We start from the raw sequence: 60,948 nt of genomic DNA, 5'->3' as shown, positions 1-60,948 counted from the left end.
TTTCATTCAGATCCCTCCCCCTGAGAACTAGTGGCCCATGGCTTTTAGGTGCTGAACTGCAGGCAAAAGCATTAAAAGCATTACAAAGCTTTTGTGGAACTCACCGCTGATCAGTTAGAACAGCCTGCATGGCCTGTAGAGGAGAGTCTAGGCTGTTGAATCAGTTATTCATCTCCTCGCTCATCCCACAAATGGCACAGAGAATGTCCGATATTCCAGAATTAGACTGCGACGTTAGCAAGGTAATCTAGGGGCTTTTAGCACCCTCAATGTCTTGTGGCTGTACTTTTTCTGCCTCATTTCATGATTTCTCTTTTTTTCCCCACTTTTGGTTTAGTCATTTGCTAAACAAAAACTTGACCTGGAAACTGCTATGAAAATGCAGATTTTAACTTTAAATTTTGAATAATGGAGAGGAGCTCATGCAAAACACATCTATTATAGAGCACCTTCAATATGGCCCGTCTGCATAGTCGAACAACTTTTCTAAAAACAGTATCAATGATTTTTCTACCTGTCTCCACACATGCATACTAAAAAATGTCTTCACCGAACTTCTTAAGGCAGGTCCTTAATATGATGTCTTTTACATCAGTTAAGACATAATGGATCATATTTGTGTCTACGGCACATGTATAATGAAAGTACAAGTGTCTGCGCTCAGAGTTCTGCTCTTCATACATTTTGAAAATAAACTGCTTGGCAGCCTCTTCATCACTCTTCGGGCCTGAAAGGAAAAGGACAGATATCAGTGACATGGAAAGAGATAAATAATATTTTGCAGGGAATAAATGGCGTAAATTAACAGTGGCATTCCCTTTGAATTAAGTTATGAAAAAGGGGTTCAAGCTTGGCAACAGATGATTTTTATGGTCTTACGGCTAAAAATATTGCTACCCCTTTACCTTTTTTTTTTTTTTTTTAGAAAAGGCACTGTCTCTCCCAGAACATTGTTGTTCGTTTTATTTCTTTTGTGTGCATTGCAACAAAACAACAACAGAGAAAAAAGTAAAGTCTAATATCAATCCACACAAAAATCCAAATAGACCACAAAGGACTGTACTCTTGCTACTGTTGATTTACTAGCAAATACCTCTGAATTAGTTGGTGCTTAAAGACTAATTTAAAAAAGAGAGACAGACTAGTACTTAGAACCCTTTAGAACCTGAAAATGACTGCAGGAAAAAACAGGTGACAGGACAGGACAGAACCTGCAAACCTGTAACCTGCTAGACTGTAATTCCTTATGTTCATTATTTTAAAAAAATGCTCATCTCAGTTGAAAGACATGAACACAAAGAATCATCCCATTACTTGTTTTAGTTCCCATCATATCACAAGTACAAGCAAAAGTAATTCTGCCTTTGATGTTTCAGTAGTCTCGAAAGCCAATGTGTATCTATTAAAAATCTCACCCTGGTATTGGGGAAAGTAGTCTGCCAGGTTGGACTTTGTGATTTTCTCTTGAAGAAGATCTGTCTTGTTGAGGTAGAGGATGATGGAGGTATTTTGGAACCATGGGTAGCTAATTATGGTCTTAAACAGAGCCTTACTCTCCTCCATACGGTTCTGTAAGAGGGGTGGAATACAAGACATATGGTTTCTTTGAGTCAGTATTCCTCTATCAGCTGAATTGTGATTTTGGTTTTCAGTAACTGTGAGAAGCAGAGCAAAAGGACATCCCACCTTATTGCCATTCTCAAGCCAGACCTGGTCATATTCGTTTAGTGCCACCAGGAAGATTATAGCGGTCACACTCTCAAAGCTGTGGATCCATTTCCTCATCTCAGACCTCTGACCTCCAACGTCTACCATCCTGTAACCACATTGGCTTGTTGGTCATAAATACATATTCAAATGAATAAACGGACGCTCTAATCCAACTAATCCGACTGATCTCACCACACTGCTCCAGAAATCTAAATTATACATATCACTACAGGCACACACAAACCTGTAAAACTGTAAAAATGAAGATACTAGATGTTTGAGTGAAAATATACAATAAAGGCTAATTACTTTTAGGTATGCGTGTCTATTGGTCTTTAACATTTACCATAGCGGTCCATCACAATTTTGAATAAGAATGACTCAAATGCTATTGAATTAATTGGTCGTATTTGATAGATATCAATATGTTTAGTATCTGTCCTGATTAACTATCAGCTTGTTGCTAATACTACTTTAATTATCTACTAATTAAGTTATTTTACCAATAGTCTAGACATTTAGCCCAAAATTTCACCTGAATATTACAGAGCTGAGTTCAAAGGTGTACTGCTGAATTCCAGTGGTGGGTCCTCTGACTCGTAGGATATCCTGGTCCGTCGGCAAGTAAAAAGCAGAGGAGATTCTGTCCATGTCATCCAGGAAACTAACAAGCCACACGTTCACAAATAATTACGAGCAGAAATGTTGGCTAAACTACAAGCAAACATATATAATATTCAAAAGACCCAACAAATAAAGAAATTCATAAACAATAAAATAACTTGCCTAAGTAATAAAGCATGCCTTAACAATTGCATTGGGCAGATTTGTTTATCAAATCACAAACCTGTGCTGACCATAACCCAACTCACTATTTGGCCGAATTCAACAGGTGGAACTCTCTCCTGCGATCATAGCATTCCTGCATGCCACGATCACGCCATGCGCTCTTTATGGCCTCAGCATAGTCAGCTTCCATAGTGTTCACCGTTTCCACCTCTACACTGCTTATCATTGCAGCGTATTTCTGAGAAAGACATACACACATTTACTTTTCATGAACAAACTATTCTCAAGTATTGCTTTATTACATAAAAGCCTCTTAAATAGAAAACACTATTGGGTAAAAAATCCTCAGGTACTGAGGATCCAATAGAACTGGAGTGGAAGAGCTTAGCATGTGTCAGTCTAGGAACTGAAGTCATTTTGGAGCATTGCTATTAATCCATTCATCATGAAATTCTGACACAATGTAAAGAAGATATTCAAATTATGTCAAAAAGTAAAACATGACAGGGTTTTGTCAGTCAGTGACAATATGTAAAATTAAAACACAGACTTTTCAAGCAACTAGATAAATATTATGTCAACATGATGTTGAGGTCTGGACTCTGGGGTTGAGAGTCAGGTGTTCTGAGAATGCCAGCAGCTTCTTTATTTGATTAGCCTTTTTTTTTCATTTATCTTTTCTTAGGGATTGTTGTTTGTGTGTGTTTGAGTTTTTTCTCATCATTATTAAACACTCCAGTTTTTGAAAATGTTCCTTCCTTATCTAACCTCGGAACTTCTGCTAAAACTGCTGTTTTGACTGGAAATACAATACATTTTGCACAGTACCGTAAATGTAACTTGGTCTTGTAACTCGACTATGTGTCTAGACTAACAAGTGCTTACTGTGTTTTTGCCATCTGTGAATTGGATATGCAGGGTCCCCATGGCTGCAATCATAGCTTTAACTGCAACAAATATATTCTGAAAGACGAGTCTGGTGAAGCCTCTTCGGTCATCTTCAGAGTAGCCTTTTCCATAGAAGATTCTCATTTGCTTGACAAGGGTGCTCTTACCACTCTCCTTTGTACCTAAATAATTTTTTTAACATATTGTTTTATAAGTATTCAAGGTTACTGTCCAGAGAAGACTTTTTGAACTTGATTGTGGAGCATTGCTGTAAGGATTTGATTATATTTAGCAACTAGAGAGTTAGCGAGGTCAGGATGTTGGATGATCACCACCCACCTCATCCCAAAAGTATTAAATGGAGCACCATCATTCCAGAGAACACAGTTCCACTGCTCCACAGCTCAATGCTGGGGGGCTTTATGCCCCTCTAGCTCACGTCTGGCATTAGGCACAGGGCCAATACGTTCATGTTTCACTTCTCCAGAGGATCCTATTCTATTGGCAGTACTTCTCTGCAGGGACTAGATAAGCTGTGTGCGTGCATTTGCACAAGACAAGACAGCCATATTTACCATTTGTGACGAACACAGAAGGAAGCATTTGCCATTGCTGCAGCAGAGAGGGTGAAGGGCTTTGCTTAAGGGCCCAACAGTGGCAGGTCCGGGTATTGAACCCACAACCCTGTCATCATTAACCCAGAGCTCTAACCACTGCCCCAACAATGGGCGCAACTTCGTGTTTTTTTTATCAACTATAAATACATTAAGAGTGACCCTCGGTCACAACACAGCCGAGCATTATACAGAAGGGATTTAAACATGAAAAAAAGACTTTACTTTTACTTTAACTAAAAAATGACCCATAAATGAAAACTAGGAAACAAGAAAACAAGCAAACAGGGCTAATCTGATTAAACAACTAATATAGATCATAAGTTAACTAACAGTCGCAGGTTGTATAGAGCCTGTATAGAGCTTCCTTCAGTAAAAGCTCTTGGCACCTCAAGGGTGATCCAGTCACTGGAACGAGTCTTGTACTTTCCCTTGTTTACAGAGAGCATTGATGTGACATATATATATATAAATAAGACAATACTTATGCTTTTCATGCACAGTTGAATGAGAGCTGTTGGAAGGCTTATCTCTGTAAAGCAGGTTGAAATTTCACAGTCGAACAAGGAAATACATTTAGAGCTAGACAGTTCAAGTAACTTTTTAGAACTACTCAGGAGGAGTTTTTTTTTATAAAATGCTTCTATGAAAAACATCATGACAGTTTTAAATGTATAGTATAAATAAAACACATATTTATATATGCGTGTTTTATTTATACTTACACACACACACACACACACCTAGAAGTAGCAGCGTCACTTGTCGATGTGCTTCCAGTTTGTCCAATTTCAGCTGTCGCTCAATCTCTCTGTGCTTCCTGTATCTTTCCCTTTCTTGCTTGTTACAAGACATGCAACAGCCATCCATGTTCCCAAACTACAATCTTCACAAGAATAAAAACAGACACGCAGGTTATACCACAAACTGTAGCTGCCTTACTCCTTCTGCTGTAAATAGGGCGTTTCAGTGGAATCCAATCTGAGCACTATACCTGAAACAACTTTTTTCCCCAAGCTCTTTCCTCATTCTGCTTTCCTTTCTTCTGCCTCTCCAACAGGCTCACCTAGTGAATGACAACACATTTGAAGGTTCAGGTTTATGAAGTGGAATAATTTATTCCAGAACAGTTGATTAGGAAGCATTTTAGACATCTGCTCTAATGACATTGCTCTGAAGAACAAAAAAAAATCCAACTTTGAGACGAAAGTGGAAAACAGCACATTGCACCTTGGCAACATAGGGTTTGTGAAGAAACTGCAGCATCACTGTATTTGCAGTTCCCTTCCGTACTGGGTGTATGAAGGTAGTAGAGAATTGAAAACTTGATCTAGATTTGGTCACACCAATGAGATTTCTGACCAAAACCAATCATTAGTCAGAAAAAAGGACAATCTGACATGACTGAGGAAGTCTCAGCCTGGTATGATTACCAGTGTCTGATGATTAACACTTGCTTTCTTCTCTTCTCTTGGAGATGATGTGTTGTTGAAGTAATAGACCAGTGAAGCTCATACTGGCAACATGAATAGCCATCTTCAAGTGTCAGTGGCACACATATGACAGGGCACCTCAAACCATGGCATACTATCAAGACACCCTCAACCATGTAAAGAATGTACTGAATACTCAGGGGTGGAGTCAGACTCACCATTCAAGTACAACTACTTTTGGTTTCATGTTACTCCACTTGAGCCCAAGAAATTTGGTGAATAAAGGGCATTTAGTTGGGGCATGTGCTCACATTTTCCAGTGGAATAAAATGGGAATATATGGGAACACCAGTGTTTTTGGAAGTGTTTCATTCATGCTTGCCTTGAGGCACATTTCTGTGGTGTTATTTAAAAAAAAAAAACAACAACAAAAAAAAAAAAACAGTAACAGCAGATGCTGTTACAAAGAGCCACTACTGAACAGCAAAGCTGCTCCCAACCCCATCCTGCATTAAAGGCAGCTCTTCCAAGATCATCCCGAGCTCAACAGAACAACTCACAACATAATCTTGCAGATGCAAGAGCACAGATAGCATCATGGAAGAGAGGTCGAATACAATTTTGAGTGACAAAGAAATGGTATTTAAGGCCATTGCAAGGATTTAAAAGCAGGTTGAGTTTAATTTGAGATCAGTCATTTTAGGAATGATTTCAACACCATCAGATTAACACCAAAATCCCTTGGAATCATGAGGACTTTTGTTTCATTTTCATAACATTTGGATGGTGAACACCACACAGCACGAACACCACCACTGTTACTTTCTAAACTAGCATCCCTTCATCAATAAGAGTTTGTAAACCTGATGAAAGCTCATGTACGACAAAAGGGAATTTGATATTACAGGAATCATTTTCCTCTTCCGCCAGACCACAGAAGCAATTTAGACTCGAAGGAACACTGCGCACTCTGTATACATCTGTATTGCCTCAAATCTTAACATCGACAGGGGCCAACCATCTTCTTGAAAGCAATTCAGTAAGGCAGCCTTACACTGACAATGATTGTACATACTGACAAAAGCTTGATTTAACTAAAACTAACCTCTTGGTCAAAAAACAATTACTGTCAATTAGAGTACTCCAATGGTATACTGGGAGTATTTGGCATTCGAAGTAAAAAGACAGGGCTGTGATCAAAAAAAAAAAAAAAAAAGTGGGACCCAGTGGGCAAACTCTCAGGCAATCGGCTCCAAATATAAATGAATGACAAAACTGACTTAACAATTGGAAATACTGATGAGTATAGTGACTCAGAGCAATCTGCATTAAAAGTGAGCACTAATTGTGAAGCAGGACTACTTTACAAGAGCAAAACAGCAAAGTAAAATACCCTGTAGACAGTATAACAGGTGTGTTAAAGAAATGAACTACTATAGACATTGAAAATGAAGGGGACAGCTAAACTTGGCGGTGCAAGAATTCATTTGGCAATATATATATATATATAAGACAAGCATATTTAAAAGCAAAGAAATTTGTGGCACTTTTCCATACTACCACTCAACTCCTAACCATTTACTCCTATTCATCATGAAGACAACAAAAGCATGGTAATCTGACTTCTTTTAGAGCAACCCCCTGAACCTGCAAAGCCTCTTTGAACTTCGAATGGAACGCAGTTACCAGCTAAAGTACTTAAATACAAAGGACAACGGTTTTAATTACTTTGCAACAACCTCTTGTCCCTCACAGAATCATCAAATAAAATGACTAAAGTGAAAGAACAAATCACCTTAGTAATTAACCAAATGTGTACATTCTTCAAATCGCAGACAGAGAGAGAAAAAAAAAAAAAAAAACGCTATGGAATTAAGCCACAGACTCCTCAGGAAAGCAGGAAGGTGAAAGTATGTTTCTTCCGAACGCATCTGCCGCTTATAATCATAAAAAGTTCATTAACCATAATTTCTCTTTAAAATGGAATAATAATATTCAAGATGGACCCTGTGAACAAGCTCCAAGTAGGTGCAAATAAATAATTATGCAGTAGTGAGCAGTTTGTATTAATTGATATTATGGTCCAAAGACAAAAAGGCAATCAGTCTCCAATTTGCCCCTGAAGAAGAAAAGAAACAGAAAAAAAAACAAAAACAAAAAAAAAAACAACATGATGGACCTATACGGTCTTATGCATGCCATCTGTGGTCAAGCTGTGGACTGCAGGTACTTCTGGAGCAGGCAAGAACACCACAAAAGCTGTGACCAGTTAGTTTTGTCTTCTCTAGACTAGATTGTATTCCTTCAGGTTGAGCTGCAGGATAGTGTCCTTGACAGCAGCGAAGACAAATCGGATGTTTTCCGTGTCTGTTGCGCAGGTGAAGTGAGAATAGATGATTTTGTCACTGTCTGGATTCAGGTCAACAAACATCTTCAGGATGAATTCCCTCCCTGCCTGGGCATCCCTTTGGGGACCTGGCAGTGAGAAGCAGAAACAACAGGAGAGCCATTAGAGAACACAAAATAAAAAATTGTTTCTTGTTTGTGGTCGTGATTCACGTTTGTGCTAGGCATTTCTAAAGGCAAAAGTGTATTTCTACAGATGAAAACGTAATGTTAATCTCAATGAGGTCAAGGCGACCAACAAAGAAAGGACGAATTCTCTTTTGAATGACACTTCAAGTTACAGTTTAATTATAAATGTGACCACAGACATGAACCAACATGTAAAGTTTCTATATTTAAATGTTGTTACTACAGTCGGAAATAAAAGTAGGCAGGACAAAAGCTGTCGCTTAGTAATCTGCTAGCAGGTAGTTCATGAAGTGAATATTCTGTCAAAAGTTATTTTTTATACCACTACAAATTCTCTGCCCTCATCAGATTTTTCAACTGTACCCCTTATAAAGAAATATGAATCATATTTGACCCTCACAAAGCTGTGCATTTGTCTTACAATGCAAACAATACAAAACCTTTGTTTTGTTCATGTGTCGTGCACAGAAACATATGATGACAGCTGATAGCTGATATGCATTTGTATGCATTTAAATCCACTGGAGTGTTTAAAAATAAATTGCCATCAGAAGAATGCATGGTTGTCAATATTAGCTTGGTGTTTTCAGCTCACTGATGAGGAAATAAAACAGAGCTTACTGTCATCTGCCATAAAAATAGGATTCCGCGTAGTGTTTCTGGTAAATCCACTAGATTGTTTAAAAATTAGTTATCAAATAGAAATTAATTCAAACAGTTGACCAAACAAATATCAGAATTTAATGATGTATCCTTTGTTACTCAAAAATCATGTTTTTTTTTTTACTCTGGTAGCTGTAAAAACACACTGTGCCCAAACATTTTTCTTTTTCAGGTGAAGGTTAGCATTTCGAAGATATGGCAGTATCATCCATACGCAGGACGCAATGTATAGAATGCATAGTAACAATGAATCTTTCACAGAAATTGAGTCTGATGTTTAGTCTCACACACAACACATTTAAAAGCATATTTTCAAACCACTCACCATCGTACTCCGGGAAGTAATCCACAAGATGTGAATACATTATTTTCTCTTCCAACAGATCTTTCTTGTTCAAAAACAAAATCACTGAAGAATTCTGGAACCAGGGATACGTTATGATCGTCTTAAACAGCGCTTTGCTTTCCTCCATCCGATTCTGAGGGGGAATAAAAAAATATATATTATATATGTGTATTATTTCACAAAATCACACACGTTTAGCCAGGCTTCTCCAAAACCTACTCTGCCCAATTTTTAAAAACACTCATTGAGCACTTCCTATGGAACCAATTATCTAATCAGACAATCATGTAGCAGCACGTGCAGATATGGACCACTAGCTTCTGGTGATGTTCGCGTCACCAAATGAAAATAAAAAGCCAATAGAAGACCTCTGGGATGTGGCAAAACAGGGATCTCCAGGCTCTCTCCTGAAAAATCTGTGGAAATGGTATCATGCATGATGCAATCATGTTAACAAGGACCAGAATCTCAAAGGATGTTTCCAACGTATTGTGGAATCCATGTTGAGGCTGATTAGAGACAATAGACAGCAGTGTTTAGTAGTTTTCCTAATAAAGTGCTCAGTGAGTGTTTATGGACTACACAACCAGCAAAGTCAGTGGGAGAAATACTTGTGCTCATGCTTATTATTAACCAACATGCTTCTACATAGAAGGGCAAAACTGCTATGAAATAAAAATCTGCTATTGGCCAATATTGTTTTGCTAATACGATTGGGCAACCTGGTAAAATGTGTCAATTTTCCATCCCTATAAATACACAATATAGACTACTCTTCTGCACTTTTCACATTTTTCCAGCATATTACATTCATCAATAGAAATTATGTTGCCATCATTTTTTCATGGTAATGGTCAGGTCTGGAGACATTTTACATTATTCTATCCAGGGTGGTCTGCATTCACATTCACCACTTTAATCTGTATTTGTGTAATTTAGTTAACAAGTGAGTAAGCATATCGAGTTCCCCTGTAGCACAGCTGTCAGGTTACATCCTATAGTTGGAGGAATACAAGTTCATACCAAAAAAAAAAAAACCAAAACAGAAATGATCAGTGCTGGTCATCAGCTTTCAGCAGATTGGTTAATTTGCCCAAATAGTAACTAGTTCTCTACATAAAAAGTCATTAACATGATCCTTTCCATCAATTAATACAGACAACCTCAACCAACTTGTTCAGAGCCCACTGTGGGCGTTACTCTGGCTCCCTCTACTGACCGTTCAGAGACACACACCTCATTGTCAGATTCCACCAGAACTTGGTCATATTCACTCAGAGCCACCAGGAACATGATGGAGGTGACATTCTCGAAGCAATGGATCCACTTCCGTCTCTCTGACCGCTGGCCACCCACGTCCACCATTCTAGACGATTATCAGAGTAATCAGAGGTCAAAAGGTATGACAATGGCACCAAAAGTCATAAAGCACACACTGCAGCAGAAGCAGAACAAGAGACAAGGAAAATTGTGCAGCAAGGCAAACGGGAGGACTGCGGCAAGTTCATTTCACGTTACTTAATTATTCATATTAGATGACAGTAAGAGATGTATAGACCTGTTTTGCAGCTTAAAGTAGTGTTGTTGATCTCATTATATATTATATATATGCTATTAATCTGAAAATTAGGCTGTTACATTTTCAGTAGAAAGTTCTTTCCCCCCCATTTATCTGCAAATAATTCACTGTGCAGCCCAATTTAGACAAGAGAAGCTTCATGAGAATAGAGGAGAACATCAGGTCTACCTGAATATGACGCTTTGCAGGTCAAAAGGGTACTCGATGATGCCAGTTGTGGGCACTCTGACCCTGAGCACATCTTGCTGCGTGGGCACATACGACGGGTCTGAAATACGATCCAGTGAATTCAGGTAGCTGATGAGAGAATATATACATGTTAGAAATACAGATGCATCACCTGAAATAGCTTCTCTATAGTAACTGCTCAGTTGGGGGAGGGGGGGGGGTTCAAGCAGCTTTATTATACTGAAATTGACCAGTTCCCATATTTATAAAAATAATGCCATGCTTCCATTTACACAGGCCTAGTGGTCACATGTTTCAGCTGTCTACTGTCAAAGCTTTCAGTTTCATACTGGAATTAGCCGTGACCTGAAGCAACCCTACTGTGCCCGCTGCCTGCTGAGACAGGGAAGCAAGAGGACCTCTAAAAATCATACATTTCAATTATGCATTAACTGGTGTGATAAATTAAGTCGAAACCAGTGACACTGCAAGATGGGAAGGATGATGATGATGATGATGATGATGATGATGATGATGATGGAGAGCTGCAGTACACTCACTATTTGGTAGAATCTGAGAGCTGATATTCTCTCCGTCGATCATAGCACTCCTGGATTCCTGGGTCATTCCATAAGCTCTTAATGGCATCTACATAAGGATTTACAAATGCTGAGACTTTCTCTACATCAATTTCTCGAACCACATTGGCATTGCCCTGAAAAATGAAGAGGCAAATACATAATTAACACACACACATATGTCAGAGATACAGATGAATCACCCAAAATAGCTTCTTAGACAACACTGGCATATACATGTATGAATATTTATGTATTGGTCAAGGTGAGGGCTGGGCAATATGGCTATATGATAATGATATGTAAGTGATAAAAAAAAAAAGCATAGTGTATCACAAACAAAATTTAAGCATATCAAGGGTATTGTTAGTGCGTAAAGAACACTGATCAGCTTTCGGTTTTACTACAACAGTGTAATTAGACTGGTTTAATTAGATGACATGCAGCAGATGCTGAATAAAAATCACTGTACTCAGTACAGGAGAGGATCTGAATAGTAGTTTTTTTAAGAATTGGCCACTACTGATGTATTTAGATGACAATGTATTGTGATAAATATAGTGTATCGTAAAAGTGTCTTTAAATATTGTGATATATTTTTACTAGATCACTCAGCCCTAGTCGCAGTTGTTGTTGTTTTAAATCTACCAGCTGTTCTTTACATTGTGTCAAAATGCTAAAATTGTACTAACAGACTAATCTACGGACCTATAGAAACAGTTCAAAATAACCATGTTGACTTTACAAGGCTTTGCATGGCAGCAATGAGATGATACACATACATACCTATATCCTAAAATCATTTACACCCATCTAAGGAGTTTACTTGGCCACATCTGTGTAACCTGGTGTCCTATTTTATCATGCTTTAAGTTTCTGAAAAAGTTACTCCAGGCAAAGTATGACCCATTACTGTGGTGCTTCATCAAGGTTACAATGTTCTATAATTTCAGTCAACTGCATGCAGAAGATAAAAAAAATAGGCTTGCCTTTAGGCCTATCTAGAAATGGAAAAGAGGCAACAGGCACACTTCTATAAGGCAGTGAATTTGTATAATTAATTTTATAGCTCGGAGGGATAATCTCGTTAGGGCTGAGCTGCGTGATTAACCAAAGTGATTCTGTCTCTCTCAGGGTATTTGTCTCATGAGTTGACCTACTTCATGATGAAGGTGCGTCCCCCGGGAAGCTCTAAATGATCCACAGATGTCCATCAATAATAACATTTATTAAACAATTAAATATCAAACCTATGAATGTTTCCTGATAATGACTTGATGCACTTGTTGACTGTGCAGCAGTTTACTAAAGTCATGGGACCATGCTGGCCAAAACAATATGAAAGACCTCCCTGTTTGACCAGAGATCTCAGAACGAAGTTCAATGTTAGCGGGTAGACAATTAGAGGCCACTCCTTATCTCAGCCCAGCAAAGGCAAGGTCAATTGCGGAAAAACAACTGCACCTTATTGTGTTCATATTTGTAGGGAATCTGGAGGGTGTCCATGGCTCGGATCATGGCCTGAACTGACGTGAAGATGTTCTGGTAGACCAGCTTGGTGAAACCCTTCTTGTCCTCCTCCGAGTAGCCTGAACCGTGAATGATTCTCATCTGCTTGATAAAGGTGCTCTTTCCACTCTCTCCAGTCCCTACATCAAATGCAAAAATAATAAAGGGGTAAAAAAAAAAAGAAAGAGTCAAGAAAAACAAAGACAAAAAAAAAACAAAAAACAAAGAGACAACTCAAGATGCCCTACACCTGCTGCTCATCACCTGCCAAAACTGCAGAGTTTAGTAGGCTGCAGGGAGGTGGTTGACTTTCCAGCCACCCTAAATGGATGGTGGTCTACAAGGAGGGTCGATAGTTTCTCAGAATCGTAAAAGCTTAGGCGAGCCCTTGGCCAGCTCAACACATGGGGCCTACTAGACACAACCCATGCTCTAAGGTGACTCGACTTAAATGTCCAGTGGGTTTCTGGAACAGGTTTAATGTTGGGGTCAGTACAGGGGAGGCTGAACATGTGCACCATAAACACATGATGGCTTTGGTCTTCAACAAGGAAGGCAGGCAGGCAGGCAGGCAGGCAGGCAAACATACATACATACATACATACATGTGGTACTCATGAAGCCTCTCTGATGGTCTCCAATTCTACCTCTTAGACTGAAACTACTACTATAGACTGGTCTTGTTCATGGTCTGGTCCTTGTCCACCTACCAGAGGTTTGCACAACAGTCTCTGCCACTGCCCCAGTACAAAATGCAGCCAGAGCCACGCTTGATTTACTTCAAGCCACAGTGACAGTAATTAACCCAAGGAGAATTTGCATGTGAAACCACTTGGTTTAAGCGAGGCGAGCTAGGTTTTGCATAACAAACCGCAGCCTGTAGGCGACAAAGCTTACGCCAGATTGCCTTTTTTCCCGAAGTCATTTTGATCTCCTACCGAGTAGCAGTAGCTTGAGCTCCCGACGGGCGTCTTTCTTGTCCCGGCGGAGCTGCCTCTCGATCTCGTCGTTGATCCGCCTCGCTTCTTTCGCCTCTTCGCTGAGGCAACACGCCATTATGGAGTCCAGAGTCATGATTCCCCCAATGAAAAAGACCAGGACGGCGATTTTTTGATCCCCCCTCCGTGTCTAGGAGTTTTTCCGCACTTCCATTGAGGAAAAAAAAAACCGTCCAAACATGGGTGTAGATATTAATAATTAGCTAGAGAAATAGTTTTCCTGTAGTTTAGAGGGGAGGAGGGGGCGGCTGATTCATAAAACGTCGACGTAATTCATAAACAAACGTTTTTTGCGACTCTGGATCATCCCTGTTGTTTTAACCAGGGGCCAAAACTTGTAGCACATAACTAGTAGCTAGCTAGCACTCAGATCCCACCCAGGCTGCTGTAGGCTTGACCAGCCCTCACTTTAAAAGCAACAGATCCTTTGGGCAGAATGACTCCATGGCTTTGCTCGACATAAACAACCAGCTCGCTAATAAAACCCGTGCTCTCCTACGGCCGAAGAAGCGAAGGGGCTCTGGTCTTATCCACGTCTCCCAGCACTCCCAGTAGAAGACAACATTCGCATGTTTAGCTCGGCCAGTGCGCCGAAATGCTTTCCACCCCCCCCAAACGACTCGGCTCGATTTGACTCGACTCGACTCGACTCGACTCCGGGCGTGGTAAAGCTGAATATGGCGGACTTTCACTCCAATTCCCTCCGAACCACCAGACTGGAACAGTTGTCTACTGGAAAATCCACCGACAACACAACCTCCTCAGGTACGAAGACTGCGAAGTCATAAAAAGGCCACCGTGCTGAATTCAGATATTCAGAATAGTCCTCCTCCTCCTCCTCCTCTTTATTTCGCATCAAGTAAATCCCAGCTGAAGTGCACCGGAGTCCTCTCTCGGCTATTCCATATGCAATTTCATTACAGGCACGATCCACTCCCTGCCATGTGACGTTTAAAGTCGAGGAGGGGTGTGTTTGGCCAAGAGGAAACGCAAGAGGAAGCAGTTTACACAGCGTGTGGGAAGCAGCACACTTTTCTTCTCCAGAGAATCCTGCTCGAGTGACAGGGTCTCTTCTGCCTGTCCTTACAATGCAGAGAGTTCAGTCACTTATGTGAGAGACTGATACTCTGAGGTCTGTGGTGTCTTGCTCAGGCCCAGACTTACTGACATATGAATGCAGGCAGCTGGAGTGGGAGGTTATGTCCAGTAGGGCTGGGCGATATGGGACAAATGATATATCATGATGTTTGATATTTTAAATTATCACGATACATGTAATTACAAACTAAATACATGTCATTTTATAAGATTTTTTTTTAGCCACTTTATGCCCCCAAGTTGGACCACCAATTTCCCCACCCGTATGTACTCACTCCCCTGAGGTTAGTGAGGGCGGACCAACACATGCCCCCTTATTTACATTTACATTTAGGGCATTTAGCAGACTAACAAAAGTGATTTACTGTTTACTCAAGAAAAACCTCAAGAAAAAAAAAGTCAATATGGAGACCATAGTACTCTCCGATATGAGCGTTATGTGCGCAGTCAAGCCGCTCGCCAAAGCACCTGGAGGAAAGTGCCGCATACCTGGCTTAGACACACCAGGAGAGGAGAGCGCGCCATCTACCCACCCTGAAGAGAGCACGGGCCAATTGTGCTATTGTGCAATTGGCTAGCAGCATAACCGGGATTGGAACCAGCGATCCTCTCGGGGTTCCCTGCAACAGATTCTGCAACAACTATTCCGATCCTCTCCCGTACATCTGCTGCACCTCGTCTAATGAAACCAGTCTAATTACAAACTGATTGTAATGAAACCTGCAGCTGATCAGTGTTTATTAAGCACTAATAATAACCTCAATATGTTTACACAAGCATATTGCGTATCACAATAACAAAATTTATCACGATACGATAAAATATCGTCATATTGCCCAGCTCTACCTTTTAGTCTTATTCCTGCTCTTGTGCCAAACACTTTACAATTAGGTAAATAACTTCATCTTCATCAGTCACACGTCTTCAGCGTTTGAGTGCTTGCTAAAGTGGGCCGTAAGATGTTGCGTAGAGTTAAGGGTGAAAACTTCATTTCAATATTTAAAGCAGGTGTTTAAGCAAGATTTGGGGGACAAAGAAAAGGAGCACAATGCAAACGTTTGGGCACCCCCCAAAATTGAGCTCATAGGTAATATTTTGCCAGGGTATTAATTAGCTTCTTAGAGTTATGGCTTGTTCACTGTCACGGTCGTGAAAGGCCAGGTGATGTACATTTCATAGCTTCAGTGATTGTATGTATTGCTGTATTGCAGGAAGGAGAGTGTGAAATCACTGTAAAATGATCAGAGCATCACTAAATCATTTATTGTGTAACATGGGTGATTACTGATGTTCTTAATTTTGCAGCACATCTGTGGTAGTGAACACACACACACTAGTGAACTAGGGGCAGTGCGGTGGGCAGCCAACTCCAGTGCCCGGGGAGCAGAGGGGGTAAAGGGCCTTGCTCAAGGGCCCAACAGTGGCAGCTTGCCGAGCCCGGGAATCGAACCCACAACCCTGTTATCAATAGCCCGGTGCTCTAACAGCTAAACCACTTAATTATCACATGCACATATGGGTGATTCTTCAGTTTGGGGCTCGTTGGAACTTGTATATTGTATAAGCAATATTTACACACTTTAATTAAATCCTTATTTTAAAGTCTTAACCTTAAAGTAAAGCCTTAATGATGGACAAGACTGAGCTTATGTAGAATTAAAACATTTTATATTCCACTGCTGTCTGATGAAAAACAAGAAAAACCATTTTTACCCATATATCATAGCTGCTCTGTACACTATGTAAATGATTCTGGATGAACAGACAGACAGAAATGCCCTTAATGACTCGGAATAAACCTTTTACATGAATTTTACATGAACTTCCATTCAAAGTTCACAACAGTTCGCTCCTGTAAAGTCACCATTTTGGATATACATGTTTTTCACGTTTTCTCTAGAGCTTTTTACTGATGTTTTACAGCCATACTGACCGAAAAGCAGTCAGTAAACAGTGAGTAATGCATTTACCGCATTCAAAAGATACTGATGGTGAAACTGAAATCCTGTCATTACCATCACCGGATTGTCATTACGGTCACAACCAGTTTCGTGTTGGTAGGGGTGTAAGAAAATATTGTTACACTTGAGGATTGCGGTATGTTTTGCAATATTGTATGCAAGACTTCACTTTCAAATCAAATAGGAAACTGAATACAATACTGTATTTTCAGAAACATAAAACAAAAGTATACATATAACAAGTACTAATTTTTAATGAACTGATTCTGTGTTGTGTTTAAACCCCAGACCGCTAGATGTTGTACTCTCAGTTTAAACAAGTTATTTATACTATGATAGTTTTCCCGAGATTAGATAAAAAAAAAAAAACAGTAATATATCACCTTGCTTAAAGTATCCAATATATCATAACATATTGAATCAAATGTACAATGTTTGTGGTGATGAATTTATATATTATTAAATATTTTCATTATGTTTAATTGCATATTGTATATTTACAATGGTGATTTTTATTGTTTTAATTCTTCCTTTCTTCAAATATTCTTTATTTTTGTGACAAAGAAAAGGAGCGCTATGCAAACAGAAGATTTTCACTCTTAGATAATTTTGCCATGGTCCTAATTAGCTTTACAGTTATTGTCTGGAATGGCCAGGTAGCTCTGATTCTCTAAATTTGTCCCAACAATCAGCAGTCATAGGCTCCTCTAAGCAGCTGCGTAGCACTCGAAAATGTTAATGCTCAATTCAAGAGAAAGCCGTAAGAAGATAAAAGAGCGTTTTCAGGTAACCGTTTCCTCAATTTCTAAAGCAGATAACAGAAACTGTGGTGTTTTTTGTAGGATGGCTGAACACCTTCATGAAGATTTAGCAGGTTTAACATGAAAATCTTTTCTTGCGTCCTCAGCACAAAATTCAGCATCAGAAGTTTTAAAAGGCACATTAAACAAACAGGTACTGTGGACTGATCATGAAGTTAAAATACAACTCGTTGTCGGCAGCAATGAGCAAGGAAATGTTTGGAGGAAAAGAGAGTGCAGAATGACCACTGTCCAACTGTCATGCTCAAGGCTGGATAATGCTTTGGGCTTGTGTTGCAGCCAGTGACATGGAGAACATTTTACTGGTGAAGGAAAGAATTGATGCAATTAAATACCAGAAGATTCTCAAGACAAACATCACACTGTAAAAAAGCTGAAAAAAAGAGATTAGAGCATGGCTTCTAACACAGGTTAATGATCCTAATACACCTCAAAGTCCACAGTGTACTATCTTAATGGATTTGCCATGGCCCTCGATATCCACTGACCCTCAAAAGAGCAGTTTTCGCAGGGAAGAATGGGTGACAATTCTCCAAACAAGAATGGAAAGACTCTTGATCTGCCACAAAGAGCGTTTACAAGCTGTGATTCTTGCCAGGGTGTTATTAAGTACTGACAATGCGGGGTGTTTCTTTTGCCATCTTGAAACTGTAAAAATACAAATAAAAAACTGATGTTGCTTAAAATATTAAAGAAATCTTATGTTTAACTTTGCCTTTTGGTAATCAATCTTAGCTATTTACAGTACCATGTTGTTTCATGCTGCAAGTCTCTCTACAACATCCCAGTTGTATTCTTTGGATTCCAAAGGCCACTGTAGTACACTGAACTCATCTGAATGCTCAATTTGAAGTGCCTTTTGCTCAACCTGTGACCTGGTGCTTTATCATGCTGGACATAGCCATTAGAAGATGGGTAAATTGTTGCCATGAACGGATGAACATGGTCTGCAGTAATACTAAGACTGTGGCATTAAAGCAATGATTGATTGATTCGTTGGTATTAATGGGCTCAAAATGTGCCAAAAAACATTCCTCGCACCATTACACCACCTCTACCAGCCTGGACTGTTGACGCAAACCAGGTTGGGGCCATGAATTATACTGTTGGCACCCAAATCTGACCCTGCAATCTGTGAAAGCAAAAATTGGGTAGGGGTGGTATATACCATATCCTGATATCCAAAAACTACTGAATTGTCTCTAGCAATAATTTTGATAAAAAAATCTAAATTCAGCGGTCCGTCAGTGTCTAGAAATCAGCCATAGATATTTACAGTACCACATTTTATGCACATCTCTTTGCAACATCCCAGTTGTGTTCTTTGGATTCCAATCAAGTGGCTGAGAAGGCCACTCTTCACAGAGGCAACACGCCATAATGGAGTCCAGAGTCATGATTCTCCCAATGAAAAAGACCAGGATGGCAATTTTTCCAGTGTCTAGGAGTTTTTCAGCACTTCCATTGAGGAAAAGAAACGTCCAAACATGGGTGTAGATATTAATAATTAGCTAGAGAATCAGTTTTCCTGTAGTTAAGCAGGGGAGGAGGGGGCGGCTGATTCATAAAACGTAATTTATAAACAAACGTTTAATGCGACTTTGGATCATCTCTGTTGTTTGATCCCAGCCAGGCTGCTGTAGGCTTGAACAGTCCTCACTTTAAAAGCAACAGATCCATATACCAACTACTGTTCAATATCATATACCAAAATCCAGCAACTAGTGTTCAATATCATATACCAATATTCAGCATCAGCTATATCCAACTGTCAGTCAGTGCATAGAAATCAATCTTAGCTATCCACAGTACCCTGTTTCATGCTCCAACAGTGTCTAGACACTGTATTTAGGTACATAGGAAGTTAACCTTCTCTACTATGAGTCTCACCTCCCACATCGCTCACAGGATTGCCATTTAAAAATGTTCAAAGCTCTGATACTTTTCAAATGTGACAAATTACTCAACCAGTAGATGCTTTTCTTTCAGACTTCTTTTTTGGGATACAATATAAAAAGTCCAACCTATAAAAAGTGGAACACTATAAATATCAGGATTCATAGCCATCTATCCAGTATTTAAGTCAGAGTTGGTATCGGTACTCTGTATTTGTGGATACTTAAAAATCTGGTATCGGTGCATCCCTGACTATTATCATTATACTGTATATTATGAGTACATAAACCTGTAATGCTGTTGGTTAACGATCAAAATTGCGTAGCTATTGTCTCGGGAACATACGGACACAAACCTCCCTTCGTTTGTGTGTTGGCTACCATAGCGGCTCCAGATATGAAATTGCAGTTTTAGTCCATCATAAATACAAAAAGCCTCAGCTTCCAGGGGCTTTCCCTGTAGACCACTTCTATGTCCTCACCAATGTCAAAGTCAAACCTACATCCTTATGTATACCTCAACAGGAATCGAGACTCATCAGACCAGGCTGTTTTTCCAGTCTTGTCCAGTTTTGGTGAGCCTGTGCCGACTGCAGCCTCAGCTTTATGTTCTTGGCTGACAGAAGTGGAACCCAGTGTAGCCTTCTGCTGTTGTGGCTCCTCTGCCACAAGGGTCTTAGTATTGCTCATAAGGAGATGCTTTGCTGCTCACCACAACCGTAGAGTGGTTATCTCGGAGTTACAATACCCTTTCTGCGAGTTTAAACTGGTCTGGCTGTCCTTCTGGTGACCTCTCTCACCCAGAAGATATTTGGAAGATAATATGGCTCCCCCCCCCCCTCTTTACTACACCATTCTGATTAAACTCGAGACTGTTGTGCTGAAAAGTCCAGATAATCAGCGCTTCTAGAAATACTCAATATCACAGAGACCACATTCCTGCCCTATTCTGATGGCTAATAGCATTATGCTGAAAGCTGCTCGCCTGCATGATTTTATGACGCAACATGATTGGCTGATTAGACATCTGCATGAATGAGTAGTTTTACAATACCATTTATTTAAATATATACACACACAATTTGAATCCAGTCATCCTGTAGATTGTCACATTTTATTGTGAATGGACAAATAGAAATGCAGCACACAAAAAAGGAAACACATTATTAATAAAAGGTGGCACAGACTTTATTATTCAGACTTGCAGCACATTCTACAGACACCGGGGGGGGGGGGAAGAGAGAGAGAGAGAGAGAGAGAGAGAGAGAGAGAGAGAGAGAGAGAGAGAGAGAGAGAGAGAGAGAGAGAGAGAGAGAGAGAGAGAGAAAGAGAGAGAGAGAGAGAGAGAATAAGAAAGATGAGAACATAGGGAGACCTGCCACAAATCTTTACAGATAAACGTTGGTTCTCCTCCAGCTGACTGGTGTCTAGAAAGATCCCATCTAAAATGTTAAAAATGCTTACAAACAGACGTACAAAACAAGCATCAGCAAGAGTAAATGGATCCCGATTAATCAATTAAAGTACAAAGTCAGTCTCTCTTCACAAATGGATTAGAAAGCATGGGGAAAAGAAATCTCATCAGGGATGAATCCATGCTCCATCTCCAATTTGCTCTTTTTCTAACCCACTGCAGTTGTTCAACCATTAAATAAGACTGTACTGATATTAAAACTCTCACCAAATGATGACTGAATATTTACAGTTTTAGACAGCATCCTGTCTTTTAAAACAAACAAAACTGGGGAGGGAGAATGTTCAATTCCAAAAAACATAAAATAAAAAAAATCTGCATGTCGCATTGGATGGGCATGCAGCTCTGGTAAAGTTTACAGTGGATAGTACAGATGAGCCCTGATAATTACAAAATACAAGAATTAATAAGAGAAAAAAAAAAAATGCGTGCAAGAACAGGGGAGGGAAGGATAATCAAGGAAAGGATCCACTCATTCTGCTGCTTTTTGAGACACCTCCCCGCAAAAAAAACAAACAAAAAAAAAAAAAAAAAAAAAAAAAAAAAAAAAACATTGTAAGATGTTAGAAGAGTGGCAAGGAGCACATCTACCCGAGAAGCAGAGGAATGTAGACTCTGAAAAGAAGCTGAAGTAAAACGGGTATGGCAGTTTGGCTTCGCTCGCCGTCCTCTAGAAGAACCGACCAGAGTACTGCTTCACACTGAAAGAGAACCATGGATGAGAAAGGCAGCACTAGTCAGTTTTAATTCATTTATTGGGTTAACTAGAAGCTAGCTTCATAGGCCTGCATACATTACAATGGCTGTTATTAAATGTTCTTTAGCATTACATCACCCATCTAAACAAAAATGTATTACTTTTATATTTTTTATATTTTGTAGTCAACAATTCTTCTCAAACTTAATTTTCCTCTGTTCTGTATTTTGAGAAACACTTGGTGTACAATGCAACTGAGCACGATCTGTGCTTGATCAGCAGGAACGTCACTGATACCAACAAATCTAACCTCAACATCGGCCAACAAATAAGTTGTGGTGAGGCCCTAGTTAACGCTAGCTGGCTATTGCACAGAACAGATAAGAGATCGGACAATGCTTCTGAATCAGTGTTCATGATGTGTAGGATTACAGAGTATAACAACTATTGTACTGTACTCCTTCTCCCCTCTCAACACTGCATTTAAAGGTGCCCTAGAACAGCATTTCTCAACCTCGGTCGTCAAGACCCACTGCCCTGCACATTGTTGTGTATTTCTACCTTTAACACACCAACGCAAAAGTTGGCTGTTAATGAGCTGATTAGTTGGATCAAGTGTGTTGGGAGCAGATAAAACACTAAAACAGAGGGTCCTATTCTATTGGCAATACTTCTCTATAGAAACTAGGCAATGTGTGTGTGCACATTTGTAAAGGTCAGCAATGGGTGCAACTTAAAGTAGTTACTATAATCCCTATACTATAAGGTTAAAGTCAGGGTAATGTGAAAGGTAAGGCAAAATCTTAGGATCATAACAATGCAGTCGTGCTGTGGTGGGGCGACAAAAGGCATATTATAGACAGGGTAACATGCAGACGTGTTTAAGAACATCAAAATACGGTAAATTGGTCAGTCACAGAAGGGTTAGCGAAATGGAAAGGGTTGTGGGGTTTGGGGTGGGGGGTGGGTGGGGCAGATGAGGCTGGGCCTGTGCTGTAGGGCAGACTGTGATTTGTTGTCACTTCATCTAACTAACAACAACAAAATCACAAGTCTTCCACACAGAAGCAAGCCAGCTTTCTCCCATTCTCCAGGGCTGGAAGTCATTTGCCCCTTAGTCACTTTTCAGTTTGTATTTTTATTTTAAATAAAACTAACAAACCCCTGTACGTGTGACAACACCACATCCCGCCCCATGTAGAAACTGTTAGTCAGGCAGAGAGAAAGGCATACTGTTAACAGTCAAAAGTTTAGAAAGTGTTACCAAGGTCTTAAAAGATATGGTAAATAAACCTTTCCATGCTGTACTGGTTCAGGCACAGAGCGGACCACACAGCTTATCTTTACATTAGGGAAACGGCATAGTCAACTAGGAAAGGCCAAGATGCTTTTTAACAATGTAAAGCATCCTTTGAGGTAAATGCCGTGTTTTCTACGGTTATGTCTCTTCAATGGAACGCTCCACTTACTATACCTTTAAAGACCAATTCTATACACTTCAAATGCAGCTTACTCAAGTGAGGGATGCAGGGAGAGGAAAGAAAGGTGAACACTGTGGTCTCAAAGGTTACCAGATTAATCACAAGCTTCCTAATAATACACTGCCATTAGTTTGTTTACAGTCATGTTTGATTCTGATCACCAGCAAAATCCAGATGGATGGCAGGAAGTGAAAGGCATGACTGCTAAGATGAAATTAAGGCTGTATTGTGCTGGTTTATATACATTATTATGCGAGAACAGAAACAGATTCACAACGGACATGATTGTTAGGTTAAGAGGAGCAATTTCTCAGCTGAATTGAGGGATAAGCAACTACCTTCATCAAGACATCCTTTCACTTAATATATGCAGGTGTAACACCGCAACGCCTTTCAAAGTTCGTTACAGTTGTTTACTTTAAATGCCGCTGAAGTTACGGATCACTGTAAAACAACTAATTAACTCAAAAGCACCATGCATTTTCAGTTAGATCAATTTAATCGTCCATAAACGGTGCAAACAACTGTCACTTTCAGAGCTTGCAATACTGCCTCCTATACTAAAAATCATTTCCTGGCCTCCAATTCACGCCAAAAGCAACCATGTGACGTCATATGCAAACAGGCTAATTGCTTAGTCTACGACAAAAGGCAGTAAAAAAAAAGTAAAACATGGGGTTGTTTTGCTCAACAACCTGCTTTTACACCAATCCTATAGTTTATAAACCCTGTCTGCTGGTTTCTGAACTTGCCTGTTCTGCAGTAGATACTGGGCATTCTGAATCTGGTCCTGTGTTCCTGTGATGGTGATTATACGGTCCTCCGAACCCTCTAGAGGCTCATCAATTTTGATAGAGGCTCCTGACTCATGACGGATCTGCTTGATCCTCTGCCCTCCTTTCCCAATGATGGAGCCGGCCAGCTGAAATAGGAAAGGATGTTTAGGCAGTGTTTTTGTGAGTGGTTTTATTATGTATAGAATACCACATTCATATATGCGCTCACATCTTTAGGTATAGTCACTTGTGTTGTGATGACAGGACCACCAATGTCACTGTATGAACCTCGACCACCTGGGCAAAAGACATTGACAGAAATCATACGTTGAAATCAGTCAGTCAATCAGTCAGTCAGTCAACACCTCAGTCACTCCACTATCTGCACATAATGGTTTGATGTAGACTTACCAGACGGATAGGGCTCCCAAGAAGAGTTATTGTCTTCAAGTAAATATAAGGGAAAGAAAATGTAGTCAAGAAATTAGATGTATGAAAGGAAAGGAAGTACAACAAACTACTAAGAAGGGTGCCGTGATATGTTTGTGTATATGTGTATCTTTGAAGTAGTGTGTAATAGACAGCCAGAGAGATCGAAAGACATATTGTGTTTATTGGAGTAAATCATAACACCACTCACCATATCCACCTCCGCTCTGTTCAAATGAGGGGGGAGAAGAAAGAAAAACAAAATGACTCCAGTATATGACTACAAACACGCATGTGCACATAAATTTCATGACAAAATTCAAGCACTGTCTGCTGAACCTCTAAATGGAGGCCATTAACAGCAAACATTCATTTTTTTACAGGACTATGCACTCGCAGCTGCTTTGCCCCGAGTTCACTGGCAAGTGTGATGGCTTTCACCTACGTATCTAGCTGCTCCTTGGTAACCAAGGCAACAAGTGATTCAAAAAAATCTGTTGCCTAGCAACAATAGGCCAAACCAGTGCACCAGGAATACGAGCTCCACATATGCATCCATCACACTGACTTTTCATAGAGACGGAGTGAGCAGCTACACTTGGGTTTTCCTGAAGCTTTTCCCAGTCTCCCCCACTTTAAACCTAGACTCAGAACTAGAGGAGAACCCCACATCTTCAGACATTAGTCTAACTAAGACATTATCATACAATAGTCTGAGAGAGAGTAACTCACCATGCTTTCGTAGCGGTCTCCTGGTCTGCCCCTTCTGTCACTTAAAGCAAAAGACAACTATTTACAGTTCTGTAGCTCAACTGAACACACCAACAGCTGGTACTGAACAATAGTACTCAGATTAATCTTAAGACTGAATGTATGAAAACACTAAGCAAAGGGGTTCTGTACACAACTGAAAAGCACTGTTTGACTCTGTTTTGGTGCCATGTAGAATAATAAGGTTCTAAATAGAACCTTTTTTTGTAACCGATGCAAAAAGAGTTTGTTGAGACATACAGAATCTTTGCCTTCCTTATACTTTAAGAACCTTTCTTTTACTAAAGGGTGTACATACAGCGGCAGGCAAAGAATGTGGGCACCCCTGGCCAACATTTTTGTTACTGTGAATAGTTAAGTAAGAAGATGAACTGATTCCTAAAATGATTAAACTTAAGTAAATAAAAAGGCAAAACAATCCTGATGTTATTATACACCTTTCTGACCACAATGAGCAAAAGGTACCATCCGTACTGTGACAGTTCAGTACAAATATACTGTAGTACCATCACACTTCTTTCCATCTTCTACAACTTCATGCCGTTTGGAAATCAGGTCATCGTTTACTCACTTAGCTATTCACAGTAACAGATGATAATTTAATGAATCAGTTCTATAAATAAGAGAACTTTGCCACCCCTTGGATTTACTTACTTTGGTCTGTCGTCTAGACTGCCATGATAACTCTGGTGGGAAAACCGGTCACCTCTGTAAAAATGAAAAATCTGGTCAAAGCAGAGTAAAAACACTACTTCTGCCACCACTGAAGCAAAATAAACGATTGTAATATAAAACTAATATATATATATATATATATATATATATATATATATATATATATATATATATATATATATATATATTTTTTATATCTCAAGCTTGTTATATTTGAAGCTTTTTTGTGCTATTTTAAAAAAGAGCATGTCAGTCCACTTTTGTATTTTCTTGCAATGAAAAACGCGAATGGTCCAAGTGCTTCTGACATAAAAATGCTCACTTTATAGTTAAAAAAAATGGAAATAAAGATTTTGTTAAGTTTCTGGGCATCTTACCCTCCCCTGGGTGGCGGAGGAGGAGGCAGGGGTAGATTTCGGGCGCGGCTCCCCCCTCTGCCCCCTCTACCTGGTGGGGGTGGTGGTGGCCCACGACGGGGACTCATATCATCATAGTCCCTCCTGGAAGGAGGCATTGGGCGGCCACCACGTCCAGGAGGCATGCGGTCAAACCCCCCACGCCCACGCATTGGGAAGCCTCCCATTGGCCGGCGCCCTCTCTCCTCAAACATCATGGTGAAGCCACCGTAGTCGTAGGTTTCATCATAGAAGTTTGGGTCGTATGGCTGGGCACGACCTTTAATAGGGGCCTGGAGAAGATGAAGGGGAGAGGGGGGGAGGGAAAAAAAAAAAAAAAAAAAAACTTCAAACCCCATGTCTTGCATCAAAATACAAAGTCCACTATTTTACAGTCATTGTAATCACCTCTGACGTAAGTTCAAGGATGACCTTGATGCACTCCACCACCCGCTGAGGTTTCCCTCCAACCAAAACCACACGGTCAGTTGAATGTGGGCAGCACTCCTGGAAGAGCTTTATGGTGGTCTGTGTATTCTGAAACAAGAAAGATCCATGACAATACAAACAAATTACTAGTGCTTTTCTCGTGGTGGAGCCACTTGAGCAGATGAAATATTTAACTATTAGTTGATCTTTCTGGCATTATCACTGTAATTGTCTCAAATTTAAAGTTATACAAATAATACATGTATTTTTATTAAAAAAATGTTTGTATTGACAGGTGTAAGGTTTCAGAAGTGCAGCATTGAGCAAGGCATTTAAAATATGTTTTTCAAATGTATTTCAAAACATCTTTCCTGATGCTGGAAATGCCTTTAAAGATTGAAAACAATTAAATGAACTTGATTTGGTGTGAGGGGGAGACACTATCTGTACGTGGTATGTTTTTTGGAATTTAAACTGTACAAGCACCTGACTGTGCTGCTGCCACAGCTCAATTAACTGAGAAGCTGCAGCTGACCAGCACAAACCCTGACTAAGAATCAGGGCTATAAGCAAAGTAACACACTCATTGTAAATGACCGACAATGCTATCTATAGTATGCAACGGCTCTTGTTTTCAAAACCATAGTAAGATATTACTTGCAAGAGCTTACCTCTCTTAGTTCCTTAATCTTGGCACCTTTGACACCAATGATGCCTCCGGCCAAACTCTGATGAATTAGCAGGCGCAGCTCACAATCAAAGTCAATACCATTGTAGTGCTGGTACTGCCGAAAGCATGCAAACAACTCGGAGTCACAAATCGTGACAAACAAACCAACGCTGACTTTACACATAGCTGTACAAAATATCGGTGTACTTCTGTATTACATCGGCTATTGAGAGTTTGATATACTGACATCACACTCTGTGCTCTTTACCTCCTCAAGTGTAGGGATGATCTTTAAAAGAATCTCTCCGATGGTCTCGATATCTGCACTCACACTCAGGATGCTGAAGTGGCACGGTCAGAAACCCAAAAATAAAATTAAAAAAAGCATATTGGAAGAGAAACAAGAGAAAACAAATACATACACCTTTAGATCCAGATCACTGCAGTACTGCATAACTAAAATTAAGGGAAAAATAATTACCAAAATAAACAAAAACAAACAAAAATTAATAACCAAAGAAAACTGCTGAACACATGTTTTAGGTGTCCCAATACCAGACTTGAATACAAGTCGCTGACATGCATTTACCCCTTGCACATTTAATAAACACCAACATCAAGCCTGACGATATGGGCAACAGTGGAAAGACTATCAGAATGCACTATGAACTCCGCAGGCCATGAGAGAGTCTCTTACTTTACTCTACCCCACCATCAGCAAAAAACATTTTAGAGGAGGGAGAAAATCCAACACCCTTTGCCCTTACAACTACGGCGCTATTGGCACACCTTCTCTTGGTGGCAGCAGACAGGGAAAGACGGCGACAGAGAGAAAATTAAATAAAACAATTTTTCAGCCACAAAAATAATAATTAAAAGCAAAAAGAAGTGGAAAGGGTGTGAGTGGAGACCACTAGGGTGTGGCTTTGAGTTGGAGCAAGGCGACAGGGAAAGGGCCTGTTGGGTGGCCTGAGAGGAAAATCAAACCAGGGGAGAGATGCAGTACCAGAGATAAATTAAAAACAACAGTGATGATGACAGAGGGGGGCGCAATTGCACCAGAATCATGGACAGCAATGTCGAGAACAGTGAAGTGGTGGGCCCAGGAGGTGGGGGGAGGGGGGGGGGTCAAGGTGGGCCAACAAGGACAGAAAGAAATAAGACTTTGCTTTTTTTTTTTTCTTTAAATCATTTCACAGTCAATACCAGAGCAAGGAACAACAGCAAAAAAACAAACAAACAAAAAAAACAGCAACACAATGAAGATAGGTTTAATCTTAACACTGAGCAGGGCTCCCTCCTTCCATTCAAACTGAACAACTGAGATAGGAACGTTCTCACTCTTGTTTGGTAGAACTGACTTCATTAAATACACTTTTACAAAAGAAAAAGGTCCCAAATAAAGACTGAATGGGGTGTTTGGGGGAGGGGAGAAGACATAAAAAAATCAAATGGAACAATACATGTTTTCTTTTTTTAAAAAGGGGGGAGTACTATGTATATAAAATGTTAAAAATGAAACAGAAGGCAGGTTATCAAAGACATGTGTTCTCTGTTCTAATCAGGCAGTGAGGCAATAACTGGTGGGACATACCGCTCTGGGCCACTGCTGTCTGGGACTGATACACTGGCATTGTACTGCATTGGTCGTGGTGGTTGGCATTGGGCAAGGGCATTCAATCACATGTTGTCAAGTAAGGTGCCCGTTTAGGGAGGGGCACGTTTATGGGGCCAACCGGGGTGTCAGGTGGGCGGGCGTTCAGGGGCGGAGGTTGGGCCAACGTCAAGGTGGGCAACGCAGGAGGGGCATGTCGATCCAGTACATGGGCAACGGAGGAAGGTGGCCAAAAACAAAAAAAGTAAAGGAGAGGGAAGAGGGGGAGAAGGAATACATTTTAATTGAATACAAGGCTAAACTCATCACTCTATTGTCCAAAAAACGAAAAAGAAAAAACTGAAGAGACTTGGCAACGAGTGCACAAGAAATAGGGCTGGACAATTATGATACAGAACTACAGTAGTTATAACATAAGACTATGGGTCAGCTCAAGAGTCAAGACATCTGTTTTAGGGTTTTAGCAAAGAATGGTTTAACTGCCATGACATCCCTGCCAGGTAGAGCAAGAGAGAATCTTCTAGAGAAGTTGTGAATGTGAACACTTCCCCACTTTGTTTACTGTGGAAATGTCAAACCTCCACCCCACCCCCACAACCACAATCACAATCAGGTTCCATTCAGAGAGCTTGAGAGTCTGTCCAAATGAGCTAACCTATAGCTACAGCACATCACAGCACCTTCTAAGGACAAGATCGCCCCGCAGGGTCAAGTGGCATGCAATACTTATATAGCGCCCTTTCAGATGCAATTAAAAATCAATAAGATTTATGCAGCAACTTTTGTAATAAATTGATGTGATGGCTCAATCATGGCTCTTGAAAATGTTCAATTGGTGTTTTAGTTTGAGCTTAAATCCAGACCAAAAAAAAAAAAAGAGCAAACAAAACCAAACAAAAATGTTGGTGAACCAAAAATTGCAAAGCATGATTGCTCGTGATCTGAAGGCAAGTCCCACCCTGAGAAACCATGCTTCCATATAAATGTTTCATATAAATCAACCATCCTCTCTAAAACCTACTCACGTCTGTCCGAAGGGCTTTAATATTTTTGCCACCTTTCCCAATAACGGCACCTGCGTTCTGGAAAGACACAAGGGTAAACGGTCAGATTCATTGGACGCTACTGAGCTGAAGAAAGATTACTATATTTCATATTTTGCTTAGATAATATTATTGGAGTCTCTTTCAGAAAAGAAGAATTGTTGGCAGAAAGACTCACTTTACTCTGCAGTAGCACTCTCAGCTCCACCATCTCATCTGTATTGCGGGAGCGTTTGAAAGCTTGTTCCTCATCCATATCTTCTGCTGGGCGCTTGCCTATGGAAGTAAGCAGTCAACTGTATGAAACAAAAACAACAGTAACTATATTTACAAAAACTAAATGTTCCTGTTTGGGTCATCAGGGTGGTGCTGGTGCTCTGATCCAGGGCAACCTACATATGAATCATGTTACATAGGCAGGCCGGTGTAGCATCAAATGCCCTGCCTAATTACTCTCATTGTGTATTTGCTTGGTCTGAAAACTGAAACCTAGTTTTCCTGTGTAGGTTGGGGGTGTTTCCCACTGTGCTGTACAAACAAGCTTCAAGTGCTTGTAATCCATTTAGATAGGTGATTCTTTGGGCCAAAAACTAATGATCATATAAATGTTGTCCAATATATTAAATATATTCATAACAGTTAATGAGTCTCAGACCCACTACCAGAATAATGGGTCTCAGACCCACTACCATGTGATCAATAACCCAGCACTCTAACCCATCAGCCACCCCTCTCCTCCTCCACACACACACACACACACACACACACACACACACACACACACACTAGGTAATTCACCTAGCACATATGTTTTTGGGAGGTGGGATGAAACTCAAATCAAGACTAATTTTCACATTCAAAAAATGTTTAATTATTACAGCCAAATATTTAATGTTGCACCCAATGATTCCAGTTGAACCCAATCGGGCTCCAGAGCGGGAAGACGTGGACTGGAAATGGAGATGTTCCACCAAATGTTAAATTAAATAAACAATATTAAATACACAATTAAATTAGCCTGTCCCCACCTAAAATCACCACCACATGTAATCTGACCCTCTGTGTCCAAATAAGCACATTTTGCATGTGTGTGTGGGTAACACGACCTGCAAAACCAAACAAGACAACATCTCGTCTTTACCGTTGGTGTCGGTGTTGCTGAATGTTGTCTCTTCCTCTTGCTGCTCAATTTCTGTCTCCATTGTCTTTCACCAACGGGGAAAATTGAACGGGCTCTCCTCTCCGTGTGTCTCTCTGAGGAACAGAGCAAAGTGGCCCTTTCTAGCAACCCTTTTGGAGTGGGTGTGTCAGGTGGCTAATATAACAGCCACAGTCACAACAGTGAGCTGGATCTAACCCCACCAGTCCAAAACGGCATGGTTAGCACTGTAAGGTGGACAGTTTACAAGACCACACACAGCTCGCTGACTTGGTAGATCTGGCTGTCAGGGACGTCAGATTACATCACTATAATATTATAAGACGGATGTCAACGAATTCAGCTATCTAGCTAACTGAACCTACCAGGACAAACCCTGAACCTGAAGGTGGACATACAGCTCAAGTTAGTCACCCATCAAAACCGGTGATACTAGCCAAGCCTTCATACACACTGTTGCAAGCCTGGGAAGAGGGCAAGAAGGGTGGCTGTGATGGCACAGAGTCCGGGAAACAACAAGGCCCACCAGCTACTTCTTCAAAATGGTGCAGGAGCAGCTAGCTAGCATTTAGCACGCGTGCTAACGGCACTGCCGATGCGCACAGGACGTTTACAAACGAGTAGGTTTCGGGCTGAGCGGAAATAAACGTTTATAAAAGTCAGTGGTTAATTATTTAGTGGCCTGTAATGGCTGTTAAACAGGGAGCAGAGAGCAGAAGACGTAGCGTGACGCCTTGACGTGCTAGCTAGCTAGCAGGCTAGCAGGCTAGCCGTTTAGCCGTCCACAAAATGGCTTGCTTTTCCGGCTGACTTCGCTCACGTTAGCGTAGCAAACGCTGTAGCCGCGGAAGTTAGTGCTAGCTAGCCAGCTAACGAAAACACATCGGTTAACCAGGTTAACGGTCGATGTTAGCTAGCATCCGTTGTGTGTGAAGCCTAATGGTTGAATCGACGTTTAGCTATAATTTCAAGAGAAGAGCATCAGGTTACATAAGCCGTGCCAGATACTTCTTCACGTTAGCGAGATAGCTAGCTAGCTAGTGCTACGTCGTTAGTACTCGGTTAGCAACCAAGCTGGACAAGCCAGTCTCTCTGATCGATCCAGACATCACCGAAACGTTCAGGGGGGGGGGTCCTCTCCATTTTGTGACTCGCTAGCTATGCTATCTCTAGCTAATTAACCGGCAATTGTAAGCGGCACCTTCCGCGAGACTAATTGTTATCGACAAACACCTCCTAATTTCACTCTACGAGGACAATACGGTGCCCGTGCTGCACAATTACGCCATGCTGCTCGACTCCTGGTTATCAACTACGCTCTTACAAGCCGAAAAGCGACCAAAAAGCCAGTTAATACGGACCTGCAGGCTCCCCGTTCGTCGCTCCAGTATTTCAGAAGAAAACCTCCGCGTTCTGCCCCGATTTCATTGCAAATGCACAAGCGGGCCCGCCTCCATTTTTGATTGGCTCAAACGGCCCTACAAGGCGTGCCCGTGTTGGGGTATGATTGGACAGATGAGCTGTCAAATGAAATGTGTCGCACATAGCCGAGCTGATTGGTTTAAGTGGCTGTCAATCAGAACGGACCGCTCCGCCCATTTGACCTGCCCTAACGTTATTGGCGCTAACGTTATCGCCATAGCAACCGTGGAGCGCGTTTGTATCCTCTTTATCTCCCCCTTTCAGGTTCTGTGATCAGCGCTCACATTTCTATTAATTCTGTGCTTAATGAGCTCTGTTTCCCGTGTTTTACTGGATTAAACTGATAATCCTTCTCCAGCCTTATTTCTAGGCTTTGTATCACATTCGAGAAATGTGGTTGCGAGCAAGACAAAATAAATATAAATTAATTCCTCCTTATTTATCAAAGCTTTGATTACTTGAAGTTACCTTTTTCCTTTACATTTATTTACCTTTTACCTTTTAACTTATTTAAATGATTTACATTGTACCTAACAGGGTACAACAGTGTTCGATACCCGGGCTCGGCAAGCTGCCACTGTTGGGCCCTTGAGCAAGGCCCTTTACCCTCTCTGCTCCCCAGGCGCTGGAGTTGGCTGCCCACTGCTCTGGGTGTGTGTGTACTCACTGCCCCTAGTGCATGTGTGTGTGTGTGTGTGTTCACTACCACAGGTAGGTTAAATGCAGAGGACACATTTCGCTGTGCAGTGTACACTATACAGTGACAAATACGTGCACCTTTACCTTAACCTTTAAGTCAAATTTTTAAATTCAATCAAATTTATTTCTGTAGCGTTACTACAGCTGGCATTGTCACAAAGCAGCTTTACAGGAATCAGTAATAAAACAAGAGACTCCCCTACCCCCCACACCCCCCACCCAGTGAGCAAGAAAAGGAAAAACTCCATCAGAGCTGGAGGAAGAAACCTTGGGAGGAACCAAGACTCACAAGGGGGACCTGACCCATCCTCCTCTGATTGGAACTGTCTATAAATTATTGATGAAAGTCACTACATAAGACTGTTCTTCTGCTCAGGCGTGCTGATTTAATCATGATATCATATAAGTAATGTAATCACAGTAGAGCTAAAATAGTATAATTAACAATAATAAAAGTGATGATGGTTAATGATAATGATAATGTTATGGTATAATTAATAATAATAATAGTGGCAAATATCCATGCATGTCCATGTACACTTTAATATAGTTGTTAGGCAGACAGCAGTGGCAGTGGTTATTTTCTGGTGTTATAAGGAGCCTAGAATACACTTTTATCAAAGCAAATTTCACATTGACCAATTTAAACAGACAGAATTTGCACACGTCTGTATATGCATAAAATAGATACATGCTTGTTGAACTGGTTTCGTTATAAGGGATAAGGGGATCTCTAGGACAAAATCTAAATGATTGGGATACGAGCCCTTTATATATGAAATGATTATGGCTTTCTTGATATGTACAGAAATGTCACTGTGTCACTTTTACTTTGTGACGTGTTGAATTGAGTTGGCCTGGTTGTACTTGATTATCAGAGCCATTAAACGACATGGAGAAACCATTTGCTTTTGACACTGGTATCGGTACTCATTGGCAAACCTGCCCACCATCTGTAAAACTTGATTAGGTCCGTAATCAAAGGTTATTTCAAAGGCCTATGTTGCTTTCTCCCGTTAAGAATCCACAACAATTAGGCCTACAGTATTAAAAATAAAGGTGCTTCATAGAAGAACCAATTTTGATGTGTGACTGTAAAGAACCTTTGTATCCATAGGTTTTAAGGTTCTTTAGGCTCAAGAAAAAGTTCTTCACTTCTCTTTTACAAACATGTAAAGTGGTTCTGCTATGGCATCACTCAAAGGACCACTTGAGCTGATTTGTATTAGGGAATATACTTGGCATGCTCTCAATGCAATTTACCTAATGTAACTGATTTAACCGGGTCTAATGGTATCTATTTTCAGGTCAGGCCATAGCCTTTGCCCAAAAGTAACAAATCATCCAATTCAGTAGATCAAGTCAAGTCAAGTGGGTTTATTGTCATTTCAACTACATACAGAGTACACAGTGAAACGAAACAACGTTCCTCCCGGACCATGGTGCAACATAGACAGTGCATACAAGACACAAGTGCAACACAAACAAACAAGTGCGGACAGACAACACAGTACAGACAGAGGATAATAAATAATGACTGTAGTGTGCAAGTTGTGCAATGTGCGATAAATAGAGTCCAGTGAGGTAGTAAAGTTATCAGTGCAAATGCTTGTGCAAAAAATGCTTCCCATGTTATCTGGGATAAATGGTTGGAAAGAGAGAGAGAGGGAGAGAGAGAGAGGGAGAGAGAGGGAGAGTGTAAGATATCAGTTCAGGAGTTGAGTTGTGTTGAGGAGTCTGATGGCTTGGGGGAAGAAGCTATTGCAGAGTCTGGTCGTGTTGGACCGGATGCTGCGGTACCTTCTTCCTGATGGCAGGAGGGAGAACAGACTGTGTGAAGGGTGGGTGGAGTCATCCACAATGCTGGTTGCTTTGCGGATGCAGCGGGTGGTGTAAATGTCCATGACGGAGGGGAGAGAGACTCCGATGATCTTCTCAGCTGTCCTCACAATGCGTTGGAGGGACTTGCGGTCAGAGGCTGTGCAGGTCCCAAACCAGGCAGTGATGCAGCTGCTTAGGATGCTCTCTATGGTTCCCCTATAGAAGAGGGTGAGGATGGGTGGAGGGAGACGGGCCTTTCTCAGCTTCCGGAGGAAGTAGAGACGCTGTTGGGCTTTCTTGGCTGTAGAGCTGGTGTTCAGGGACCAGGTGAGGTTCTCCGCTAGGTGGACACCAAGGAACTTGGTGCTCTTAACGATCTCCACAGAGGAGCCGTTGATGTTAAGCGGAGAGTGGTCCGGTCTTGATTTCCTGAAGTCAACAACCATTTCCTTGGTCTTCTCTACATTCCAGTGAAGGTTGTTGACTGTACACCAGTCTGTCAGCTGCTGCACCTCCTCTCTGTATGCTGACTCGTCGCCTTTGCTGATGAGACCCAGCACAGTTGTATCATCGGCGAACTTTATGATGCTGTTAGAACTGTGTTTTTGCAACACAGTCATGAGTCAGCAGGGTGAACAGCAGAGGACTCAGTACACTGCCCTGAGGTGCCCCAGTGTTCATGATGATGGTGCTGGAGCTGCTGTCCCCGAACCGGACTAACTGGGGCCTTCCTGTCAGGAAGTCCAGGATCCAGTTGCAGAGGGGGGTGTTGAGGCCCAGCAGGCTTAACTTCCTCGTGAGGTTCTGTGGGATGATGGTGTTGAATGCTGAACTGAAGTCTATGAACAGCATTCTGACGTAGGTGTCCTTCTTCTCCAGGTGGGTAAGGGAGAGATGAAGGGTGGTGGTAATGGCATCGTCCGTGGAGCGGTTGGGACGATATGCAAATTGCAGGGGGTCCAATGAAGAGGGCAGTTGGTTCTTGATGTTCCTCATGACTAACCTCTCGAAGCACTTCATGATGATGGGCGTGAGAGCTACGGGACGGTAGTCATTGAGGCAGGACACCGTGGACTTCTTCGGCACGGGGACGATGGTGGTGGTCTTGAGGCACGTTGGGACAGTGGAGCTGCGCAGGGAGACGTTGAAGATGTCCGTGAGAACATCTGTCAACTGGTCTGCACACTCTCTGAGCACTCTGCCGGGGATGTTGTCTGGTCCTGCAGCTTTTCGTGGGTTGACTCTGCGCAGAGTTTTCCTCACGTCCACTGCAGTCAGGCACAACACCTGCTCGTCCGGCTTGGGTGTGGTCTTTCTCACCAACGTGTTGTTCTGTGCCTCAAACCGTGCATAAAAGTCGTTCAGGGCATCTGGGAGGAAGGCATCACTGTCACAGGACGGTGGCATTGTCCTGTAGTTTGTGATTTCCTGGATGCCCTGCCACATGCGCCGTGTGTCACCGGTGTCCTTAAAGTGGTTGTGGATTCTCTGGGCGTGTGCGCCCATCTGTTCACATTCATCTAATTACAGGCTGCACAATGCATTTCATGATTCTACTGTAAACAAACTGTGAGGCAGACATGCAAGTCTGTTTATTAGAAGATTGATGTCCTGTGCTTGGCACCATCCATTCAAGTGCCAATGTAATGATATAAACATTTACCCTCCAGTGCTGGAGAAGGACATCTGGTTTGTAGCACTCTGCAGTTTATCGGATATACAGCAGTGGACATCAGCACTCCTCTGAAGTAAATAGGAGATTCATTACAAGTGCATTAGGAGCACTTAATAGCTGTTTGCAGGACAGGATAGCACCAAAGTGTGGAGTTTCTTGTTATCACCCACCATGCAACATCAACAATGTTGATGACTAGTTTCATCTAGTTTGAGTGCTTATCAGTCTGAGTTTTGTTTAAGCTGATCAGCTAATTAACAAGCTTTTCCCGAGTTGAAGGTAGTGTGCTGCAGTAGGAAACCACGAAAATGTGCAGGACAGTTGGGAACCACTGAGCTACACCATATGTCCAATGGTTTCGTCCAAGTTTCTTCTGAAATCAAGGGTATCTGTCTGAAATAACAACCCCTACTTTATTATGAGAAGGCTTTGCACTAGATGTTGGAACATGTCTGTAAGGATCTGATTGCATTGAACCACAAGAACATTAGCGAGGTCAGATATTGATGTTGGAGAATTAGTTCTGGATCATAATCACCACTCCAGCTCATCCCAAAGGTATCTAATGGAGCTTCATTGCTCCAGAGGACACTGCTGTTTTTTTTTTATACCCTGTTAGGCAATAGTTCTAAGAGCATGGTGACCTTTGGCTCATGTGTGGCTGCCCCAGAGTGTCCCGTTCTACTGGTAATGCTTTTCTATGGATTCTGTAAAAGCCATGTGAACGTTTGTGTCAGCAATGGGTGCGCCGTAAACCTCTAACAATTAATAGAAAGCTTTTATTGTGTAGTACAAAAACAAGCCGGTGTATACGTGTGCAACCCACCTATCCTGTTTAATCATGATGTTGCTAAGTTTTCGCTTGTATGTTTTATGTTTGATTGCGACATCTGGGGTGTCTCTCTTGGAAGATATTTTGAAGCATCCTTGATTTGGTTGGTCTGAAAAATGTGTTGACAGATAGGGTTCGATTCCTGGAGAGGGATTTAGCCTAGTCCAGGACTATATGTTCCTTTCGATGGAGAATCTCTATCTGATTGCAACATTTTCGCCCTCTTGTGGTCAGATTTTGTCAACTGACCCTGAAATGGTACTGTCCCCATTGCTGACAGAAGTCACCAGTGGAAAGCTCGGTCATAAAGTAGGGTTTCAGCACTACCAATGGAAAAGCACCTCTTTGCCATTACACTCGTACAGTACAATGAACTTGTTCTCCTGGTATATCCCAGCTTTTAAGGTCAAGGTTAGGCAACAGAGGTCAGCCATGCAACAGAGTCCCTGGAGCAGAGAGAGTTAAAGGCCTTGCTCAAGGGCCCAACAGTGGTAGCTTGGTGGACCTGGGTATCGAACTAACAACCCTGTGATCAATAACCCCACAGTTTAACCACCAAACCACCACTGCCCCTTTTCCGTATTCATCTGTGTCCGTAATGTTGGATTGGCTCTGAAATGCACACTGCACGGTGCGTGTGAGAATTTGAACATTAAGTTGAAACGTGAAGCTGTGTGTTTCATGTCTGTATCACCACTTTCTAGCTAGCTAGTTCTACTGCTTTTTCATTCATCCTCTGCCCAAGATTATACACTCGTGATGGGATCAGCCCAAAATCGCTCCCGTTGACAGTGTCAGTAGCTGTCAGTAGCCATTTCCATCAACTTACTGCACAAGTGAAGTGATAATAGGAAGCCACTGAGGTGACATGGTGGTTGTTTTTAATTAAAGTGTGGAGACAAGATAATACACTGAGGCCACATAAAACGTTTCTGGTGGCCAAAAAATAATATTTGGGTGAGGCCATAATACAAAAAAGTTCCTAATTAAACTGTAAAGTGTCATATTTATATTTATTACATGTAAAGTGACATATTTCAAGCATCTTGCTTTACTTGTTTTACAGTATGACTTTATGAAAATAAGAAATAAAAATTATTAGAATATTTCAAAAACCCGTCTTTACAATAGTCCAAATAATTGAGATGCACTAGTACATAGAGAACACAAGATAATATGCTGAGGCATCAAAATAAGTTTCTAGTGGCCATGTGATGAAATATTGAATACATCGGAAAGTAAACTACAGCCACAAAATAATATATTATCTTGTGGCCTCAATATATTATTTTGTGGCCACTAGAAACTTAATTTGTGGCCTCAATATATTTCCTTGTGGCCCCCACCTTAGGGACTGATTTGTTTGGATAACGAATGTGGTTTTCTCAAGATAACAAATACAACTTACATACATACATCTGTTTTCTGAAGAAAAGTCAGTTGTCTAAAGGTACAGAAAATTATAATGAACTCATGATCTTTCTGGACTGTGTTTTATGATGGTGTTGCAAAGCATTCTGGATGAAGGTAACAGTAATCTAATCAACCGCACCTCCCTTTACTCTCATCCTGTGTGAGTACAGTGTGCAGACGGAAGGGTCCTGATAGGGTCTGCTTGTACTGGTGAACAGTCGCCACAGATCTGCCGCTGCCATAAAGTTCATACCCATGTGTAGCCTGCGTTAACCTGGGCTCGTGTGTGTCAGTGACGCGCATGCGTGGTGCAGATCAGGCAGGCGAGGGCAACTCGAGGAGCTACAAGCATCATAAAGACCCTGAGCTGGATGTGATTACCGGGGAAGATGCGCTCGTCTTACACGCTAGTCTAATCGATCACCTTCTCCTTACACGCGCGGCTCTCCGCCTCCTTCTTCGCTTGTTTTCTCTCTCCTCGGCGGGCACACGTTTACTGTGCAGCGCCGCTCTCTGGACGGCAGCGGCAGTGACACCCCTCTACCACGGAGCCCAAAGTATCAGCAGAAGAATAACGGGAGATCCAGCGCTCTCTCCATTTAATCAACTACTCCCACGATTTTAGCCTACAAGTCTTTTCTGGGAACTGTTTGTTAAATTGAGGGAATGATTTATTAAATCAAGGGGAGGGGTTGTTAATTTTGGGAAACAATATTAATTTGAGTAAATGGCATGTTAAATGGAGGTAATGATCTTTTAAATTGAAGATAAGTTGTTAAATTGAGGGAACGATTTAGTAAATCCAGAGAACAGATTATTATATTTAGGGAATTATTTATTAAATTGAGAAGGAGTTATTAAATTAAAGGAACGAATTATTAAATTGAAGGAACGAGTTATTAAATTGAAGGAATGAGTTATTAAATTAAAGAAACAAATTATTAAATTAAAGGAACGAGTTATTAAATTGAAGGAATGAGTTATTAAATTAAAGAAACAAATTATTAAATTAAAGGAACGAATTATTAAATTGAAGGAACGAGTTATTAAATTGAAGGAATGAGTTATTGAATTAAAGAAACAAATTATTGAATTAAAGGAACGAGTTATTAAATTGAGGGTGCAGATTGTTAAACTGAGGTAATGATCTATTAAATTGAGAATGACTTGTTAAATTGAGGGAATGATTTAGTAAATCAGGAGAATAGATTATTAAATTGAGGGTACAGATAGTTAAATTGAGGGAATTATTTATTATATTTTGAACTAGTTATTAAATTAAGGAAACGATTTAGTAAATCAAGTGAATGGGTTGTTAAATTAAGGAAATTATTTATTAAAATAAGGGAATAGATTGTTAAATTGAGGTAATGATCTATTCAATTGAGAATAAGTGGTTAAATTAAGGGAATGATTTAGTAAATCAAGTGAAAGGGTTGTTAAATTGAGGAAATAACTTGTTCTCTACCACAGAGCTCCTCTATGAACAGCTAATAAAGAAGACGGATGCTAGTAAAAGCTAACTGTTTACTTTTTACATGAATTAACCAATGTGTGGGTTTTTTACTATTGATAATTCTCTTTTATAATAACTTTTCATTTTTCTCTCAAACATGATCAAACATGTATTATTGTGTCTGTAAAGATAACTGATTATTAGATACCTTAATAGCTAACTACATAACCTAGCTAGATAGATGTTTGAAGTAAAATTTTAAGTGTAAATATTATATTATATATGATATTATATAAGTTAACTATTATTAAAGTTAGCCAGCATATTAATGTTAGTCAATATAGCATCAGAACCAGTGACAACACTAGCTGTTAGCTACTTGCTGATGTTAGCTAGCCAGATAAATGTTAGAAATTGTTGAATGTATCTTAGCCAACTGGTTAGCTAAAAGTAATGTGTAATGTTTGCTTTGCTAAAGTTAGCTAGCTTTTGAGGTAGCTTACATTTTATGGCATTTTTCGTGTTTTGTTACCTCACAACCTGGAATTAAAATGACTTTAATCCTCAAAAGACTTTTTGAAAAAGTTAATAAATGTAATTTTAATGTAGCAGTTATCATCAGTGTCTTCTGTCTTCATTCTTTATTTGTCATTAATGTTGTGAAAACTGTTCAAGAAAACAAATCCCATTAGTTTTGCCACTGAAGAAACATTCACCTCCACTTAATATCTCCAAAATGAAAAGTATCAGGAGCTGATTAAAAGGTTCCTTTTTTGAAAGTCTAAATTGCATAATCTCTTCAAAATCCTGAATAAAAAAAACACATTAGTCCAAAGTATTAAGGAGAAAAATCAAATGAAGAAAAAGTGAGTAAAGCAGAAGAAATTGGCAGCTTTAAAGGAGTATTGGTGGCTCGTGAATAGAGTGTTTAGTTATGGGTCACAAGCTGCCTCTGTTGGGCCCCTTGACCCTCTGTGCTCCAGGGGTGCTGTACCCTGGCTGACCCTTCTCTTTGACCTCAGCTTACATCTTAATGTAATGTATGGAAATTAGGAACATTGCCAGTGGTGAAATCAGGGGTCAGTTCCACTGATTAAGGCTAAAATCTGTGGAGGTTTTTCTCCTTGATAAATCCTAAATCTATACACACTTCACCTTATAATTCTCTTAAACATCAACATCTTTAATCTGATGCATGAAAACTAAAATAAAAATAAATGTACCCTTTTTAGTGGTGAAATCAGAAGTCACTGATTAAGGGGGGCAATCAGTGGTAAATCCATTCACATTTACTTTGAACTCTCTAAAATAGCCTTAATCCATTGTATGAACATGAACATATCATGGGTCAGTTCTCAAAATCAAATCAAATCAAATCAAATTTTATTTGTCACATACATAGTCATACACAGTATAACTTGCAGTGAAATGCTTTTTTGACAGTCTGCCCACATCAAGCTATACAATAAAAATCTACATTTAAACTTAACTAAACCTTAACTTAATGAAGTAAAGTGCAAAAGTGCAAAAGTGCAAAAAATGCACTGCTCAAGGTTTGAAAGGAGTGATTTTCCCTCTTAATAAACTCTTAATCCATACAAAACTAAGCCTCGTTTTATTTTAAGAACACAGTGGTACTTTTAAAGGTGTAAAATGTGGGGGCTCTGTTTCATAGAGCGCCCATCCCCACCACCAGATCTCTGCTAGGGGAACCAAAGGGGGCGGGACTGTAGGGCATCGCTGATTGGCTGCGGCGGCGCGGTCGCGCTGCTGTGGACCAATCGCATTCTACTCCGCTCGGATTCCACGGCGAAAAAATCGGCAGCGGATCGAGAGCGGATCTTTTTTTCTTTTCGTTAACGTCGAGAATCCGCGCTAGCGAGGCTACACGCAGAGAACCGGAGGGGAGGTAACAGCAGCAAGAGCGTCTCGGCGCCCCCCGAGCTGCGGCGGCGACCTGTGATGGTGTGATCGCGCCATTCCGCCAAGCTCAGGGCCCCTCCATGACAGTGTCGCCCAGCGGCTCTGCGCATCGCACCTCAGCGGCGGCGGCGGCGGCGGCGGCGGCGGAGGAGGAGGAGGAGAGGATTAAGTGATTTCTGTTTTTCCCCTTCTTTTTCCGAGCGGTGGTCGTGTCGGAGTTGGGGGGACTGTCGCGGAGAGCTGCCATGGCCGCGGGGGGACTCAGCGGAGTGGCTCGTTGGAGCGTCTGCGCGCTTTTGATGGGGCTTCTGGTGGAGCTCGCCTCCTCCTGTCCCGCATCCTGCTCGTGTAACACCTCCAGGATCTCGTGCGTCGACCCGGAGCCAGGAATCGAGGATTTCCCCGTGCTGCTGCCCGAGACCGACATGGAGAACATCACGGACATGTGAGTACAGCCCAGACTGCTGAGGAGCAGAGCAGAGCAGAGGAGACGTGAAGACGTGTCGTGCCTCAGCCGAGAACAGATAGGTAGTCGGGGGGAGATGAATAAACAGGCTTGGTGTGTCGATACACGTCCTGTGTGTGTCTGAAGGATGTGTGTGTGAGAGAGAAAATGTGAAAAACGTCGAATATTCGGACAGATCCTGTGGCGTCTGAGTCGTGGATAGTGTTTCATGACATCGAATAACCTTCCCACATCCCCTCACTGCTCATATCCAGCACGTTTAATCGTTTAATGCAGGTCTAGGAGCTGTCAGTCGACATATTGACATTAGATGATGCAAAAGCATCTATCCATCCACCCATCCATCTATATATCCATCTATATATCCATCTATATATCCATATATCTATATATCCATCTATATATCCATCTATATATCCATATATCTATATATCCATCTATATACCCATCTATATATCCATATGTCTATATATCCATCTATCCATCTATATATCCATCTATATATCCATATATCTATATATCCATATATCTATATATCCATCCATCTATATATCCATCTATATATCCATCTATATATCCATCTATCCATCTATTTATCCATCTATATATCCATCTATATATCCATCTATATATCCATCTATATATCCATATATCCATCTATCCATCTATCCATCTATATATCCATCTATATATCCATATATCTATATATCCATATATCTATATATCCATATATCTATATATCCATCTATATATCCATCTATATATCCATATATCTATATATCCATCTATATATCCATATATCTATATATCCATATATCTATATATCCATCTATATATCCATCTATATATCCATCTATCCATCTATCCATCTATATATCCATCTATCCATCTATATATCCATCTATCCATCTATATATCCATCTATCTAGCTGTCTGTCTATCTATCTATCTATCTATCTATCTGTATATATATATATATATAGCTGTCTATTTATATATCTATATATGTATATAAACGTTAACATCTGTTTGAGATTATGTATGTGTGTGTGTGTGTGTGTGTGAGGGGGGGGGGTAAATAAAAGTAGCCTATATGAAAGCGTAAAGGCACCAGGCCAGAGCAGATGTGCTTGTGGAAGAAGCTTGTAGAGCTTCCTCTCTCTGAAGGATGTAGCTGCTGTATACGAGTATACGAGTCAATGCCAGGCAATGCCACACACACATATATATATATATATATATAGGTATATATATAATGAGTATATGTGTGTGTATGTATATACGTAAACGAAAGGGTCGTGTGTGCTTCTGTAAGGGATGGGGGATGAGTGTGTGTGTGTGTGTGTGATTTGGGGGGGGGGGGGGGGGGTGTTAAGGGGTGCATGGTAAATAAAAAGCCTGAAAGTAGCCCCCATATGAAAGCTTGAAGGCACCAGGCCAGAGCATCAGTGGTTGTGAAGAAGGCTTGTAGGCTTGTGTCTCCTCTCTCCTTTCACTGATGGATGTAGCTGCTGGATGCGAGCATACGAGTAATCCTACACCACTCAGGGGTGAAACTGAAGCACCCAGCCCGCTGTATGTAGTAAAGGATTTCTGCTGATTGACTTCCAGCAAACTGGCAACTCGAAGAAATCTCGTCCATTTTCCCTGTGATTAGATCTGTCTAATGCGTGTGAATGATGAGCAGGAGGAAGGAGGAAGGGGGGGTGGGGGTGGAGAGGGGGATGGATGGAGGGGGGGGGCGGTGGAGTGGGGGGGGGGGGTGGACTTGAACGACCGTCAGATGATAAGGTTCAGGACGCTGAAAACATCTCCACCGCAGGCTCCGACCACGCACCGACCACCGTCGTCTCGTGTCTCCGTGCCCGCGCGCGCTGAGTGAAAATGGACGCCCCGCGTGTCGTCCGAGTCGAGCCGAGCGGCCGCAGAACAGAAAACGGCATCAGCGCCTACGCAAATATGTCACTCCGTTTCCACGACAACGGCTCGCGGAGCCACTTCAGGCGCGTACGGCGCAATCACGGCGCTTTCACGAGCGCCTTCATTAAAGCCGCGCGTGCGGCGGCGGCGGCAGCGGCGGCAGCGGCAGCGGGTGTGATGGTGGGGCAGCGGGCGGTGCGGGCGCCCGGACCAGCTGGGGACGAGACCTGTGCCAGAGAATTAGGCAGGCCTCAGCCTTCAGACAGGCCTCAAGCACACAGCCTATAGGCAATAGTACTCTCTGCTCATCGATGATTAGCCTATCGCTAACTGTCAGCTGTCAGCTGTCCAGTCCTCAACCCCCCCCCCTTCCTAATTTTACACCCTCAAATAGATTTAAGGTCAACTATAGTTGTTGATTCTCAGCAGTTTAAGGGGCTAAACACAGGGTTTAGGCCTAATCAGTAAAACTGAGCCCTGATTTCACCACTGATTTCACATATTTTACCTTCATTTTCATACATTACATTTGGGTGCTATTTCAGTAGCGGGACTGAGTGATTTTAGGGTATTTTTAAGGTCAAACACACCTAAAACAGTAAAACTGAGCCCTGGTTTCACCACTGAAGATAACCAAAGTCTCATACATTACATTAATGTACCGGTTTAGAGAACTGAAAAGGAACTGTGCATGGAATCACATCATCTTAAGAGGCTACACCAATGATTTCACCACTGATGTGTTCCCTTGTTTCCTTTTACTTTCATTTTTATACATATGGTACTATTTTAGAGAATTATGAGGACACATGCATGGATTCAGGGCATCGTAATGGACGAAACCACTGACGTTTCCCCCCAAACAGTTAAACTGATCCCTGATTTCACCACTAAATCATAGTTTCCATTAAATGTACATTAAATATTTATTTAAGAGAATTATGTGCATGGATTCACAGCATCTTAAGGGGCAAAATGCTCATTTTAGCATAAAAAAGTGAAACACCACCCCTGATTTTGCCACTGAAAATGTTCCTAGTTTCAGTGCATTACATTAAGGTGCTATTTGGGGGAATTAAGCAATTCAGAACATTTTGATGGATATAGCCATTTCCCACTTAATCAGCACCACTGACCCCTGGTTTCAGCACTGAAATGGTCTTAATTTACCTTAATTTTCATACTTTAGATGAAGGTGCTGCACATGGATTATGGACATTTTAATGGACAAACCATTGATTGCACCACTGAGACTTTCGTACATTACATTAAGGTGCTATTTTGGGGAAGTACATACATAGTACAGTCAGTGCATTGATTCAGATGGACTGGTATTCCTGCCTTGTTCACAGTGGTTCCAGACAGGTTCCAGACTGACCACTGCAACTGACCAGAAGGTAAAGTAAATAAGAAGCTGAATGAGGACATGAATGTTGATAGATTGAGGACATTCATGGACAAAACTCCTAAATTTCACCACTGAAAATGTACTTAATTACATGAATACAATTTAAAGGTGAAAACCCTTGATTTCCCTCATAATTAGTGAAACTGATGCCTCATTTTACATATGACAATGTTCTTTTTATTACTAGTATTTTTTACCTGCAGACATGCAATTAATGTGTTTATTTATCATTGGTAGTATTTATTGCAGAGAACCACAACGAAATGTACACGAGTTAGGATTCTGAAGAGACAAAAAAGGCAAAACCCAAAACTTAGAATTATCCTTAAACACAAAAAAGCCTTTAATCAGACTTTGATACTTGTTATTTTGAAGACATTAAGTTTGTGTACTATTTCCTCAAAGGCAAAACAGTAGTTTTTCTTCATATTATAACTAAACAAAGGCACATTACCAATAATTGTGTAATTAAGTATGTCTCAATTTATTTAAGATTCTTCACACCACATAAACACCTAAATTGTAATGTAATTCATTCATTAAGTAACTTTTTGGCACACCAAAGTCTACTCTACTAGTTAGTATTACTAATTAGTACTTAGTTGGGATGCACCCATTGTTAGATTGCCTTTATAAGGGCCCATTTTAGTCTACTGTATTTATGTCTGGGGTGTTTCAGAAAAGATATATTAATAGATAATAGATAAATAACTCAAACATGTTAGACAACCAGGTAACAGAAATAATCTTAAATGTCCTAGCTAACAGTTATGTAATATATAATTAAAATCTTTTTGGTCAAGCATCAAGCTAGCGACGTTATGTATGTTGCCTGATCTGTTTGCTAAGCCTCTGCTGGTTTAAACTAATTGTTAATTAATTTTGTTAGCTAGCAGGCCAACAAGCAATCTAACCATCAGATAGTTTGAGCTAGAATTGATCATTTTCTAAATCCCCCGCACACACACTGACTGCTAAATGTTAGGCTGTATTATTAGTTTCAAGTTTCAAGTTTATTTGTCATTTGCACAACATGTCAGGACATTTATGCATTGCTTGTGGTGAGGCTCAGGTTGATGCTCTACAGGAGAACAAACTGTAAACATACGAAACATATTAAAAATAAAGTTATATAAAAAGAAGTATATTAAATAAATACAAAATACACACAAAATACAGAATATACAAAGACAGAAGGGATTTGTAGAAATTCTTTGATATGTACATTTATGAGACAGGTATAGTCTGAGAGAGAGAGTGGAGCTAAATATAAATATGAATGTTTATATCTTCCTGTTATATAAAGTGACTTAGTGATGTTGTCCATAGCAGTGATATATATAGTATTAATAATAAAGTGACCGAGTGCAGTGGTGTTGGTGAAAGGTTCACATTTTGTTCAGGAACCTGATGGCTTGTGGGTAGAAAATTATTAGTTATTATTAGTTATTAATAAGTAGCAATTTAATAAATAAATGAGTAGTAATTGGTTAAGTGTATCGTATGATGGTGACACAGGTGGAGGAAGTGTGTGTAACTGCTACAGTAGCTTGGGGGTGGTTGAAACATTTTTATGACCCCATCTTTTATTACTATTAGACTATTAACACCATCTAGTGCACCTCATACACAGTGACTGCACTCACTGAGTACTTTATTAAGAACTAAACTAGAACTAAGTGGGCCTGCTCTTAGAACGGCCTCAGCTCTTCATTACATGGATTCCAGAAGATGTTGGAAACACTTCTTTGAGATGCTGATTCATGTTGACATGATTGGGTCATAAAATTCCTGACGATCTTTCTACCACAACCCAAAGGTGTTCTACTGAACACTGAACTTATTATCAGGTTCATGAAATCAGTTTGAGACGCCTTTTGATTTGTGATATTTGGGGCCCTTGAAGGGATGCATATGGCCAGCAACAATACTCAAATAGGCTGTTGCATTCACATAATGATAGACTCGCATTAGCAGACCAAGAAAACATTCCCCACAGCCTTACAACAACCTGCACTGAATTCATGCAGTTGGTACCAAGATTCTTCAGACCAGGCTACTCTTTTTTCCCCCAGATTTCAGCTGCCCAGTTTTGGTGAGCCTGTGCTCACCACAGCCTCAGCTTTCTGTTCTTGGCTGACAGAAGTGGAACCTGACATGGAAAATTAGGTGGTTCTGCTAGATTGGTATGAAAACCTGCTGCCACACTGGTTCTTTGTGGATGAAATTTGTGATTCCTGCACTAGATAAATGTGAAATGAGAAAATTAGGCAATTTATATTAACAGTGGGTTTCTTATTTATCTTTTATCAGTTAGTTGTAGATGAGCTTTGACCTAATGCAAGATGGTGAGATGTTAAGCAGGACGGTCTGGGGAAATCTGGGCAACAGAATAGAAGTGCTGATATTATAATAAACAAAACCTCAAGGGACAAGATGGCAAACCCAGCAGGTTTCTAGTTAAATGTCTTTACTATTTACTGTTACTAATAGCACCAGGACTAGCAGGTATGGTCTGTGCCACACTGCTCCAGCGGTCTGAGGTTGTGGGTTTGATTCTCGCTGCCAGTGGTGATTGTAGAGCATGTTGGAGCCCTCCACAGGGGTGGCTTCCAACCAGCATTCATCACCATTATCTATAAACATTTCTGTAGATAGGGACAATGTATTAATTCCAACATAGAGAGCTAAACATGTGCTTTAGCCTGCAATGAAAATCACAAAACCACAAAGGAAAATTCATTAAAATACACACATACCACACTGCACATATAGCACAATATTTACACCTATACATCGTACTAAACTTCTTTGCATCTTAATTTCATAATGTAGCATTTAGCACATCACAGTGTTATTCAAGGGTCTCTCCCACAGATAAAGCTAGACTAGCAGCATTTAGTTATTTGGCATTGTATTTAATAGTTATTAAGTGCTCCACTCACCACTGTAACGGTTAGGCCCTCGCAGTTCAGTATGAGCTAGAATCAACAGGGAAAAAGCATAAAGACTAACATGCTCCTAAACCACTGCAATTCTTAGAATACCACTAAATAACTCTGTTTACCATAATATTTACCCTAATACCCGTAGCGTGTATGCGTGCACTTCGAGTGGAGTCAGGCGGAGCCGCTTAGGGAGGTCAGGTCTCTCCTGCTGTCATTGCAAACTTTACACATTAGCTCTGCTGTGGTTTAAAGTTTGTCACAGTCACTGTTGGCCTGCTTATAAGCATGCAGAAGCTCTGTATGTGTGTGTAGAGGGGGGGAGTTAAGACGATTCATAGGGTCTGTGACTGACGGGGGCCCTAAAAATGTATGGATTTAATATTTATGCAAAATTGTTAGAGTTGTGGGGCCCAGTGTAGTATCTATTTGCTTCCAAACATCAGAATGGCAATCACTCCTTCTTAGTTTCCTTCTAACTGAATGTTTTCTCTCCCTGTGATTTGGAACCACCCTTACTCCCAGACTGCATCCGGCACCCGTATCTGACCCACATATTGCACTGAATTACTGCCCAGAAGTGAGACAGATACATTTGCTGGTCCAGAACCCTTATTGTTTTTATCCTGTTGATACTTTATGTCTATAAACAGTAAGTACCAGTAACAATATAATAATGATCATAATATTAATTATTACATTCTTTACATTATTATTAATATAATACTGGATTTAGTAAGTCAGCTGTCCATCACAGCAGTGAGTAGCATCTCAGCCATCACTGTCAAAACTAACCCACCACCCAAACACCACTACGTCTAGTTAAAATTACTGTCACCCCCCCTTCCGGGCAGTCCTTCATTTCAGAATGTGAATAGTATGATGAATAGTAGACTCCTCTCACAAGCACCAGTGGACTCTTACCTCTTGCCACTACCAAATTTAACAAGTACAGCATAACTGCATTTGACTATCCAGAGGAATGAAATATTCAAGTTAAAATCTCCTCTTAGGCTGTGTTCAGACTGCAGGCAAATCCGATTTGCTTCTCAAATCAGATCTGGTGAGAGGACTATCCGCACTGATATTTGCAAGCGATCAAGTCAGATTTGCGTGTCTGGACATCACAAACCTAGGTTGCAGCATGCGTAGGCTCCCCTAATGAGCTGCTTTAATACGCGGAAGCAAGAGAGATGGAGGTCGCTCTGGATTTGACGTGGTCATTGCCGTGACGTGTCAAAACAAAAACAAAAGAAACTCGAAAATCAGTTTTGGGCTGTCCAGACTATCAAAATCAATCTGGATGCAATCTAGAGTTGCCAAAATTTGATTTGGGCTGGCAGTATGACCATAGCCTTAGTCTCATTATTTCTCATAGACATGATTAAGTCATGTTTGAGACCAATGTGTGTTTTCTCCTGTTACTGAAATTCAGCTCCTGAGAAACATTATGAGAATATTGTCTCACAGGAGCCTTAATCTCTTCTTGGTCAAACTGATCTGAGCTCAGTCTCAGCTGAAAAAGATCCATAGTAGACAAGTGTAAGATCTCCTCAATTTCTTTTACAGCTGTTGTGTACATCTTGGAGATCAGTCAGTAGTCTATCACAGCAATAGGAAATCTTGTGCTTTTCTCATTGGTGTTCAAAAGAGAGAGGGGGGGGGTATTTAAATCTGCTTTATTTACCCTTAGACAAAGATTTAAAAAAGTACAGAGCCCTGATGGTGACATCCCACATAACTAAAACTTGAGTAAATAAAAGTTGTGGCCACGACTTAGTGTGGGTGTGGGAACAAGATCTTGTCTTACTAAGTTGTGGTCACTACTCATTCCCATGCCTTGCTATGTTGTGGCTACAACTTAGGATCGTGTTCCCATGCCTTACTAAGTCGTGGCCACTACCTATGATCTCGTTCCCACACCTTACTAAGTCGTGCCCAACACTTAATTATCTTGTTCCCACGCCTGATAAGCCACAATTTATGTGGGATGTCACCAGTGGGGCAATAGACGTAGAAAAGACATTTTTCCTTCGGGTAGAGAAAAGTTTGGGGTACGCAGAAAAGTTTTTTTATTTTGTGTGTTCTACATTTTATGTAACAGTTATCCTCCAATACTTGGTTTATGTACTGTATGTGTCACACCATATAGTTCAGTGAGATGTTTTAAGGTGACTTATCTTATATATATATATATAAATATATAAAAAAGTAGGTATATTGTATACATTGTTGTATATTGCGTATTAAATGAAATCAGACTACAGTACTACTTGAATTGAACAGATCAATACAAAGGTTGAAGCATACCAACATCAATAACTTTACTGAAAACAACAACAAGCATGTTCTTCCTTAATTTTACTGCATTATATTTATTTGTATATTTTCCTATACTTATATACTAAGATATACCTGTCTTTACAGGTAGAAACACACTTACTGCAGAGAAAAATACTTTAAAAAGTTTCAAAATCTGTAATGTTTGTAGGACTGTAACATTACTAAAATGTATTTATTCACTTATTTTCATTTTGCATTCCAGATATATCACAAATCAGAACAGATTATTTATAATCACAGAGGACAACATGAAACTGTACACAAATCTCAGGAATCTGTGAGTATTTATATTTGTAACATTTTATAGATCATGTTTAGATTAAATAATATAAATTAGATATAGTGTGCATAACATTTATATTAATTTGTCTAATGCAGAACAGTGACCAACACTCATCTGACGTCTGTGTCTACAACAGCTTTTTCCAGCAATGGCAAACTTCAGTATTTGTAAGTTTGTTTTTTCTGCAGAATTCACAGCCTAAAAAGAAGGTTTGTAGATTTGCCATGGATGTTTTTTTATTTAGCTACATGAGAACGATGTCGGACAGGCCTGTAAAATCCAACGTCTTTGTAGTGGAAATATGTTCAATGTAATGTGCTATAAGCTTTGATTTTCTGGCTTGTAGGAATCTCAGAGACAACAATTTATCAACACTGTCATGGATGACAATCCGCAATTCCAACATGTCAACTTTGTAAGTGTCTTTTTTACAGCGTAACACACACACACACATCTGTAGCGAATTTAATAGAAATCCTCACATTAGTTCATTGGCCAGATGTAATTCTTTGTTTAATCTGTGATTCATTAAATTAAAATATTCCTTTTAATGCCTAACTTCTCTATTCCTATGTGTTGATAATGTTCCTCTGTCATTCCAGGCTGCTGTCTGGAAACCCTCTGCTTTGTGTGTGTGAGAACATGTGGATCAAGGCCTGGCTGGACGAGAGCGAGCGAGATCAGCTCCAGTGCCTGCAAGAAGGGGGCAGAGTGAAAAGCCTCTACAAACTGACTGTCCCCTCATGTGGTAATTTACTTTAAGACCGTAGTCATAGTATCATTTCAGCCGTCTGGAATGACATGCTACAGCCTTTTCTACACGGCTAGACTGAACACCGTCTCAGCGTTCCTACATCTGCATGGGCTATAATTAATTTCCCTATACTAAGTAAAATAACTGCTGATTAAAAGCATATTTAGCCAGTAGAAATTGTTTTCTGTATATTTACTAAGTTCACAGAGGTTCGACTACAGTGACTGTGTTTAGTGACTGTGTTGGTTGAAGACCAGCCTGATTAAGTACCTCTGGTGCCCTAGCTGGCTAGTCCCTGCTCTGGTGACCCTGGGTTTTGTCCACAAATTTTTGAGTGTGAAATCCAATGCATTTCAGTGAGTTTTCACCACGACAGGCAAATTTCTCATAAATGATTTCACTTTGTGTCGGGTTCAGCTTTGGTGAACTTTGACATGCGAATGTCATGGCATCCCCAACCAATAACTCTGTGGCTCTGGCTGTGTGACCTATGATGCAGTCAACATGGAGCTGCGGCTTTAAAACAGGAGATATTAAATCATATTTTTATGTGGAAACATAAAATACAAGACAAGCGAGGGATGGGATGATACGCAGTCAGTGAGGGAGGTGGGATTAGATGGTAATTATTATTTCTTCTGGGGTTTTAAGTAGCAGTGATTTCCGGCCCCGGTCGCAGCCAATTCGAAGTGAAATGCAAAAATCCTGTGTGACCACGGCTTTGGTACCCAGATACCACAAACTCTGCATGTGCTGCACTCTCTCATAAACAGCTCACGATCCATTCTTAATAACATAAGATCTTGCAACAGCTTTTCTTTCTTCATTTCTGTAAAAATATGTAACGTTAGCTCCTTTAGTTATTGGCTGGGTATGCCAACACAAGAGCATAATCATACTTGTAAAGATAGATAGATAGATAGATAGATAGATAGTTTTACATGTAGACACCACTGTCCACTATATTATCATTAGATTAGATAAATAGACCCCTGGCATTATGGAATCACCACTCTTGGAGGAAAATCTTTCAATTATATAATTTTTTACAAAAAAGTTGGGGCTGCATGTCAGGTGAAGGCACGGGGAGGGGGGGATGACAGTCATTGCATCTTCAGTAAATGCCAAAGTCTACATTGAAATTATGAAAACTTTTCTTGGTCTATCAGCTGAAAGGATGTTTGGTAATGATGACTTCATTTTTCAAGGTGATAATGCATCCCTTCAAGAAAGCCATATAATGTCAATGGCATGTCCTGCAAATAGTCCAGATAAAAAAATTGTCAATGACAAGGCTCCAACCTGGCAACAGCAAAAACAGACAGTTGGAGATGGATTGATGAAGAATACTGTTTGTCATTAGTTAAGTGCATGCCTCCTGCCACCTTCAAGCTGTTATAAAAGCCAGAGGTGGTGCAACAAAGTACTAATTGTGCAGTGTTTTTCTCATGATTCCGTAATATTTTCCTCAGAAATTAGTGATTCCATATTTTTTCATCTAAAAACACAATTATAATCTGACCACAACAGTTGTGTTTATTTCTTTTTGTTATTGTTTTCTTAATGCCAGAAGGCAGAAATTTTGAAAAAAAAAAGTTTGTGGCAAACAAAAGATCATCCTCCAAGAGTGGGGATTCCATCATTTTGCCAGGGGTTGTACAAGGCAATGTATTCTATTTATCATCTACCAGAAATGCAAATATTAGCATTAGCAAAAAACCCAAAACTTTACTGGAAACATTACACTAATTATTGCTAAAAAGCTAAATCTATAGAGATGCTTGAGCTTTGTGTTGTGTTTGTGTTGTTTCGACCGATTCACAAGGAACACAAAAAGGATGATGGGTTGTTGGGCATTTCTGGTTGTATGATTACAGGCTGACTTGTGTGGTTATTTAATGATTTAAAAGTTTCAATAAGTTTCATCAACAGATAGCTAACATAACTGAAACATTTTAGCATCCTTTTGGTGTCACTGGACATTTATGTCACTGGCTATAAATGTGGCAAATAGAGAAATAGAGAAAACCCTAAAGCATGTATCTCTGTAATGAAAAACCTGACACCTTTATGTCTAAGAGTGTAGCTGAAGAGTAGACTTGATGTGTGAACTGTGGCATATCAATAACTATCACCTTTCCCTCTCTTCAGAGTATCCACGAGTAGAAGTCATCCCTAGTGTCGTTACCCAAAGGGCAGGAAGTGATACGACAGTGGCATGCAACGTCTCTGGAGCTCCAGCCCCTGAGCCCGTCTGGGCCTTAAACACCACTTACTATCCACCACTTACAACTACATATAAGGTAAACACACCTTTTTGAACTGCCAATTGGCCAAATACAAAGCCCAATTCAAGGTGATTACAAAGATATAGATGGAGAGTGGGGATGGCTGTGCTGCGTGCTAAGACTATATTCGTGATATCATCACATTATATAGATAATATGATCTATGGATCATATCATCCGTGTAAAATAAATTCTACATGCCTGAGAGCCAGTACATAATCACATTGCAATTACGAAACCACACAGCCAGTATGCATATACACCAATTAGCCATAACATTCCCAACCTGCCTAATATTGTGTAGGTCCACATTTGGGCATGGACTCCACAAGACTACTGAAGGCATTCTGTGGTATCTGGCACAAAGACATTAGCAGCAGATCCTTTAGGTTCTGTAAGTTGGGAGGTGGGACCTCCATGGATCGCAGGTGCCCATGACCCTGTCCCCTTTTACCAATTCACCTTTCCTTTTTGGAGCACTGACCACTACATAATAGTGATAATCAATGATTTTGATAAAAAAAATCAAAATCATTAATATGGCACTTGCAAAGGTTTGTGCATCCTAATCATTGCAAATGCTACGTTGCAAATGCTTTTTTTTTTTTGCAAATCAGACCAGAAGCAATTGTATTGAGGAGCAGTCAGCTGAATCAAATTTCCAAGCTTTATAAACTCTCTGAATTTTCATATTGCACTCAGTGGCCATGTTCTCCTCTAAGAACATTTTCTACAGTGAGGACTGTTATTAAAAAACAGCAGTTCTGAGGTCCTGAGGTCAAGATGATATCTGGAAGGCCAAGACCAAAACTCTCTGTGAGAACTGCTTGTATGCTGGTAAGAAAGGCACATCTTTCACACTTTAGAGATGTGTTGCCACCAGTGGAACTAGTAATATTGCATGGGTGGAGGGAGGAATGGATTCCACAAATTTTAAGTAAACCTTGGATGCAACTCTGTTATAAAGCTGAAGCTGAAAAGAAGATGGCTTCTACATGAGGATAATGATTCAAAAGACACCTTACAATCCTGAAAACTTCAATATCTGAAGACACAAACTGAAGCTTGAACAGCCCTTACCCTCCCCTGACCTAAAGATCATAGAAAATTTTAAACGAGATGTGCATGCAGGGCTACCCAAGCTGACCTGAGAACTGAAGGCTTTCTGCAAAGAACAGTCAGGGACAAAAGTTGAAGAGACTTCTCACTGGCTACAAAAAGCATTTGCAAGCTGTGATTTCTGCCAAAGGGAGTTTTACTATGTACAGTACTACATAGTGTCCAAATGTTTGCATTTTTTATGTCATGAAAGACAGAGGAACCAATCTATGCCAATCTATCAATTGTATGTATTTTATTACGTATGTGTTCATGTATATATATTTTATTTTATAAAAATGCAGATATTTCCGTAATGAGAAGTTATTAAATGAAACAGAAATATGAAACGGGGGGGGAGTCCCACCTTTCAACAAAAGAGCTTACTTGCACTTGCTCAGATCATCACATGGATGTCGACCCTATCCCGCATGCAGCATAACCAGCAAGATGATTGGCTCTTTTTGCTGAAGGGTTGGTTTTTTTTGTAAACAAACACAATGTGGAGCGTTACGAGACCTCCATTCATATTTTAACCAATTGCTGGTCTCCTCACATATATAACGTCTCTACTTATAAGCAGTAGCCCAAAACGTCTACAGACTTTAGATACTAAGAGAAGTTATCTTTTAAAATTGATACGACCTCTAAACCACAAGCATCACTGTCATGTCAGTGTCAGAAATATAAACTCATTTGTCCCATACAATTCTAAAAAAAATGTTAAAGCAAAGTTGTCAAAATGATTTGTATGAGATCTATTTAGGAAAGACCCTCCACATTTACACTATTATCTCAAATTGAAAGAATCATATTGGTTCAAAACAGACATTAAAGATATTTGTTTACTGAATAGGATGTGAAGCATTTCTGTAAATAATCCAAATAATTAGTAAAAAAGTTCACATTAAAATTGGGTTATATAATAGGTGGGCTTTATACTTATTAGTAGGTATAAAGGCCAGAAAGTGCTGAAAAGAACGGACGCATCAAATTGACCAGAGTACATTCTTGATTCCTCTAAAGTAAACACAAACACAGTAAATGAACCCCAACCAGACATTTGTGTGAGTTCACATTTGTCTGTGTTTGCTTGGTCAGTGTACTCTGGCCTACATAGTTGATAGTCTGCTACCTGCAGGTATATCAGAGAGCTTTATAATACAAACAACCACATTTTGCCCCACCTGGTCTCTCCTACAGACAACCAGTCTTTTCTGTCTTTGGTACGTTCTGCTCAACAGTCAGCCATTCTCATTATATGACTATGCATTTTGCGTACCTAGTCTTAGATCTAGTTCTAGCCTGCCCTAAATCCTTTGTGTGTGTACATTATTATTACTATATTTTGCTGTAGCAATACGCTTCATAATCCTCACATCAGGCCTAAACATGTCTGTGTATAACACTGTTTGTGCAATAAACCCAAGCACTTAAACACTTAATCTCTTTTTCACTCATAATGGACTTATAAAGCCCAATACGACATTCACACCACAGGAGACTGAAAGCTGCATGTTTTGTATTAATATTTAATGTTGGTACTATAATATTTACAACAAGGTGTCCCTTGTGCTCGCTTGAAAACAGCAGCCTGTAGGATGTGCATTAGCAATGTGTATTAATAATGCTGGTTAGGGTCCAGAGAGGGTCTTATTATAAATGAACCCTAATGGCAGCGATTTCATTTAGTAGTGGAAGTGTTTTGTTGCATCATTGTAAGCTGAATGAATGGCATGTAAATAAATACCACAGACTACAGCAATGTCATGTAGATCTACAGTGGAATTAAATGCTCACCTCATTTTCACACTATGTCTAGTTGTGTGAGGTGCCTGATACACATAGGCAGGTTTTCCAAAGGCTCAGACACACCATCGAACTCAAGGTCAATGTGCATCATTCCATACCCCTAAAAAGTGTTCGTCCGTTTTCTCAAACAGATAAAGACCTCAGGGCTGCAGTCCATGTTGATCCTGACTGGCTTGTCCCCCTTTGACAACGGCCGAGAAATCACCTGTAGTGCAGAGAACATTGTGGGCCAGAATGAAGACTCTGTCACCCTCAACATCCTGTGTAAGGACTCGACCCTGTGTGTGTGTGTGTGTGTGTGTGTGTGTATGAAAAGCTGAACTGCATTCATTGATGCCATTTATCACATTGGTCCATCTGTACCAGTGCGTCATTGTGTCTTTGAAACTCTGCTTTCAAAGGACTAGGTGAAGCATATCCTTGCTATTGGAACAAAACCTTATGTCTCTGAAATGGTCAAACTACTGTACTGTCCAGCTAATGGTCAATTTGCAACATTCCATACCCCTAAATCGTGTTTTTCCATTTTCTCGATGAGGTAAAAACATTATGTTACATGTCTTTTTCTTCTCAACCACTGAATTATACAGAATTCTTAAAAAAAAAAAGTCAGGGAATTCCCGTTTATTCCATTTCTGTTGGTCAGTTGGTTATGAGATGTTCATGGAATGAAAAGAGCAGTTGGCTTTTTCCAATGGTGCAAAGGAAAGCTTCAATCTTTATTTTTGCCATGTTTTACTTTTTGACATAATGTGAATCTGGCAGCTGTTCCTTACATTCTATTAAAACTGTAATGATAAATGGACCAATAGAAATGCTTAAAAATGACCTTTTACACTGACTTCCATTGAAAGGCAGGGAGTTGTCCTGTAAAGTTGCCATTTTGGAGATACGATGTTTTGTGTAACTGCGAGGCTTTGCTTTTGTAAATGAGCTTGTTGTGTTGAAAACTGGTCCTCACTTATATGAAAGTACATATAGGTACTTATATAAAGATTTTGATTTTTGATTTTATGCTTTTCTGACTATTAAGGTTTGATCAGTATTGTAGCCTGTGGATGAAGCCTTCCATAATTTTTATATTTTTATATCATACATTTTTTGTGTTTTATGTTATTACCTCTTATTTGTGTTTGTTTGTCATCAATTATCTTTGTTTTTTGTGACCTGTTATCCTCATGTTAAAGATGATTATGTCTGGTGTTAAGATTGACCAGTTGAGTGTTTATTGCCATGATAGATGTAAGCAAATGATCAGTTTTAGATGTCATTATGAACACTGGCAATTAAATACACACTTCACACATTATAGGTATCAGCTTTTTCAGAGATTTTGCCAATACTGATACATTTGTGTGACCCCAGTATTGGACAATATTATGAGCCTACCAATGTATCAGTTGGGCCTTAATTGAAATGAGTGCTGTGACAGGCCTCTTTCCAGCATTTTACTAAAGCAAATTTACGGTAATATATGTGCACACAGAACTACCATGACTAGAACTGGTAGTCTGTATTGCTTCCTCATTATGTCAACTCATTAACCATGATCCATGTTTTACCACATTTTCAATTTTGTTTATTTTCTTTTTGTTTACTTTGTAGGTTTCTTTTTTGGTATTACTGTCCCTAATGCTCCAGTAAGCCTGTTTATTTGTCATTGTTCTGCTCAATTCCTCCTCCTAGTATCCCCTCCGTACTTTCCCCTTTTGTCACTCTCTTCCTGTTCACCAAACGACTTCAGAATCTCACCACGCTCCTCCTTCACCCCTCTTGTTTGGCTCCCCCACTGTGTCCCCGTGGTCACTCTCCTCTCCTCTCCTCTTCCCCCCTTCCTTCCTTCTCTTCCCTGCCTTCCTTTTCCTTACCTTGCCGGGATCAGTCCGCCCCACCATCCTGCAGCTGTATGAGCCCGTGCGCAACCAGGACTGGTGCATTCCGTTCAGCGTGACGGGCAACCCCAAACCCGAGCTGCAGTGGTACCACCAGGGCCAGCCTCTGAAGGAACAGGACTACATCAAAACGCAGATCCACGAGTCAACCGAGAGCGAGTACCATGGCTGCCTGCAGCTGGACATCCCCACACACATACACAACGGAGTCTACACACTGGTGGCCACCAATGAGTTTGGCGAGGACCAGAAGAACGTCACAGCACACTTCATGCATATCCCTGATGTAGATCACTCGGGGTCAGGTGGGTTAATCTTAGCTGCTGTTGAATGGATGTGAAGGACTTTTTGGAGTGCTGCTATAGAAATGTCAAATGTCACCTTTGGTTTCATGAAAAACCTCTTAAAGGACGCTTCCTTGAAAAGGTAGTGCAATTTTTTAAACGTAATCTGTATCTCCTGTATCTCTAACACAAACACCTGTCCCTGTATTTAGTAAAAGAGCAGAAACCTGTTGACATAACACACCTTTAGAATAGAAGCCCTTGTGAAAAAGTGTGGACTCTGTAACTGTATGTTACTGAGTAGTACAAAAGACTATATATTTGTATTATTTTTCCCAATTCATCTTATTTCCACTCACTAGCTAGGAATGATATATTTCATTTATATGTCATTTTGTTTATTTTATTATTATTTTTGTAAAATGTTGTGCTTTTCTGTCTATTACGAATAGTATGTATAGTTGTTACATATGAAAGCTACACTAGTAAGCCACACATTAATGGGGTGATAAGCCAGCTATTCTCTCTGGGACTCTTGGTTAGGGATGGCTGTGGCATGACCTTGGATCAAACTGGTACCACTCACCACTCACAGCAATAGAAGTTAAGTTGGAAAAAACTGAAGTATGCCTCAAATGAACCATTCTTTGAAAGGTTCTTCAGGGAAGCTAAGTTTTTCTCTTAAGGCATTTATCAAAAGGCCCTTTTGTCACCTGTAGTGTACAGAGTGAGTACCAAGAGTACCTAGGTGTACTCTTGGTAGCGCTTTGGTTTTGATTTAGCATATCCGTGAACAACAAACAGTAACCATCTGATTATTTCTGTTCTACAGGTGGGTTCTACTATGGTAAGTCATCATTTAAAATTCTACAGTACTGTCCTATCTGGTGTAATCCATTAAGCATGCAATTGTTTACATGTATTAGTTATTATGAAGCCTCCCTTTGTCTTAGTTTAGAGCTTGTTAAATTGTCTAAATTGTCGACTATGTTGATTATGTGTAAACTAAAACTTT

The 60,948-nt window shown here is 40.4% G+C and overlaps 4 protein-coding genes across 4 annotated transcripts in view; 1 reads left to right on the top strand and 3 right to left on the bottom strand.

Moving 5' to 3' along the window:
- Positions 1-210: 210 nt before the first annotated feature.
- LOC140573526 (guanine nucleotide-binding protein subunit alpha-14-like) lies at positions 211-4,871 on the bottom strand. The gene is made up of 7 exons (XM_072692935.1): positions 4,745-4,871; positions 3,385-3,569; positions 2,583-2,737; positions 2,246-2,374; positions 1,687-1,816; positions 1,416-1,569; positions 211-727 (listed from the first exon to the last, which is right to left on the bottom strand). The coding sequence occupies exons 1-7, from the start codon at positions 4,869-4,871 to the stop codon at positions 534-536; spliced, it is 1,074 nt and encodes a 357-aa protein (XP_072549036.1). The 3' UTR covers positions 211-533.
- A 1,219-nt stretch (positions 4,872-6,090) lies between these two features.
- On the bottom strand, positions 6,091-14,840 carry gnaq (guanine nucleotide binding protein (G protein), q polypeptide). Its single transcript, XM_072672976.1, has 7 exons — positions 13,751-14,840; positions 12,768-12,952; positions 11,286-11,440; positions 10,726-10,854; positions 10,215-10,344; positions 8,958-9,111; positions 6,091-7,909 (listed from the first exon to the last, which is right to left on the bottom strand). The coding sequence occupies exons 1-7, from the start codon at positions 13,884-13,886 to the stop codon at positions 7,719-7,721; spliced, it is 1,080 nt and encodes a 359-aa protein (XP_072529077.1). The 5' UTR covers positions 13,887-14,840; the 3' UTR covers positions 6,091-7,718.
- A 5,848-nt stretch (positions 14,841-20,688) lies between these two features.
- Positions 20,689-32,635, bottom strand: hnrpkl (heterogeneous nuclear ribonucleoprotein K, like). The gene is made up of 16 exons (XM_072672961.1): positions 32,561-32,635; positions 31,182-31,294; positions 30,219-30,316; positions 30,023-30,079; positions 28,977-29,020; positions 27,651-27,723; positions 27,384-27,497; positions 26,692-26,820; positions 26,266-26,576; positions 25,868-25,921; positions 25,175-25,214; positions 24,654-24,669; positions 24,425-24,457; positions 24,243-24,310; positions 23,990-24,159; positions 20,689-21,760 (listed from the first exon to the last, which is right to left on the bottom strand). Exons 2-16 carry the CDS (start codon positions 31,240-31,242, stop codon positions 21,730-21,732), a joined length of 1,299 nt encoding a protein of 432 aa, XP_072529062.1. The 5' UTR covers positions 31,243-31,294; positions 32,561-32,635; the 3' UTR covers positions 20,689-21,729.
- Positions 32,636-42,304: 9,669 nt separating this feature from the next.
- ntrk2b (neurotrophic tyrosine kinase, receptor, type 2b) overlaps positions 42,305-60,948 on the top strand; it is a 34,669-nt gene continuing 16,025 nt past the window's right edge. Inside the window, exons 1-9 of the mRNA XM_072672923.1 lie at positions 42,305-42,885; positions 51,725-51,799; positions 51,901-51,972; positions 52,152-52,220; positions 52,408-52,553; positions 54,711-54,862; positions 57,889-58,021; positions 59,640-59,954; positions 60,766-60,780. Coding sequence (XP_072529024.1) covers positions 42,686-42,885; positions 51,725-51,799; positions 51,901-51,972; positions 52,152-52,220; positions 52,408-52,553; positions 54,711-54,862; positions 57,889-58,021; positions 59,640-59,954; positions 60,766-60,780 — 1,177 coding nt within the window. The 5' untranslated portion in view covers positions 42,305-42,685. The remainder of the gene's footprint in view (positions 42,886-51,724; positions 51,800-51,900; positions 51,973-52,151; positions 52,221-52,407; positions 52,554-54,710; positions 54,863-57,888; positions 58,022-59,639; positions 59,955-60,765; positions 60,781-60,948) is intronic.

Source organism: Salminus brasiliensis, chromosome 1 (genome assembly GCF_030463535.1).
Source record: "Salminus brasiliensis chromosome 1, fSalBra1.hap2, whole genome shotgun sequence".
Classification (NCBI taxonomy): Eukaryota; Metazoa; Chordata; class Actinopteri; order Characiformes; family Bryconidae; genus Salminus; species Salminus brasiliensis.
This window is presented reverse-complemented; position numbering and strand designations above follow the sequence as displayed.

Coding starts and splice junctions, on each gene's coding strand:
- gnaq (XM_072672976.1), bottom strand. CDS start 13,886: ATGACTCTGGACTCCATAATGGCGTGTTGCCTCAGCGAAGAGGCGAAA. Junction 10,855..11,285: donor CTCTCAGATTCTACCAAATA/GTGAGTGTACTG, acceptor TTCTCTCATCAG/CTACCTGAATTCACTGGATC. Junction 7,910..8,957: donor TTACTTCCCGGAGTACGATG/GTGAGTGGTTTG, acceptor TCTCACTGCCAG/GTCCCCAAAGGGATGCCCAG.
- hnrpkl (XM_072672961.1), bottom strand. CDS start 31,242: ATGGAGACAGAAATTGAGCAGCAAGAGGAAGAGACAACATTCAGCAAC. Junction 27,498..27,650: donor TCATCCCTACACTTGAGGAG/GTAAAGAGCACA, acceptor TGCTTTCGGCAG/TACCAGCACTACAATGGTAT. Junction 24,160..24,242: donor AAGTGACTATACCTAAAGAT/GTGAGCGCATAT, acceptor TTCCTATTTCAG/CTGGCCGGCTCCATCATTGG.
- LOC140573526 (XM_072692935.1), bottom strand. CDS start 4,871: ATGGATGGCTGTTGCATGTCTTGTAACAAGCAAGAAAGGGAAAGATAC. Junction 2,375..2,582: donor CTGTTGAATTCGGCCAAATA/GTGAGTTGGGTT, acceptor GTGGCTTGTTAG/TTTCCTGGATGACATGGACA. Junction 728..1,415: donor CTACTTTCCCCAATACCAGG/GTGAGATTTTTA, acceptor TTTTCCTTTCAG/GCCCGAAGAGTGATGAAGAG.